A 70,171-nucleotide genomic window follows, 5' to 3' on the forward strand; every position below is an offset into this window, starting at 1 on the left:
GTAATTTCAGAGGGTTAAGGGAAGCCAGGTCAGTTTTGGGGATGACATTTGCTTCGGAGATAATGGCAGCCCGGTGTACGCAGATGGGATTTAAAAAAACCCCGGCAGTACACGCAGGGCTGACAGCAAAGTATTCCCATACACAAAACCCTTTCCCACAGTTCACGGCCTCCTTTTCATGCCAAGAGAGGCTGCACTCCTCTTCGCGTTGGCCTTTAACCCCCCAGCTGATCCCTTCTCCCAGCACAGCAGGGCTTGGACAGGACTTCACAGCCTACCCCTCGCTAGCAGGCTGCTCGTGTCCTGGTCCAGGTCCACGCAGGTGCGGTTTCCTCCTCCACCCAGCACAGCTGGCTGCCCTGGAAGGCTCTCAGCCACTGCACAGACACCCACACATCTGCATCTAAAATTCCTGAGGAGTCCCACAGGAGGCCAAATTTCTGTGTGTACTCCACTTCCCTCCTCTTAATCATGCACTCCACCTAAAAGGTATTTTTCGAAATGAGTAATCTTCAGGCTGCTGCAATCAGGACGAGATCTCTCTCCCTTTACAACAGCATTAGCATATGACTATTTAAAACCTCCCAGGGTTAGCTCTGCAGCGCTTCCCGAAGATCGGTGTTGAGGTAAACAGGCACACTCGGCTTCCTCCTTCACAAGTTCTCTGCAGTTGAAGAGCAACATCTAAGGAATGATTCATCCAAATCTTCCCGTAGTTGCTTAAAAGTTACGGTTTTACAAACACTGTATGAAGAGAACACACTCAAGTTATTCTGACATTTGCAGAAAGTTTTAACAACAATATTTCTAGAATAAAGGTTCCTCTTCCACAGGAAAATGCATCTCTTGGCCTTGTCAGAGCAAAGCCCTTCAGTAGGCATGTTTCAATATTTATTTCTGCTGTGAATGTCTCAGATGAGTAAAGGGTTTGAAACTGATGATTTTTAAAATGTGGATGAAGGTTGTGTAGGAGACGTAAAGTGATACCTGCAAGCCAGTACCTTCTTCCAAAGCCTGCTGCCACCTTTCAGGCTGCTCCTCACGCTGTACATTGCATTTAGCTGTCTCTTGAAGCCCAGTCTAGATCATTTCTGCACTCAGTAACTACAGGTGTCTTGTCTTCCCATTGAAACTACATATAATTGCCACAGCAGTGTACTTATCTATCACCCAAAGAGATGCCAAGTGTGTAATTCACTCTTGGGCAGTCAATACTGCTTCAAAAATAACAGTGTAACATGCTCCCTCCAAGCCCTCACGTGTTCCGGGGCATGGGACACCTAAAGACTTCTCAAGGGATTTCTGTTCCACGCTGTTTCAATACCCCAGCCATGGACCAGCTGACAAGACATGAAATAAGGGTGTGTGGATACTCTCTCAAGTATTTCGGTACCTTCACCAGGAAAAAGGCCAGGAGCTAATCCCTAGAATACACTGGCTGAAAAACTCATTAAGAGAAAGCACAATCTGCATGTACATAGAAGGGTTTCAAAATTTAATAAGTTGACACAGTGAACAATTCAAGAATCTTTAAAACATGAGTGTTAAGAAACAAAGTTTAAGTCACATATTTAGAAAAAGACATTTCTTGTATCACAAAGAGATAAAACCAAAACCCATTTGCTCCGGTAAAAAACCAGCAAAGCTGGTCCCTGCTTGAAGTGACAATGCTGTTAACAGAACTTGTTAAAAAGAAGCACCTGGAATGACATGACCAGTTTTGAACTGCTCACACCGTAATTTCTTCTCACAGCAGCCTACCAAGTTGCTCTACAGTAAACAACTCGGGAAGAGTCCAGTCCAGTGATACAAGTCAATGTAGTCGTCTTCTGGGGGCAGAGTTCAGAGCCTCAAGTGTAAGCAAGCAAAGCAGTTTGATACCTTCCTTCTCCTAGCAAGAAGAAACCACTTACACCACAAAACAAAGAAAACTGTCGCGATACTCCAAACTAAGTCACAGTAATAGGAAAAAGAAAGCAAAATGCATTCTAAGGAAGATTCATTCAAGCTAAGCATCGCTTTTTATTCCAACCAAAGAGAGATTCTAGTGGTGGAGGAACAGTCAGGCCACCGGATCAGGCTGACAGTGCCCCCTCACTGCAAGACTGACATTTGCTCTCTGCAGGAAAAGCCCTGTGACAGCACATGTGGGTAACAAGCAGAAAACAACTTCAGGCTCCTCTGTCACTGGACAGAACTTCAGGCAGAGCTTTTGCGCCCGATAATGGTCACCCATTACTCTGCAGGTACCGATCCAGGAACTGGGAATAGCAGTCTAGAGAACAGAAGTAGCAGATGATGGGTGCTTCCGTACCTCCCATGTTATCCACGAGGACCACGGTGTGAGCTACGTGATGGAGATTCATGGTCACCGTGATCTGAATGAAGCTGCTCAGACAGGCATTTCCGCACTGGCATGTTTTAGCCACTTCCAGATCTTCACAAAGGTGAGAAGGAAGGAGATGACAACCATAAGGGATTCTGTTGAACAAGAGGAGTAAGTGTGAATTCACTACAAAATTAACCACTGTCACTCACACACAGTGACACGCCATATGCACCAGTTGGAAGAAACGCCCTTCTGAGATCATAGACAAGGCAAATTTGAAATTTTGCTGCTTGCAATATTGGTTAGGAATTAAACACCACTTTCCAAGACAGTCACTAAAAACATGCAACCATGTTACTGACCCCTAAGTACCAAGGACCTGAACTCCAGAAGACACTGCAACAAGAACCAGGGAGTTCACACAAATCATAACAGCCTGTATTACAGCGATAGAGAATTAGAGAATTAAAAAGAAGATTAAGAATAATGAGACAACTGGGCACATATCTGCTCTTCCCTCACATTAGCCAGGAGGATCACTGTATTTCATCCCGGCCTGACAAAACACCCACCATTTACTCCTCACTCTCTAACACGAAGAAGTGGTAGCAGCGTAAAAACACCGTATCCAGAGGAAACAGGAGATAAAATAAGCCTTTTTACAGTCGTACTACATTGCAGGCAATAAATTAAGGTTCTCTTGAAATACCGCTCTTTTTGTCCATCGTGTCAATAATGACATCCAGAGACAGGAACAAGAATTGCTTCTTGTTAAATTCACAGCAGAGCGGCATTGTGTTTGGGGGACTAAATAAATAATTTCCCTGAAGTACTTTGTCCTGTTAACTTCAAAGCATGAGCATCCCCAGTGCCCAGCTGTCACTCGAGACTCACAGAATACGTCTCACTGACTCACATCCTGACTACACCTACGTATTCCCAATTCCTTCTACATACCATCATTCGCATAGCTGAGACTCCTGTGGGTTTTTTTTCACCACCTCAATTTCAGGACATCCTTTTTTCCGGTCAGGAAAAGCATAATCACAGCTCTGGTACTTGCCCAGAATGCCACTATGAAGATTGATTTCCAGACATTTGCTTTCGCATCTTCCCTCCTTCTGTTTTCTTCCTTTCTCAAGGTTTTTACAGCCCATCATCACTCCTGTTTCTCATTCTTTGTTAATTCTCCCCTCCAGCGAATATCAGACAGAATGTCTGTTGCCCACTTGTTAGACTTTTTTCTTTTCCATTTAAGATAATCAAGACCACTCTGACCAATGCTGTCTCCTAATAATCACAGACCCATGGGCTAGGGGACTGTTTCCATTGCCCCTTGCCCCACTGAGACCCCTGGAGCAGAAAGCCTTTTCTGTTCTGTGTGATGCCATTTCCTTAAAGCCTGCTGCATGAGGGCCAGGGGCTGGGTTAATGACTAGGTATCCTCAGGTACTCCGGTAATGTAACTGAGCAGCAATATCTGACCAGTGTTGAGGGATTATATTCTCTAGAAAAACCCATGCCTTAATAATATTCATATCAAAACCACTGCAATTTATATAAAGTTGGGAAAGGAGATGTGTGGAGTTTAATTACTGTAATAAAATCAGCAAGGTCAGAAGTGGGTAAGATTTGAGCCAGAACATTTGATCGCTCAGCTCATTTCCAGGGTGTGCCCTGCATGCCTGTGGACACCTTGAGCACAGGCTTCCGAGCGATTAACCCAGGTTTATGGGGCGCTCCCCACCCCCGAGGCAGGAACGGGCACAGAACGTAGATTAGGAACACTTCAAGTCTGTCTCTCACCCCCTTTCTGTACCAGTGACTCTTTTCCACCTTCTTGCTCCCTTTCCACCCAGAACAGGGTGGGAGTAGCAGCAGCTGGTACCGAAAGGATCACAGGCAGCGGCACGCAGGCGGAGTTATGTACGTGGCGTGGGGGGAGAAAACTGATAACAAACAGCAGCCTGGCAAGGATGATGTTTACTTGGTGAAATAATAATTTTAAAGTTACCTCAGAACTGTGCTTCTCCGCATAAGACAGAACACCTTCACTCCAACACCAAAGGAAATTAATAGCTCAAGGAAAACCTAAGGCAGGGAGAAGCCTGCAGCAGGTAATGCCAACTTCCGCGTGACATTTGCCCTCTGAGATGCCACCTTGCGCTATCTTTCTAACACTGCTCAGCTTGGGTAAGGTCCCATCTAAAGCAGAGGCAGACCGATCCGTGACTGTAACTAGGAGCTGTATGGTAGAAGGTAACCTTTGGCCAACACGTCATTCTCACATGGGAAGGGACAGCGACAGGCTAATGGGTATTACACACAGTTTTAGCATACTTTAATGTGAGCACAGGATGAAGGGCAACGATGTTTGAAAGCGATTTCCAAGCTAGAGCCCCACACAGAATATGATCCGTGCCACAAAATCCACTGTAATGTAAGCTTCTCAATACAAAATGCCCGAAGTAGTTCAGGATTGTAGAACGGATTCTCTTTTCCCCATGGTTGGGCAAGAATATTCTGTTAACCCCTGTTTTGTGGATAAAAACATTTCAGTCTATATCTTTCTGTAAATGCTTCCCAGTCATCAGTTTACTACGGGAACCTGCGTTATCCTGTACAACAAAGGCATGATTTTACAAATGGAATTCAAAGCAACTTTAACCTTATGATTCTTAATAGGTGAAGAGCAATAGCCACTGGCAGGAAAAAAAAAAACCCCAAACCAGGGAAGTTTACACAGGTTTGAAACGGAATGTACCCATCATGCTACTCTTACCTGTAATTTATGGTTGCTCTTGCAGCACACTCTAATAAAGTCAATGGTATTTTCAGTTGTATGTTGGGAACAAGCGGATTAGGCTGTTCAAAAGGATTTCCAAAGAGATCCAAGTTCTCAAGACAGAGTTTCCTAAAATCACTGGGCAAGAAAGGAAGTTTGTTCCGAGCTGCTGACAGAAAGCGTAAATGACCTAACTGGCCAATCTTGAATGGCAACCTAATCAACTCATTGTCATCGAGCTTTAAATTAACGAGTTCTCGAAGCTGGCAAAACTGAATTGGAAGTGCTTTAATTTTGTTTTGGCTGAGGTCCAAGAATTGAAGTGATTTCTGAAGGGTGGAGTTGCACAGAGCCCCACTGAAGGACTCCAGGTGATTGTCATGCAAATTAAGCTCCTGAAGACAGATCAGATCACCAATAGTAGCTGGCAGCTGCTTAATATGATTATGACTCAGGTCTAGTTTTCGGAGTTTCTTCAAACAAAGCACACGCATGTCGATACGAGCAAGCTTGCAGTATGAGGCTTGGAGATGTTCGAGGGAGTAAGGGAAGTTTTTGGTGAGAGGATAGTCCCTTCTTGAAGTTATGATCATTTTTGTCTTAGGTTTTTCAACTTCCGAGTTCTTTGCTGGTACCAACGTTGAGAGAGGGAGAGCTCCTATGTCGGTCCCTTGGTGAGCCAGTCTCACAGCTGAAAGGAAATTCTTTAAATTGCTGGCATTTGCCTACAGGGAAACACAAACGTGGAATTAAAAGTTCATTATTCTTGTGCTTATTTGTACTAACACTTTCTGAACTATTTTGTACATGTGTCAGGAGATACTAACTGAGCAGGGCAATGAAGTGGGAAACAACTCTGGCTTATCAGGTCGACGTGCTGTTTACAGTATTTAAGAACAAATGGCATGCAATTTGAATGAGAAGTTACAACCTCTCTGAATAATCTAGATCAAACAAACTGCGCTGCATTACTCAGAAAAGGAACAAAGCACTGAATTCACAGCTGAAAATAAAGTACAGAAAAAAAGCCTGATGCACTGCGATCTTCCTAACCTGCAACATGATAAAGGGACAGTTTATAAAAAACACAAACGGGGAAATCGGAGATGTAAAACCTGAGGCAATCATTTCTGAAAGTTGCGAGGAAAGAAAAGGATGGAAGCTGAGGTTAAATTTAACATAAAGGAAGGTGGAAAGCTTCAAGGCAGGTTAAGTAAGTGCTTCCGGTCACGCACAGCTCTGGTTGTGCCAGCATCAAACACGAGGATAATTATTTGCAGTCCTTCTGCAAACAACTGACTAATTTTGCTTTAGGTGGGATATAATATAATGGCAGAAAGGACAGAGTCAAATGAATGGAGTATCAGATGACCTGTATTTTAAATAAAGGTTAAGAAAGCTGTGATACATCTGTTGTACTGATACAATTAAGTTTTATGAATAACAGGGTGACCAAATGTTTCTCTTCTAAATTTCCCAGCAAGTCTCTACTCAAGCTGACCTGCAGCTGGCAGGCACTAAGCTACAAAGTGAATTCTAAAATAAAAAGCGCGATGCATCCATACAAGTAAAAGTCACCTCTCATTTCAGGAAAGAACAAACTTGGAGTTTTGGCATGGCTCTGAGAGTCGAGAGGTTTGCACTCTGTTCCCAGCTTAACTTGCCCAAGCCTAGTGACACCTGTTTCTGCGTCTGAAAGACAATTTTTTGCTCCTAAATTTATTTGTTTATACCAAATTCTAGAGGGTCCAGAACTAGCTTACATAATATGCTATAAGCACCTAGCACAACAGAGCAAGGATCTTGGAGACTTCCGGATGTTTATGTGATAGAAATAAAGACAATAAAAGTCAAACATACTTGACTGCATCAGCAACCTGAAATGGTCGTTTTCCTTCAGCATCCCATGCACAACTAGTCTCTTAACTCCTGACGCGATGCCCTCCAGAGATGGGGAAGTTGCACATCAAAACCCTTTGTATCCGAGACCACCAACATTCATTATCTCAGCCAATCTAACTAAAACATTTAGCTATAGAACTCCCCCTAACTACAGGCAGATTTGTCGTGGTTCCGAGGGTAATAAGTAGCTGACTAAAATTGGAAGTATGGAGAAAAAGCCCTCCAGATCTGAAAAGACAAACTAAAATAAGTAACTATACATAAGAATTAAGTTACAGGCAATATTTCTTTGCTCTCAAAGCATGAGGCACAACAGATACCTCTGTATCAAATCTCCTCCACAATACCTTCATAAAGGCAATGTAGTATCTGTAAACCTGTTGCTGAGAAACCTTGAATACGTTGAGAAAAATACTAAGACACATCTCAGAAAAAAAAAGCAAAGAATTAGTTGGAAGAGCTCAGGATGCAATTTTCTGCCACAAGTCTGCAGTCTCAACCGCAGAAAAGATGTTGGGAAAAGAGGTTAATCTGCATTGATGCCTTACAAGTCTCTTGTTTCAGAGCTAAATGAATGATGACAAGGCAATCAGAGATTACATGGATTTCAGACCTTGTGTGCAACGCAGCAGGCACAGGCTTGCTGAAGAAAAAAACCCAACACAGTGACTTTATTATTTTTGCTCCAGGGTTGAATGTTCCAGACCGATGTTTCTCAACTTAATTTCTGATGTGGCTGAATGCAGCAGATCGCACCGCCTGGCAGAGTACAAAGAGTGGGATTTTGCATGGTAGTTGCACGCAATCGGTATAGTCATACCTGGAAATCTCTTTTCTACAAAGCTTTTATCCATCTTTGAGAGTTAAGAAGCCTTTCTGTAACGAAATAATGAAAGACTAGCAGAAACACTACAGAAAAGTTATCAAACATCTTAAATTGGGTTTCCGGATTTGAAGCATTTAAGAGGAATATATGGTATCCCTAGCTTTGGAAGAATTTAGTGGATTTGATCCTGGAGCTTGACAGTATGAGGGTGAGCCTTATGTTAAAATGGGCAGCGAGGATCCAGCCTCCTCGGAGCAACTCCAGTCATTATTCTAACTCCTGTTTCATTAGGTTTGGTTGAGACTTTCTTTTCAGTCTAACACCACCGTGGACTATCTCATCATACAGAAAACAACAGATGTAGTTGTTAACTGAACTACTACCCACACTGAAAGAATGTATGTCACACGGTTTCCTTACAGGCCCTATAAATGGTCTAAATTAGATCTTGTAGCACTAAGACACAGACCTTTCCTTTCCAATTTTATACTACTAGTAGATAGATCCTCTTACAACAGGCCTGCTTGCTCTGAGATAAACTTTTTGACTGCTCACACTTCAGCAGAAATGTTCAGAGGAAAGGATGCAGAACAAGAAGACATTCTGGATCTAATGCGACATGCATGACTTTTCTTTTTTGCAAGATACAGAGCACATTTGCTTCTGACACACAAAAAAATTAATTGGATTTGGACACACACTGCTTCTTTTCTATTTAGCCCTTATAAGGTGAACTGCTTTCTTCATCAAATTAAGGCTGCTTTCCTTACCACCACAGCCTTCACTCTTGCACAGACAAAGTATTTCTAGATCACCAGAGCACTATGCCACATTCTGCAAAATCTTGGGCTACCACAACTATATTCAGGCTTATATTCAGCTATAGGCCTTATACCCAATAAGTGCTTTTTCTTTCTTGCTGGGTCATATTTGTTTTCTTTTCAGTATGTCACCGTCCTGAGTACAGATTCATTCACCTTGTTTCTCAAGCAGACCTTGCAGCCTGCCCTGAGCTCCACTCCACTCTGGCAAGACTGTTGTCAGTGCCTGTTGCAGCTGCAGTTTAAACACGCCCTGCGCATTTCTCCTTAGACAGGCCCTTTGAGAAAACGTTCTGCTTCTGAAGGAGTAAGCTTCACCACTCATGATTACAGCTGCTCAGTCTGACATCACTGAAATTATTAAAGGATCTCCTTCAGGCCAAAGAATCACAGTTGCAATAGAAAGTAAAAATGATTTTCCAAACAGGCCATCAATATTATTTGCTTTTATTTACATGCCCTAACTCTAAGGTTTTAGAAAAGCTGTCCCGCTTTCCTCTTCTACAAGGCTACTTCTGCAACAGGCAGAGGAAAAAAACTTAACAAGATAAAAATTGAACGTTAATACGTGTGGCGTGTTTTTTTTGCGAGTTCAGCATTATTAAAAACACTTTACAGCTTCCAAATGTCCTATAAATTGTAAATAAATACATCGGTGAGTCCTATTTTCAGCTAAGCATTAAGGTGAAATGGTGCCTGTACTGCTGATCCACACCATGTGTCTCCAGCTTTGAAAAACACAGTGGGCACGCTGCTTGTCCATTAAGACAAGAGTATTCTCAATTTTTTTTCACTGGAAAGACTATAAGCAGTAACTGTTTCACAGAATTTACAGCCAAAGAGCAAGATATTGTATCAGAGAGGTGAAAAAATTTATCTCTAAACAAGCGGTGAAGAACAACACGAAAAACGGACTTTTCCACTCCTGCTGTTTCTCCAGGGGGAGCAGAAGAAGGGAGAATCGGAACACGGCCCTGCAAAGAAGCTGGGCCCAGCCTTCCTGGCACAAAACCTGGGAGCACCCTTGTATTTCCCTTTTTGCTGTAGCCTGCTGAGGACGTTTCGTACTCATTCACGCTCCCTCGTTTACATCTCCTACGCCAAGGCTGTGGCAGGTCCAAGAAGACCGTTAAGTCGCCGTATGGGACCAGTGGCGCAGACTCCGAGCAGACAGACAGACAGACCGACCCACTGAGGCCCACCCAGCACGGTCGCGGAGCAGACCCCGGCGAACCACCCCCCTGCCCTCTCCACACATCCCTCGGTTTCCAGCAAGGCAACGATTCCTCCCCGGTGTCCCGGGCGGCCAGCCGCGACCCCCGCACCCACCTTACTGAGGCAGACATCCACGGCCGGCTCTCGCAGACGGACGGTGGCCTTGCCCTCCTCCACGAACCGGGTGAAGAACCGCTCGATGTTCTCCTGCACCTACGGGGCACACCGGGCGCTCAGCAGCCGCGGCGGGACGAGGGGACCCATCTCAGCCCCCGGCCCCGGTCCCGGACCTCCCCCCCCCCCCCACCGGCGCCGCCATCCCCACCTTGTAGCGAGCACCGACCCGGTCCCTCGCCGTGCACACCATGAGGTAAACGCCGCCGCTGTTGCCGCCGCCCCGCGCCCGTCCGGGCGGGCGGCCGAGGGAGAGGAGGGCCCTGGTACCGCGGCCGCGGCCCCGCAGCCCGCAGGTGGGCAGGAGCCGGCTGACCACCTCCACCTCACACTGCAGCCGCATCGCCGCCCGCCCCGCCGCCGACCAACGGCCCCGCTCAGGGGCGGAGCGGGGCGGCACCGCCCGGGGGCCTCCAGCCCTCTCCGCGCACGGGCGCCAGCCGCGATGCCTGGCTCCCCTGACTCCCGCAGAGCGACCCACCGACCGACCGACCGACCGCCGTCGCCGGTCAGGGGGCGAGGGGCCGCCCGGCGGAAGGGGATCGCAGGGCGGGAAGGGAGGGCGGCGGTACCGGCAGCACCGGCAGCCGCGGGCAGCCCGAGCGAGAGGCCCTCAGCCCGGGGATGTGCGCCGCTGCCCCCTGGAGGAGGCGCTCGGCACCACTCGGCTCGGCTCGGCCCCTCTCGGCACCACTCGGCTCGGCTCGGCCCCGCCCCACTCGGCTCGGCTCGGCCCCTCTCGGCACCACTCGGCTCGGCTCGGCCCCTCTCGACTCGGCGGGAAAAGCCGCCGGCGGCGGCGGGTGTGAGGGGACAGGGAGGGAACTGGAGGGACGGCGGGTGTGAGAAGACATGGATGAGCTGAGGAGACAGCGCGTGTGAAGGGACACGGGGGAGCAAGCCTGTGGGCACGCTGGTCCCTGATGGCCCCTGGGCTCGGTGACTGGGGGCTGACACCAGGTGCGGTGCACCGCCTGTGCTGGCAGCAGTGAGGAGCCCAGGCCAGGGTGTGAGGAACACGGAACGGGGCAGGTGTGTTGCCTGGCCTTGGTGGCGAAACATGGCTGCTCACCGGGGCAAGTGGCTCTGTGCCACAGGTCCAGCACCACGGGCAAATATTTTGGGCAATTTCTGGTATGTAACAGAGCGACACAAGTTTTACAAGAAATCCTTCTGCGTGTTCATTCGCAAAGGTACCAGCGCTCCTTCTGAAGTTCTGCCTGGCGCAAGTGACAGCAGAAATGGCTGCCAGTGACAGAGCATCACCTCAGTGATGGCCTCCTGTCCCCAGCATGGTGGTGCTGGCTTGGCTGAAGGGCAGGTTTGCTGCTAGAAGAGGCTCAGGTAACACCACCAGAAAGAACAGTCGTCGGTGTTCAGAAACCAAGGTTGGGTAAAAAGCCACGTTCATCTGTTGTGACGTGCAGTTGGCATTTGGTTGATTTAGATGCCAGCATGACGCTTTATTGTCCACCTGCTCTGGAGGTAGAGGTGGCTCAGATGTTGTAAGTGACAGGAGAACGTGGGGCCTTATGAAAAACTCATTACTAAAGTAACAGGGAGACATTCAATAAAGTGAAAAATGTGAAAAATTAAAGAATTCACAATGTAAAAGTGGATTGGTAGAGACGGGGCGGGTTGGGAATCTCCGATAGTGAAATTTCACCATCTGGGAAAGAGTCGCTTTAAGCCTGGGTGTGGTGGAAATCGGAATAATACCACAGAATTTAACAGAACTCCTGGCTCAAAGGTGCAAGCCAACGCCGTTTGGTGAGGGGCCGTGGTGGGTGAAGCCATGGCCACCCTCGCTGCTGCTGTCAGCGGCCTCGCCTGGTCCCCTGCCTGAGGAGTCTGTTTTCACTGCACTCACCAGAGTCAGGAAAATAAAAAAAAATAAATCAGTGGGTCCTTTCAGTATTGGCTCTCCACATTTGTTTTTTAAGGAGTTAAGCTTTACAACGTGCTCTCCAATCTCATTTTTAGAAACCCGCTTTTTTCCTCTGGAATCGGAGCATGCGCACACACCAGAAGTGCCGCCGGCCGCCAGCAGGGGTCGGTGCGGGGCGTGCGCGGGTGGGCCGCGGTGCCGGCGCCCGGCCGGCAGGGGGCGGTATAGTGTCGGGGGTCGGTGTGAGCAAAAGCGCGGTGTCGGGGCGGGCAACAGGAAGGCGCGTGTCCTCTGCGTTACCCAGGGTACGGTGCAGTGGGTATTCGCAGGCGCGATCGCGGTAGTGATCGGTGGGGGCGGGCGGGCGGTATAGCGTCGGGGGTCGGCGTGAGCAAAAGCGCGGTGTCGGGGCGGGCAAAAGGAACCCGCGTCTCTCTGTGTTGCCCAGGCTACGCTGCAGTGGCTATTCACAGGCGCGATCCCGCTACTGACCGGCACGGGAGCTTTGACCTGCTCCGTCTCCGACCTGGGCCGGTTCACCCCTCCTTAGTCAACCTGGTGTCCCCCGGCTCCCCGGGACTCACCATATTGATGCCGGCCTTAGCGCGGACGCCCGCTCGGCATAGCGCACTGCAGCCCAGAACTCCTGGGCTCAAGCGATCCGGCGGGCTCAGCCTCCCGAGTAGCTGGGACTACAGGCACGCGCCACCGCGCCCGGCGCTCACCGCCCCGCGCTGCCGCCTCTACTGCCGGCACAGCGCTGACGTCACGGCGCGGAGGGGAGGGGGGGAGAGAGCGAGCGAGCGAGCGGGGGACGCTTCTGCGCAGGCGCCGCCCTCCGCCTCGGCCGCGGTGCAGGCTGGGATGCGTGGCAGGGTTGATTAGCGCATGCGCCCGCCGCCATCTTCCTCTCACCGCCAGGCGCGCAGCAGGCAGCATGGGGCACCAGCAGCTCTACTGGAGCCACCCCAGGAAATTCGGCCAGGGCTCCCGCTCCTGGTCAGTACGCGCCCTGGGGGCCGTCCGGGTGGTCTTTGGGGCCACTGGGCCGCCGCAGCTGCCTCGCTCTCTCTCCTTTCCTCCCTACCCCGCCCCGCCATTACCCGCCCTGACCGGCCTTGCTTTCCTTCTTCCCTCACAGCCGCGTCTGCTCCAACCGCCACGGCCTCATTCGCAAGTACGGTCTGAATATGTGCCGGCAGTGCTTCCGCCAGTACGCCAAGGACATCGGTTTTATCAAGGTAAGCGCCGGCACCGGGGCCGGGCGGGAGGGGCGGGTGTGCCGTTTCCCACTGACTCCTCTCGCTTTTCTCGCTCTCTTGCAGCTGGACTGAGCGCCGGGAGGATGAGGCTGTTGCCAGAAGCTCCCGGGGCTTCCCTCGGCCTCCCTGACAGATCTGCAGCATCTCGGCGTAGCCCTACTGAATAAATAGTTTCTCTGCCCGACTGACGTGTGCGCATTTGCTTTTTGTAAAGGTTCTAATGGGTACAGTGTCTCTGCTCCTTGGCAGTGGCCCTCTCGGAGGGGTGGGTGCTGCACTGGGGACAGGCCTAAATGAGCCTGCCCTGCCGTCCTTCGCTTTCCCACACAAAACCAGGTGGCTTCAAGAGTGCCGATGCTTGTGTGATGCCACTGAGCCTTCAGGTTTGCAAGCAGAGCAGTAGAATGGTTTGCTTAAAGTGACTGGTAGGTGAACGGCCAGGCAGTCTGCTGGAGTGCAGCTGCCAGTCATGACGGACTTGCTTGGGTCAGATGCTGGCAACCTCTGCTATTGCTAATGTAGAAAATGGTGATGTTGCAACACCTCTGGTGCGGAGCTGTACCTCAAACTCTGTGCCCAAGCCTTCCTCACTCTTTAGGAGGTCTAGTGCTTCAGGCTGTGGGGAAAGTTAAAACTGATGCCAAAACAAGATGAGGTGAGGGCATCGTGAGCCAGTGGGAGATGTTTGCTGGAGCATGTGTGTGTGATGTGGTGTGCAGTCCAAACCTCCTCCTTCCTCTGAAGGAAGCAAAATATGGTTGGAGCCACGCACCCTGTCCACTTTATCTGGCATTTTCTGAGGTCTCCAGCCACTTAAAGGTTGTGGTATGGTAGGCCTGAAGAGAGTTGGGCAAAGAAACACTTGTCGAGTGTGCCAAAGGCCTGGAGTTGAGCCTTCTGGTTCCCTCTAAGGGCATTAAAAGTGTCTGGGTGCTGTCGTGCTCTTCAGGCTGGTTTTGGAGCAGCTTTGCTGAAGCTACACCTCTCTGTGAGATTACCGACCAGATGAATGTTTTGATTGCGCCTGAAATGGCGAATGGGCTGATCCCTCCCAGGTGACTGCTCTGTGTCTAGTTTGGGCATCCCTAATAGCCTTTTTTTGTCCCACAGGCTATTAAATTAAACAGAACAAGATGAGGTGGTGAGGAGGGAATGGGGATAAACCTACAGGCTGGCCTGGTGGCTGGAGCGTTTATCCTGTGTGGTGGTGAAGCCTCCGCCGAGGCAAAGAGGGCACTGTACCCTCATCCTTGGCGAGTGCTGCTGTACCTTCCCATCACAGAGCCTGTTCTGGTTTCTGTGGTGATGGAAGCAGAGCGTGAGCTCAGCACTGAGCTGCTGGAAGCAGTTAGGTGTGCCTGACATCACAACTTGTGGCCTTCTGTGAGCTTTAACGTCAAACTTCCCGTGAGGAACCTCTGGGGACATGCGGCAGCTGAGCAGGGGTTTGAGGTGTGTTTGCAGCGAAAGCTGAAGGGCGGTGGGGATAACGCTGTGGGTTGGCAGTAACAGCACGGAGCTCAGCGAGCTGCTTTTTCCCTAGCTGGCTGGGTAAACTTGTGCTGAGCTGCGTGCTGCTGTGATCAGTTGGCGACCGTGGTTTAGGAATTATCTGAAACTAATGAAACTTGGAAAAATACTTGCTAAATAACACAAAACAAATGTGAAAATGTGAGTTAAAGCAGCTAGCTGTGTTAATACCTACATTGGGGGGAAAATGTGCTATTATTGTCCTAAGAGCTGCTGCCAGGGCTTCATTTCAAGGTGGCAAAACCCACAGCTAGCTCCAGGGAAAGGACAGCTAATCCTGGGACGCTAAATAAGATAAATTAATAAAGCCTGATACAAAAATTAAAAGGTAACTGTATGGCGCTGTTTTGCTCAGAGGATTTCCATCTTCCCTTTGCCTTGAGGCAATATTAGACTGAGGAGACTTCTGCAAGGGTTTCTACATTCTGGTAATGCACCAGTTCTCAAAATGTCATGCAAGACCATCATGCGTGGAAGTGCTGACCAGCTGTGGCATGCCTGCTGTAGCCTGGGAGGATGACGGTGAGCAAACAGTTCTTTTTGGCAGCTCCTGCGAGCAAAGGCAGCCCTGCGTGGCACACAGGGATGCAGATTTGGGGTCGCTTGGGGAACTCTGGCTGGTGCTGATCCAGGTTTGGTGCTGGTCTGGGGAAGGGTCAGCCTTGCTGCAGCTGGAGGACGCTGTTGGTCCTGTTATTCTCTTTGAATGAGAAATGGTTAAATCGCTGGAAACTTCAGTGTAAAGGTGAGCTTCTACACAAAAGAAATAAATATTTAGTTCCTCTGGTGATTTTTTCCCCCCCCCCCCCAGTTTCTGCTGATACACAGAGTTGAATCCTATGGGGTTCGTTTGTTTGGCGTCAGTGTGATTCTGAAAAACCAGAAAGCACTAATTGCCTTTCTAACCAGTTACTGAATTTCTTATGTTAGGTGGACTCTCATGGGGGAAGAGTAAGTCTTTTGTTCTTAAGCATTATTTTAACCCATGTTACAATCTGATTCGTTCTTTTTCAAGAAAGCGAGTAAACAGGTCAGCTTTGCTGCTGGCTGCTCCCGATCCCCAGCAGAGACTGGGGAGCTGTGGTGCAAAAGCTGGTTTCTCAGCAGCTGGTGAGAATCGCCGTGAACGCTGCTGGGGAGCTGCCGAGGCGGAGGAGCTGGTAGCACTCGGTTAAGCTGTTGCTTGGGCTCTATGGTCGAGGATAACTGGGCAGAAGCATGAAATTCAAGGAGTGGATGTGATGCCAGCTTTGTATTTGAGAGATTTCAGCTTCTCCTCTGGCAAGGAGGGTGTGATGCACACCCTGCAATTGTGCAGTGCCTCTGCCTGCGCCGGGGAGCAGTTGCAAGTGCGTTAATAACCTGGCTGCTGTGTCCAGAGAAGCAAATTCCTTCTGTGTGCTGAGCTGTGCTGTCTGGGGCAGCACCCTGACACCAGGGAGAAATCAGATGACTTGCACCAAGGGTTTGTGTTAAAAGATGGCAGGTTGCTGCGATTGCCAACGCCTAACCTGATAACCAGTCATGCCTCTTCTTGCTATGAAAGATGCTTCTAATTTTTACTCCACGCTCTTTTTTTATATACCTCATAATAACTGACCGCAGTGTAAAATTTCAGTTAAACACAAAATCAGCAAAGATGCAAAATGGGAAGGGAGGTTTTTTGCAATTTGTACTGCTGGACTCTGCGCAGAGCTGTGTTCAACTTGCCTCCTGCTACCTATTAGAGGTGCGCAGCTGTGCTCATGGTGCTTCCCGGAGGGAAATGTTTTCTGTCCCCATCAACGTGTTGGTGACGGGAGGGTGCCCCCATGCTGGGTACCAGCCTGAGAGCTTTGCAAATGGCAGCAGTATCAGAATTATTTGGACACTTGGAGCTGCAAAGAGACATTCAAGTCTGGTGGGGAGTTGTGGGTATCTGTCCCTCTTTCCTGAGAAAAGCTCCTTTCTGATGGTAAAATGGCTTTGGGGGCACCTTCTTTCTCTTCCCTGTGTGGCTGCTGTTGCAGGGCAGTGAACTGTGCTGCTCTAAAGCAGCTGAGGATCTGGTCCCAAGAGCTAAGTGACAGAGCACGTTATCTATGTGATGCAAAACAAGAACAATAAACCCCCCCACCCCCGTCTGTACCAAATAGCTAGGGATAGCAATTGAAAAGCATCTTCCTACTTGAAAACAAAGCTAAAATAAGTTTTTAAATTACTTTGTACGCATTAAAATACCTGAATCGTCACCTTGTAATTTTGTAAATGCTTTAGATGTTCTTGCCTTCCTTTTATTCTATTCTTCCCATCTTTTAAGGCTAGTGGGAAGGTGGTGTAGTACAAACTGTAATGCCTTTTTACCTTATTGCTGCCTTAACTGGATATTTATTGCCCAATATACAATGAAGATGAGGTGCCAAAGCCTTGAATTTCCTGAGCTCATTGTGAAAATTGCATTTTGTTTCTTCCTAAAGCTGATGGTTACAGATTCTGAAGGTGCACAGATGCGAAGCTCAAACTTATTTGGAAGCAAAGTGATTTATAAAGAGCTGCTGATTCCCCTAAAGAACAGGTAAGATCAAAATACTCTTAAAGGACTTTGCATTAATAGCGAACAACTAATACGTGTTTTCCTGTAGGGAAATAACGTTGCCTACCTGGAGCCAAGTAAAAGATAGCGATGCCTTAGCTTTCAGAGAGATGAACCTCTAATTGCTAATAGAGTTTATAGGGGATTTGGGCTGTTGATAAAACACTAAATTGCATTGGATTATGCACCAGATAAAATCTACGGTTGTCAGAGGCTCCAGGAGGAATTTGCAAGGCTTTGGGTAAAACACTGGCTTTTAAACTCATCCTGAGACTAGAAAAATGAAGCTGTCTGACATGCTCAGATAGGAAAAAAGTGTAGTTCCTTCAGATAAGCTGTGACAGCATGGGTCCTGTGAAAGCTTGTGTCTCATGATGACCCTTTTGCGTGCAGAGCTGGACTTTGACTTGCTGGTTTATGGCAGCAGGTGGCTTGTGGGACCAGGCTGGGGATGATCTTCAGGCTGTTTTCCTACTTGCAGCATCTCAAGGTGAGTGCCAGGCTCAGCAAGGTGGATCCCCATCACCTGGATCAGGACCTGGCTCCTTGCCCTTCTGCAAGCTGCCACGGGGTTCAGTTCCCCAGTTGTGAAACTGGGATAACGATTTCTGCACCGTGAGATGTGTTGAAGCAGGGACAGCAGCTTGTCCAGGGATGTGGATATTCCCAATATTGACATTACTGAATTCCTGCAAGGAGCAAGCTCTACCTGGGGCGGCTTGGAGGCTGCTCCAACATGTCAGCTGCAGGCGATGCTCGGAGCAGAGTACACCGAGCTTAAAGCTGTTCATCGCTCCAGCCTCAAGCTGAGGGAAAGGGACCTGGGAGTTTTGCAGAGAAACAGGGCGTTTGGCAGTGGTTGCTTCGAGCAGGCACAGGGTAGGAGCTGCTGCTCCAAATGCAGCTTTCCGAGTGCCCCGGGCTCTCGTGTCTGCCAGACCGTCGGTCAGGTGGCACGAGGGTCAACCAGGAGAGATGCAAGGGGTGTCTGGTCCAGATGTGGGATGAGATCCAGTTACTGCCCTTGTGAAGGTGTTGTGGATGTGTTCCTCTGTGATACGCCGGTGGGTCACCCCACGCCGGCTCTGCAGATCACCGGTGATGGCACTTGGTGATGCTCAGGTCTAATGCCGGGCAGGTTTTCTCCAAGACTGACTCTGGGCAACGTCTTACCCAGACTCTCCATCCGCCTACCCCGCGCTCCGTGCTGGGAAGAGGCTTGTGGCAGGGTACAGATTTCCAACTCCAAAGGTACGGGGTTTTTTTTTGCCATTCCTGGACACGTGCGGCTTCAGCGTGTAGGTCTGAGCAGTACGTGCAAGAAAACGGCGTAGCAGCCTGTGTCTGAGTGTAGAAGCTAGATGGCACAGTCCGCCCGCATTTTCGCTGTCGTCTTGATGGCTTGGGTGAGACACAGTCCTGCAGCGTGGTGTGCTTGAGTGGCTGTGTCCAAAAATACGCAGCTTTTCTTGGTAAGCCGTAGCATGCAGGGCGTTTGTCCTGCGGGTGCCCCGTGCTTGCTTTCTTTTGAGAAATCTCTGTGTTTTGGATTCTTGCTACTGCACCAGTGCTGGACGGCAGGATTGGGGCACAGCCCACGGCTCTGCCCCTCTCCTCGCTCCTGCTCGGGTCCTGTGTGACTGTGGTGGTGTCACAGGTGTGACATCAGAACCGAAATTCCAGAATCGCAGTTCTTGCCTTCCCTTTCCGTGTTTGTTTTTTTGTTCCCCCCCCCCCCCCTCCCAGCTTTGGGCACAGTTTCACTGCCAGCCTCTGGTCCTGCACATGCTGTCATTTTGGAGAGAAAGCTTAAAACATACCCAAACCAGGAAAGTGCTGTTTATCCCTGGTCAGGTCATCCCTGAATTTCTCCAACTTAATGCTGAGCTCATCTGCTTCTTTACAAGGCTGTGCAGAGCTATCCCCATCTGGGATGGCACCACAAATACTCCTGAACTTGAGGGCATTTATTCATAAATATATCTTAGAAAAGTCTAACTCGCATCTATGTGTCACTTCATGTGGCTAAAAGCTATAATGAGTGCTAGGACGACGCTCTCTGCTTGGGGGAGAGCATCGCTCCTGCGCCTGCATCCAGCCGTCGCTCTGCTAGCACTGAAGCCACAGCGGATTTTGGTAAAACACGCAGATTTCTCGCCCCTGATTTCTGCAGGTGGCCAACACCAAACAGGCTGGCTCCGCAGCGATGCTCACGTATCGCAGGCTCCTGGTTTACAATTTTGTTTGCTCCTTTGGCACAGTCCTCTGCTAAACCTGACCCATCCCAGAGTCTGGATGAGCCCCCCCAGGCACGGGGGTGCAGTACCTGCCGTGCTGCCCGTGCAGCCACGCTTCTGCTCCGAGTGTTTAATAACGTGGTGAGATTAACATCTAGGAAACCCCAGGCAGATGGGATTTGGCTGGCTGTGTGGTGAGCAGAAGTGCTTCTAAATAAAACATTTTCAAAGACTGGCATTAGGCATCAGTGGCTGTCTAATTCGTGCCGCTTGTTGGGAGTGTGTGTTCATCGCAAACAATGTTTATTTATGGCATGTAAAAATCTATTTCAATCAAATAATTTCCATAACTGAATATTTATGCCAACATCTACTGAATGCTCCTTGACTAAACTGAAAACTATTTATTCAGTTATAAATGTTTACTTGTTTAGTGTTAAAACTGCTTTAAACAAACTTAAAAATCAAATTGATGTCTTCCCTGTTAGCAGGATTTCCACTGTATTCTACACATCAGCTTGCTGAGCAATGTATAATATTTTATTATAATTTCAGCTCAAATAGCCTCTGTATATTTATACCCTCTAGTGGCACCGATTGCCCAGAGAAGCTGTGGATGCCCCATCCCTGGAAGAGTTCAAGGCCAGGTTGGATGGGGCTTTGGGCAACCTGGTCTAGTGGAAGGTGTCCCTGCCCATGGCAGGGGGGTTGGAACTAGATGATCTTTAAGGTCCCTTCCAACCCAAACCATTCTAGGATTCTGTGATGATTCTGTGCTCAGAGTGCCAACTAGACTTGCAACAGGACTGCTGCTGTTCTCAAATAGCTTGGTTTTACGAGGTCAGATCAGTTAGAATAGCAATTTATTGCACCAAATGCTCAGCGTTAAGTCTTAAATAATATCGTGCTGAGCAAGCTCCAGGTCGCTGCCTCGTTGTTGATAGTGGAGTCCAGGAGACTCTTGGAATTAGGAAGAGTCTGGAAGCGTGAGAGTTTGGAAAATGTATTTATGCTCCGAGGGAGCCCATTGTATTTGCAGCTTGCGAAGCAGGTGATTTTATATGCCTTGAAGGGAAACCTGCACGTTTTCCGTGCATGCTTCCCGTGGGACAGGCGGCATCGGGGTCGGCAGGCGAGCCACAGCGGCACGTTGTGCCATTAATCCCACGGTGGCTGAAAATCGCCCAGAGGCAGAGCATCGCTCTGCACTTGCACGTGTATCTGTGTGCCTGTGATTTTGCAGGTGAGCTCTTGTTGGGACCTACTGGGGCTGTTTTGGGATATGTGCTGTGTTTATCCTTGCTTTTTTTGAGCAGCAGGGGAGGTAGGTGGTGGCAGGGATAGATATCAGGTCTGCTGCATTTGCAGAGGAGTTGCATCGAGGTCAGGTCTGTGATTTTTTTTTTTTTTTTTTTGGAGGGGGATAAAATTAAAATCAAAAGAAGGCTTTGTGGGGAGCAGAAAGGGGAGCTGAAATACTGAGGGGTGCCAGCGTGGGCGCCTGTCCCACCCCAGCCAGGGGTCCCCAGGACACGGCCACCCCAGGGTGGTGACAGGCTCTGGACAGAGAGGGGTTGAAAGCCGAATGCTGATACCCATGTTGCTGAGCAGGACTGAATGATTTAATTACTTGCGGGATACAAAACGAGTTACTCCTTATCTCGCATCACTTGAGAGGGTGATGCTGCCGTCCTCTCCCTCTCTGCAGCTTCAGCTGTCCAGCTTTATCCCACAGCAATGCTGAGTCTCTGCCTTTGCAGCCTGCGGATTTTTATCATTTTCTTCTGGCACCAGATCGAAAGAGGCTTGTCAGGCGGTGATGGTGGCTTAAAGTTAGTATTTCATCAGAGTAAAGGCACGTGGGAGCGAGGGGCCCTTTTTGCTGCACCGACAGCTCCTGCTTGCGTTGGTGAACAAAAACAGCTCCAAAACCACTGGTGTGATGCTTCCCCCAGCCCTCTGCCCGGAGGGGCTCATAGGTGAGCTCTGCAAGGGGAAATCGGTGCCAAAGCCGGGGATTTCTTGGATGCGATCCGACAAAGAGTGTAGCTGAAGTCCTGCCTCCGGTTAAAGCTTCACGCTTTGCAGTGGGGGCTTTGCTTATTCAGCACACTCTCCTTGCCATGCTCTGCCTTGCTCTTCTCCATCCTCCTCCTCCCGTGCCTGCAGTAACTGTGGAATTGGGATTTCGTACAGAAAACCTGAGAATTTCAACTAGGATTTCACATATGCTGTAGAAATCCCCTCCTAACCAAACACCTGGGATCCTAATGTGTCTGCAGTGCCTTCTGATGGCTTAATTACTTTTTGCTTCTCCGTTAAGTCCCCTGCAATGATAGGAAAAAGGTTACCTTGCTCAGAACAGCAGGTGAAACCCAGTAGCCAGCCCCTGCCTGGGGGCTTAGCTTTGCTCAGAACCACTTTTGGTTAGCTGATTTTCTTGAAGATCTAGGAACACAGATATATACTTTTTTGTGTGTGTGCAGGCATTGTTTATCACCGCTTTGATTGCATATACCCTGGGTAAGCACTATACAAACCCTGGCAAATAAATGGTCTGTGACTTAGAAGAGCAGAAAATCCTCCGGAGTTATGCCCCGTGTTTATGGCATCTTGTCTGCAACACCGGTGTGCTTGCACGAGCTGTAAAACTCGGTTATGTTTCCCCTGCTCTTTCCCAGTGTTTGATGTAAGGTGTCACAGCAGCCGGTGGCACAAAATCGATGCCCGGCTCGGTTCTTCCAGGCATTCATCCCAGCATGCAGTGGGACTGCGCTCGGGGGCTCGGGGCTGTGCTGGGCTCACGGGATTTGGGCTCCAATGGCTCACCCTTCGAAAGACTTTGTGGGACAAAGTGGGTCCCACCAGGCTGGAAATTCTCAGGCAAATATTTTCAGGTCTGACTGTGCATCACTCATAGAGCTTATGATGAATTTTGTAGGGATATGGGACTTTGCCACATTTTTTGGGAGCGTTTGGGTTGGACTTGAATGATCATGAGCAGATGCTGATGTTCCCCCTATGCAAGGTAATACATAAAGCTATGGCTAATCAATACGTTTCCTCTGATAGAAGCAGATTTAGTAGCAGGAAGGGAGATGGTATTTTAGGATCACGCACATCCAGAAATATGTCCCTCCTCTTTTAGCTGGTGGTCGGATTTGAAGTCCACCTTGGATGATTAGTGCAAACACATGGCTGAAGATTTGGCTTCCACTTGCAATGATCAATTATCCCTCCGCAGCGAGGTGATGCTTGCTGAGACACCAGCTAAAACAGAGCGGTGCAGGGCATGTTCAATGGTTCCTCTGCTTTAACTAATTACTAGGCATAAAGCCGTATTCAATAGCAGTGATGAATGCAGTGAAGCACATTCACGTATTATTATCTGAGAGCAGAATGGGGAGTTTTGTAATATATACGTTAGCATGCCGCAGGCAGGACTTCCCAGGGGAGAAGTGAGGGGTTGCTGTTGCTGGAGGGGATGGAGAGCAGGATCAGGTTCTGCACCCATCAGCCACTGAACCGATCCCAAATGGACCTTGTCTCACCCAGCGTTTGCAGGGTCTGGTCCCTGCACGATGACCGTGCTTCCTTCTGCCCGTAACGGCAATTACAGGAGCTAATGAAGAGAGGGGAGTTGGTCACCGCTTGCTTTTATTCCCCAAATGTCAGAGCTCCCGAAGCATATTCTGGCATTTAAAATGAATGACTGCAGAAGAGTCTTATCGGCACAGGGTTTTATGTGGCTCACAAAGTCCCATCTGTGCTGCTGGGTAGCTGGTCCCGTGTGTCCCTTCTGCTGTGGCAAAAAACACAGGGATTTGTTTTAATCAGACTTGGGATGTGGGATCCTCCTGGGGATGGTGCAAAAATGGACCGTTACTCATATGAACCTTCAGGCGCCTTCTGCTGGGTTGCTTGTAGCTGGCGAGAGGCTCAGAGAGGCTCTTTGTTCTCAGATGATGGTTAAACCCATTGTATTCCTCCGAAGCCAGACTGAAATGTGGCTGTCAGGTGGGTTTGCAATGTTTTTTCTTTCAGCTGCCCAGACATAGTCCTCTCTGGAGGAGCCTCAGCAGACTTTCCCTCTGGCTGTGCCTTTTACCATCCCTGTGCTGGAGAGACTTTCCCTCCCTGGAGGACAACTGGAGGATGCTTTGCTGGTGCTTTGGGTCTTTTTCCACCTGCAGGCACCTGCTCCAACATCGTGGTCCGGGTGAAACCTCCCATCTCAGTTTGCCTTCGGGTCCCTCTGGGGCATGCTGCTTTTCACCAGCCCCCCGGCACAGCTGCTGCAGCTGGGCTATAAACCAGATTGCCGGATGGATATGAGCTTAAAAACTGAAATCAGCACCTTGCTCTGTCCCCCGTCCTCCTTGGGATATTTTGGGGTCATCCTCAGTCTTCAGCCCAAATCCCCCATCCATCCATGCCTGCCCTAAAACTTGGCCATGGTGCCTGCTGCACCCACACCAGCCCTGATGTGTCTTTGCAATTTGATATTTATACCTTTGATAGTTATACCTTTGCAACCCAGGGGAGAAGATAGTTTAAGTGAGTAGTCTTGTTTGCAGAGAGGTTGTCCCAAAAGTACCAAGGGGGTGGGTGAAAGGGATGCAGCAATGCCTCCCTCCCTGGAGGGGTGGCTCAGGCTGCGGATGTCCGTCCTGCTGCAAAACAAAAAAATTACCTTTTCTGGCTTGAGGACTGATCAAAGTGTTGGCTGAAAACTCAGTTTCTGGGGTAAGGAATGGAGAACTGACAAATAACCCTTGAATCTTTTATTACAGAGCAGCATCATTTTATCTTATCCCTGCCAGCGTCATATTTAAAAATATATATCAAAAAGATGACATGTCTCTCCCACTTGCAGTTTTCTGCCTTAAAAAGTGTCCCTTCTCCTCCTGGAGGACTGCGGGTCTGAAAGCCCCGCAGAGCACTCTTGTAGTGTGGCCGCACTTGGGGTTCCCCATTTACTTTCCCCCTTTACCAGTGACAGTGCCCTGGATTGCACTGTGAGGACCAGATCCCAAACCTGCGCCTTGGGCTAGGGTGACAGAAAACGGGATAAAAGACAGAAAATGTAAAAGCAAACATTATTTCTTTGGTGTTTTTCTCCCAGAGGGCTGAGTGGATGGGCTGTAATTGGGATGGGAAGGGCTCTGAGCATCGAGAAGACATAAAATGGGCTGGTTTGGGGCTCTGAAATGGGACCTTGAGCTGCGACACATGGCTTTTGAGGACCTAAAATGGCTAAGACATCTTTTTTATATATAGGCATATGAAGACATGCATGTGTGTGTATTTTTCTTCCACCTCCCCTCTAGGCAAGTGCTAAGGACGTGATGACAGGCAAAATCTCCTGGTGACAGTGGCTGGGGTGACCCTCCGGGTGACCAGCAAAGCATTTGCTCCCAGCCTCTTCAGCATGGATAGAACCGTTTGGTACTGTCCACGGGAGGTAACTTTTAATTACTTTAAAATAAACACATATTTCTGGCTTTTTCGGCTTCGGTGAGTAGATTTCTTCTGTGCAGAGTGATGAAGCAAACCCAGTAAATAATGCTCTGCAGCGGAGGTAGCTAGATGGCTGCAACTGGAAAGGTCTCCGTGCGTCTGGAGGGAATGGAATAGCTTGATTTATGATTTTAACAAGCATGGCTGGATAGGGAATCATGCCTATATGGTTTTAAAGTCATGAAGAGATATTAATCAAAATTAAGGCTGCTCTAAGAAGGTATCTGAGCCAGTGGTCCGGTTCCTGGCTAATTGATTACACAACTAAAGCATAGTTGTCCCTACAGAGACAGTCGAAGGACAGCTTGGATGGGGGTCTCAGGGTTTAATGCCAGATGGGGAAGCAGAGGGTTGGAACAAAGGGCGTAATGAGGAATAACAGGAATCAGTTAGAGGGACTGTGCACTTGTCCCCATTGATTAGGCTGCATGTGAAGGGAGAAAATGATTAATAGAAACACGTAAATGAGAAGCAGCAGTGACATTTCTAGAGCTGCAGCCTGAAATCACACGCTGCCAAAGGTCGGAGCCTCCTGGACAGATAGTGAACATCGGCCTTGGAAAAAAGGTAGTTTTGGGGAAAAAGCCTGGCTGTGTGCCTCCAGGGCCAGCCCAGCCCAGCCGGGACTGAGCATGTTAAAAGCCACGTTGGCAGCGTGCTGGCCCACCAGGTTGCTTCCTCCCCTTACTCCTGCATTAATTGTCATTCTGATGGAAAATGCCTTAAAATGGCTGTGCAGGGTGGTGTTGGTGGAGCTGCCTCCCACCTGGCTGATGCTCCCCCAGGAGTTTTCCAAACTCCGCTTTCTGCTTGTCTGCACAAGGCGGTTGTGTTGTAGGGTGAAGCTCAGGCTCAAAACCTTTTCTTTTAGGGGAAAATTGCATCTGCACTTCTCTGCCTTGCCTCTGGCCAGGATGCATGCCATGCTTTGCCCAGTGCGGTTTGACATTGCATTGCCCTTGGTCTTTTCAACACAAGACATCTCTGGACGTTTCCCTGTGGTCTGGGAGGTACACGCGCAAAGCAGCAATGCCAAATGAACCTCCTTCCATGGCCTGAACTCTTGCAATGTTGCAAATATGCCAGGAGGTCTTATTGCAAATCTCCACGTCTTTTGGACCTGCTGAAAGGAGATGGGTACAGATTAGTTGAGCTCCTTGTGAGGCTTCCCAGTGAATCCTCCAAATTTCTCCAGGCATGTTCAGGCATTAAAAATTTCCGTTGTCTCAGGCTTGGAAAAGTCATGTTGGTGATCTCGTAGGATTAGCCGCGGAGATCTGGGGATTTAAGAAGTTTCCGAAAGGTATATAGGCTCGAGTACTCACCCAAACCAAGCAAAACCCCTGGTAGTAAAATTTATTTGCACTTCATATTTAATGTGATGGCTACCCAGGACTCTAGGCTCCTGCACATAATGAGTTTCGCAGTTAAAGCTTAGCTGCACTGAAGCCGCGTTTCCTACTCAAGGGTCCCCAAGCCCAGTGCCTGCAGCTGGATCCAAGGACTTTGGTAGCCTTTCTTTGGGGCGGCATGCTGGGAGCTGTGGCAAGGATCCTGCTCAAATCTGACCCTGCATCCTCTGTAAAAGTCTCTCAGATGCAAGCTCTGAGAGTGAGATGCTCCTGTCTTGCAAGAACGCTCGTCCTAGACTTTGCTCCCATTGGGTTTTTGCAGTGACATCAGCTGAATGGTGGGCATTTCTCTGAATCTATGGGATGAATGGAGAGTGCTCAGAAACAGAGGTTGAACGACAGCTGGAAATGCTTGCTTTCTGCCATTTCTGACAACATCACATCTGCAAGATGATATGGGTGCTCCTTGAGGTAGGTCATCACTGCTTTTGCACATGCAAACTAAGGAACCGTGAGTACAAGTGAAAACCCGGGTGCTTAAACACCAGCTGGATAAGGCTTGCTGCTTTGCAGGCACTGAGCTCCTGCAGGTACATCTGCAGCTTCCCTTGTTGTTTGCAGTAGTTTTATTCCTCATACAGCACCGCATAGAGTCATCTGTGCCTGATCCCTCCCAGCTGTAAATGGGACAATATCCATTGGTGATTTATCCTGCCTTTTCCTATTTTGGACCTCACCCTATTGCATACAGAGACATGGCTCTGTTCAGTGGGTCTGGTGATTTTGCCTCTCAAAAGCAGTGTTCTCAGTGACTTTGAAATGATGTCCCCCTTTTCCCTTCCTCTTCAATCATAGCACAGGCATAACTCAATGAGATCAATAGTGACCGTCATGAAAATCAGAGAAGGATTGATCCTCCGTGATCATCACAGAAAGAAATGCTGCATTTGCTCTGTTTTCTGCAACTCAGCTTCCAGGCCCAGGTGTCCATCTTCCCAGAGAGATAACACCATGTACTTCAGTCTTTCTCTGCAAGAAAGCTGCTCTGACACCGGCTCCACAAAAGCCGATGGCAGTCTGATCCCGTAAATTTATCAGTCCCCAAACGAGCTGCGGTGTCCGTCCTCATGCACCTTTCTTCTCTGCCTGTTGGATAATGCAGAAGACCACGTATGCTCCAGCAGCACCCTCCCCTGAACAAACCCTCCTGCCAGACCCCCATCTTCTGTCTGCCTTTAGCTCCTGATTATGGGGCAATTTCACGGTGCCGTGTGCGGTGGGAGCAGCTCTCTGGGTGTAACTGGTGCCTGCTCGTCCCCCGGCGGGGTGGTGGATCGGTGCCTTCTGCACTCCGTGAAATTCAGCCCCCGAGCCAGAGCTGGAGCTGCAGCCAGAGTACATAAATCTGCGAAACACTTCATCGGCTGGTGTCTCGTATGAGGGTCTCGAGCTGTCTCTCCCTGCGGAGGATGATCTTACCTGCAGAAACATCCAGCTCAGCAGGTGGCTAATTACCACCATCAAAACTTTATAGGCAGCGCGCTCAGGGGTAAGTTCTTGTCAGGGCATGAGAAATACAGTTTTGAAACAAATCTCATTTCAAAGCATCCATAACTTTTCTGAGCAAAGGCACAAGAGGGAGATAGGAATTGTTTAGGAGCCGAGAGCGGGATGGATGGTGACCACCTCAGGCTCAGTCCAAGAGCAACGCAGCGAGGATGCGCCGGGGTGAGCCACCGCTTGCTGCGGTCCTATCAATCTGCTTGGCGCAAAGTACCAAATACCAAGAGATGATGCTCCCTCTGAGCGTGGGGGCTGGCTTCATACCTGCAGCCCCTCATTCTCATGCTCTCCCTGCTCCCAAAGGAGTTACCCACCTGCCAAAGGCGCTGGAGTAATTCTCCTTGTTAGAATAAATTATGAGGATCACAGCCAGCCGCTCACTTAATGCTAAAATCACAGGGAGATGAGACTGGCCACTTTGGTCCTCTCTGACCTTGAAAACCAAGCTGGCGAATGCAACCTTCCATTTCTTATTGCTCTCCAGGATTAGTGGGATGAGGTCAGCCTGTAGCACTAATTCACTTTGCTCTTAACTCATTTCATTACATTACAGGAGAGCATTGCACTTGGTGAGTGTAATCTTCAATGTTATTCTCCTCTTGTCTTTGCTTTTGTTATAAATTAAATAAGCTACTGTCATTTTCCAACTATAAAGATTGATTTTTTTTTTTTTTTTAACTATACTGGGGCAAGCGCTGATAATTTATACATCTTAAAGTTGTTCACTTAGTTGTCTCTCTAGCTGGTTATTTTGTTGGACCTTGAGCTGGCTGCTTTTTCCTTTTGCCATGCTCTCAGGTGGCAGGCTCTCAGGAAAGAGATGTTAAGTCTTCTCTTGGAAAAGAGACCTTAAGTCTTCATACCTCCTGTTGTGAGGAGCACGGACGGACCTGAGATGGACACTGGGCTCCTGTGAATACCAAAATGAGAGCTCGTGTCAGTAGGATGCACTGTCCCTTCCAGGGAGATGTCAAGGCTGGCTTGCGTGTGATGCTGATGTATGTCTGTGTTGGCTGCATGGTTGGGCTGTCTCATCCCCATCGCGAGCAAAGAGAACGCAACGTAGCTCCTTGACCAAAACGCAGCGTCCAAAACAACCCAAGCTGAGCAGAAGCCATCTTCCAAACTAAATGTTGAAGTTGGGTATGTGTGACACACAGATTCCCTGGCAGTATTTGAAGCATGACAATAATCCAAAAGGACATACCTTGGATTTAAAGCCTGGCTGCTGGTTTTAAAATTGAGCTCTTCCACGAAGGTGGTACTGAAAGCTGTTCTTGGTTGTGAACGACAGGCTCCGGGATCCACCCGTGCTCAGATGTACCTCTGCTTTGAGCTGCTCCCAAGACAAATGTGTCTGAGAGGGTTTACTGCTCAGACTCTTGAGCAGATGGTGGTGCCTCCTAAACCAGACTGAGGTGGCCCCAGTGCTGTGATCTTTTGGCCATGGTAACTAGTAATGCGCTAGAGCGGTGGCCATGAACTTGCGTTGCTGATCACCTATGACAAATCACATGCCATTAAGGTTTTTTCTTCTTTCTGAAGAAGCAGTAGCTTCAGTTCTCTTCTTACCATGTTATGCATAATCCATATAGCTGATGGACATGTGCTGGTTCAGGAGCTGCTCTGTCTTAGTGTGTTGCAGAAACACAATTAACAGACTAACTCATGTCCAGTGGGTGCAAACCCCCATCTGGCAGGATGTCAGCTGAGAAATACAAGAACTGCAAGTGATTAGAAACTGGAATTTTTTATTTTCATAGGTATAATAGAAGGTGGAATAAGTGATTGGAAAAGCGGAACTTCTAGACTTGGCCTAGCTGCAAGGGGAGGGTTGGTTTGATGAAGATGAAAAGCCAATTGGCTGAAAGTCACTGTGGAATGAAAGAAAGAAGAGCCCAAACTAAAAATGATGTATTTCCAAGAGACAAAGCAGAGTGGCTGTAGGGAATGGCAGGTGGGACCTTCTGGGGAAGATGCTAAGGAGTACGGGCAACTCCTCGAAGAAATTTTCATTGGTCTTAGTCAAAAAAGAGGTGTATATGAAGTAGACAATAAGCCTGATTACTAAAAATCAGCAGAAAAGAATGATGAAAACAAATGGTGACAAAATGTGAAAGGCTGAAACACAAACCAAGGGACACGGGGGGAAGTGGTCACCAGGTGCACTGGAAGCAACGTAGGTGGAGGATGGCCCTACCATGCTGGCATCAGCCTGGGAGGTGCAGGGAAACCAGATTGGAAAATGAACGTGGAACTAAACTACCTAAAAAAACGGTCCGAGAAAACCAGAATGGCCGTCAGCGAGGGCAGCACCTGGTTTCACCGTCCAGCAGGAGCAATCAGCAGCAGAAATGTAGGGTGGGGAAGGACCAGGGAGCAGAGCTGGGGAAGAGGGCTCAGGGTGAGTCCCCTCATGGGTGTGGGTCGCCTGTGCCAGGCCCCTGTGGAAGACCCACATGCTGCACTGGGTGTAGAAACAGGAATTAAGTCTTTAAGTTTGCTCAGCAGTGCTGGTTTTATTTATGCATTTGTACTGACGGAAGAAAAAAAGAAAGAAAGAAGCGCCTGGGGTAGATGGCCAGGGAGACTGTGACCTCTTCGTCACCGAAGGTTTTTAAGACAGGTCAGACAAGTATCTCCTGGGAATAATTCGATGAAGTTGATTGTGGCCGGGGAAGTGGATGAGCTCAGTAATTTCTTGATCACCTTCAGCCCTATAGATCTCTCTAGTTTTTTTTCAACATTTATAGCATAACACTGTTCACAAGGCTGAAATCCCCTACCCCCTGCTCGCGATTAATTTCCCAACAATACTTTAAAGCATCACGTTAAGGCATCATAAAGACATTGTGCTTTTAGAAACAATTATTTGATCGCTCCGCCAATGCCTCATTGCAGCCATCCTAATGAACGATGAAACTTTATTGTGTTTAGAGATGTAGTACGTGGCACCGGCGGCCGCCGTCGCTGGGCTGGGAGACGGAAAAAGCACATAAGCGTCTCGGCGCAAGGCTTCTCCTTGTCACGAAGCCTGTCCTCTGATTTGGGGAGTGCAAATTGCATTTTAACAGATATAACCTACAGAAAAAATATTATCAACAAAGGGAAAGAAGATTAACTGCTTGCCTGGAGGCAACGTTTGAAGATTTTACAGATACGGCTGTACCTGCTACAGCCGGCACTCCAGTTACAGTGGGTACAGCGGGGAGATGCGGCTCATGATATACCAAATAAAACGGCACCATTTTTCATTATACCTCAGTGGTAATGCTCTTTTTTTAAGGTGGTCCATCTGTGAGCTGGATGCTTCTGGAACCAGAGGTGTTTTCAGTGCTCACCGAGGACTTGTTTACCTCTATTTCTGTTCAAAGTTCTTTGGCAGAGGAAAAATCACACCTTTCCTTCACAGCTGATGTATTGGGGCTGCTTCCAAGTGTGGCTGTGAGCTGGCATTAAACTCGCCATGTGTCCTGGTTTTGGCTGGGATAGAGTTAATTCTCTTCCTAGTAGCTGGTACAGTGTTCTGTTTTGGGTTCAGTATGAGAAGAATGTTGATAACACACTGATGTTTTCAGTTGTTGCCAAGTAGTGTTTAGACTAAGTCAAGGATTTTTCAGCTTCTCATGCCCAGCCAGCAAGAAGGCTGGAGGGAAAAAAGAAGTTGGGAGGGGACACAGCCAGGGCAGTGACCCAAACTGGCCAAAGGGGTATTCCATACCGTGTGACGTCATGTCCAGTATAGAAACTGGGGGGAGTTGGCCTGGGGGGTCGTTGCTCGGGAACTGACTGGGCATCAGTCAGCGAGTGGTGAGCAATTGCATTGTGCATCACTTGTTTTGTATATTCTAATTCTTTTATTATTACTATAATTTTTATTATTATTATCATCATCATTATTATTTTCTTCCTTTCTGTCCTATTAAACTGTCTTTATCTCAACCCACAAGTTTACCTTTTTCCAATTCTCTCCCCCATCCCACTGGGTGGGGGGAGTGAGTGAGCAGCTGCGTGGTGCTTAGTTGCTGGCTGGGGTTAAACCATGACACCATGGTTTGGGGTTGGCTTTGGATCCGAACCCTCAAAATTAGGAACTGGGTGATGTATTTCATGTGGAGATTCTTTTGGCTGGTTTAGCACTCGTGCTATCGACCATCAGAGACCAGGAGGGGCTTTGCCAGTGATCATGCCTTTCTTTTCAACTGGTTTAGGACAGGAATAAATTTATTTTCTAGTGCAAATGGTGTAAAAGTGTGAATGTCAGAGCAGAGCTTTGGCCAGTGGGTTAAAGCCATGTGGGTCTATGCTGGTTCTGCAAAACCAGCAATTTCCTTGCAATACCAAAAAAGACTGTTCATGTGAAAATTCATAAGCTCAAAACCACAAACTCATTGCAAACACATGCACACAGGTTCGTGATGCTCTTGGGTGTTTCGGCCCCATTTAACCTGGTCACCCATGAAACGTGTGTCCAGGGCAGTGTGTTTGTGCATGGAAAACGCTTTGGGGTGTCTCCCTGTTCTCCCAGGTCTGGGAGCCGACTGTGAGGACAGACATTTTCTCTCTCTTTAGTAGGTTGGACCAGGTTTTCTAGCTTGGATTCCTAAGAAAATGAAACAAATGCAACTGCTGAGTTTTACTTAATTCTCTAGCTTACTGGCCGATTCCTATCCTATTTGACAGAAGAACGGAGCTCATCAGAGGTATTAAATTTCCACATTTTATGAGGACATCTGGCTGAGCAGAGGAGAGAGACCTTTTAATAGCACTCCTCTGTGGCAAAGGATGAAGTGTGTGCAAAGCCCTTATTAGTCAGAGAAACTGCACAGAAGAGCAAGGGCCACCACCAACAGAGAAAATACTAGTTTTTTAATGTTTTGCAACTCAAAGCTATGCAAGGGATGAGCTCAGCCAATGCTGACAAAAAAAAATGGCAGCAGTCAAATGGGGAAACTTCTCTTCAAGGCTTTTTGGGGATGGACAACTCCGGCAGGGCCCCGGTGCTCTGCCACACTCATGCCTGCAGGGATCAGCCCTGGGATTAGTGGAAACCTGATTGTTTGCCTTCATGACTTTTTGGGGATAAACAGCCTGGTAGGGTCTCCTCCACGTTTTGTGCATCGCTGTCAATTAACAGAGCCCTTTGCTCTCTGCAGAGCCTGGGATGCTCCGTTTCATGGATCTCCTATATCTAAAAGCCCAGTTATTACAGATGTCCTGCTAGGACATGGCTTGCAAGATTTGTACGTGGCCTGTTATAGCTTCAGCAGCTGCTCTGGGCAAGGGTGGGAACAGCAATACATCACTTCAATGAACCTAGCCCGCGTCCCCAGCGTAAGAGCAGTTTTCATCTTGACTTTGTCTTCTTGTGCTTTGTTGTATTTAGAGCCGGCTGCTTTTCTGTCATTATTTTGCTATTTTCTTGGAGGGCAGCCATTTCACCTAAATGCCTGCTAGCTGCTGCCAGTGAAGGAATATCCAACAATTTGCTTTTAAATAGCTCTCTCTTAAAAGTTAGTGGTCAGCAGGCAGGTGCAGATGATTGTTGTGGTTATTCAGTGCTGGTTTCCATGCTTTGACGCCGGTGTTTGAAGGGGTCTAATTCAACTACTACTGAGGAAAGAGAGGTTCTTTCTTCATTTCTCTCTTTTCTTTAAAGCCCCCTTCTCCTGCAGACATGAACTTCCCCACAAGCGCTTGTTATGTTTCCAGCAGGAGCCCTACAATGCCGTATTCGCTGGAAGATGGAGTCTGGGCAGCTATTTCAGCTAGTTAATGTAAACCTGCTTTTTACAGCCTCCTGAAAGAGTTACTCTGGGATAGAAACTCAGGGGAAGTACAAGGTGGTGGGAGAGTGGGGAAAGGCGAGGGAGCACCTCAGGAGCATCTCACTGGAGGCGGCCTTGGGACAGAAGGAGCACGAATAGGATCTGAAAGAAAAAACAGTAATTTTTGTATGTTACTATGTCTGAGAGTTGATTATTTCTCATTTTCTGCTTGGCAGTTTGGAAATCTCCCGAGCTGTGCTTGAAGCTGGTACCAGGGAGCACAAAATGAGCCCAAAGCAGTGCTGTGCTGGGAGTGGGGTGGGTGGTTTAACAGCTCCGGGCTACTAAATCCATGGGAAACCTGGCATCAACCGGCACGTTACAGCATTCCCAGGAGAGGGTCCTTCCAGCAAATGCGAGCAGTGTGGTGCCAGCCTGGGCACAGCTCCCTGGGCTGGAGCTGGGAGACACAGGGGCGCGTCGAGCGATGCAAAACCCCCCAGGTCAAAATCCACATCGCAGAGCCGCTCTCCTGTCCTGCGTTGGATGAATCGGACCCAGAGGATGGATTTTGGCAGAAGGGGGTTTGGCACATCCGATAGCGCTATCGTAGTGAGACGCTGGGTGACATGATGCCAGCAAAGGAGACTACAAGCTCCAGAAGAAATAAGGAAAAAGAGGGTATTTAAGGATGCTAAATCCTTGAGTTTGTCACCCTCTTGTCCCGCTCCCAGGGAAGCAGGGGGAGTGCTGGCACCGGGGAGGGCTGCGGCTGCAACCCTGCGCTGATGTAGAAGATTTTTTGATCTCGGAAAGCCAGCTTGTTCAATGCAAACTACAACAACGCAGCAGAATTAGCGTCTTAGCCCCGGGTGATCGGCGGATTGACAAACCGGCCTTTTATGTCCACAGCCTGTTTTGAAAGGAATATTAAAGCTGCAATATCCATAAAACACCAGGTTTGCAGCTGCAGAAGGAGTCAGAGTGGGAGTGATCCTGCTTTATTTCTTCCCAAGAGTTGCTCATAGAGGGAGACTAAAAAAATGATGCTCCATCAACTCCATCTTCCCACGGACAGATGAAAACTGCCCCAACCCAGCCTACACTTTTTGGGGGAGAAAACCCAGATGGGTCCTGGTGTGGCTTCCCAGGGAGCTCCGACAGCCCCATGAGAAATGCAGTTTGCAGAAAAGACTCCAAATCTACTCCAATAAAGGGTATTTCTAAGAGCAGGAGTGTTGATGGGGGCTAAGGAAACAGCCTCCTGCATCCCAAGTGGACAAGGGATAAAGCTGGTATTAATGAAGGTAAATAATTGCTATTGCCTGCCTGGGCAGTGGCAGGGGGACACGTGTGTTTATGCACCAGGATGGCAGATTTACCTGTGTTGTATCTTACTCCCCCATCGCAGCCGTCTCTCACTGCTCGTGCCCCGTAAGGGGCTGTAGGTACATTAAGCCTACCAGGAGTCCATTGTCCTCGCCGCGTAAAATATATCGAATTAAGTCGTGCCTACCTCTGGTGAAGATAACCGGGATGCGGCTTTCCCTGAGCATCCTCGCGGGCACAGAAAGAGACCGTCATTAAATCTCATAATCACTCACCGCAGCCCGCCTAAATTCATTTCACCTATGAAAATCTAATTATAGGAAGTGGCTCTTTCAGTCATTAACGGCTGCAGGGGCTCGTCATACAGGGTAAACTCTGGCTGCCGTCTCGGGGAAAAGAAAATGCCTCCAGTGTGTTTCTCTGCTGCCGTCGCAGACGTGCCTATTAGAGAGATATTTATTGCCTTGCTCTCTCCCTCGCTCCCTAAACCCTCCCTGCTGAAAAGCCCCAGCCCCGTGCGGTTAATCCTGATGAGCCTTTCACAGCCTGGACCGGCACGCCAAGCACCCCCTTGCCAACGGGTAGGATTTGTGCCCTAAAAAGCCCCTTCGGATCCAAAAAGCAATAACTCCTGATATAGGCAGAGGTCAAAGCTAAACTTTTTCAGTGAAACGTGTTGCGCTTTGGCCAGAGAGGGGAATGGAGGATGGGAAGGGGCAAGTTGCGGAGAAAATCAGGGCATGCCGCTCGCAAGGGAGCAGACGTTGGCAGCTGAGCTGTCTCGGGAGCCCTGACAGAGGCTGTGACTATTTATACATTCAAACAAACAGCAACTCTACACAGAAGTAAAAAAAGAAAAAATCATCCCTTTATACCAAAGTATCTTCCTGAGGATGACATTTATAGAAATGGCAAAGGGAATTTCAGGTGGTCCATGACAGCCCTTACTGAAAAGATCCATTACCACTTTGCTGTACATCTTTTCCCTGTTTTTCTGCATTTTAGCTCGTCGGCTCTGCTGTTAGAGCCCGGCTCTTCTGTGGCGACCCTGGGAGCTGGGGGCCTCCATTGCTTTTTGTAGCCTAAACTTATGTTTGGGTGTTACAGAGGGTCAAATCCTTTGAGGGTTTCTTAACGCTGGCTTTAAGTTCACTTTAATTAATATTTCTAGTGACCTGCGATGCACAAATCATGCTCAGCAAAGATGCAGAATCACCTGCTGATATTTTCTGTTTCCTTGCAGCAAATTTGCCATCACTGAGTTTGCTACATGATGTCTGTCCCCTCCTTCTGCCTCTGCATTTTTTTAGGCTGTTGGATAACTAGGAAGGAGATAAAAGCAGATTTATCTGTTGAGAGTGGAAACACAAATAAAAAATGCCAGCTGAGCCATGGGGAGAGTTAAAGCAGCGCCGCCAGCTCCCTCCCTCCCCCCATCTCCCAGAAACGTATTAAACTTTAACAAGTAAATGAAACTAAGTTTGTGAAATTGAGTCAAAATTGCATAAGGGACATTTTCTTGTTCTGTGTTTGCTGTGATCTCTGCTCGGCTGAAAATCCATATGGGGTGCGGGTATCCCGGCAGTCCTCGGGCGTGCACCAGCCCCGTGCCAGTGCACGGCCCCCCAGCTCCTGCTACTCATTGCTGGTGTGTGGATGAAACCCGGATTAAACTTAAGCCCTGGATAGGAACCTGGGCAGCTTTGATACAGCCCTGGCATCTCAGTTTAACGGGATTTTTGGTTTGAGAAAGAGCATCCTCCATCAGTCGCCTGCCCCTCATGCCGCTCCAAGCAAAGGTGGGTTGGGAAAATTGCACACTTTCAGGGTTTTTTTGCTTCAGTGCAGACACTGACACCTCACCTGAGAAAATATGTACAAAGCATGTTTTCACGACAGCACCGCTGGGAGGATTTCTGCTGTAACGTGGGACCCACCTTTCCTCTTTCCCTTTCTTCCAGCTGTTTTTCTCTCTCTCTCAAGCTTGGGGACACTGGTGCTTCCCCCATATGATTAACTCCCTGGGTCCAAATATTTTGGTGAAGGTTTGTGAAGCGGTGGCACATGTGTGGCAGGAGCAGGGGGGATCCCGGCTCCCTGGGGGGGGTAGCGATGCCCATTGGGGACACCAAGCTGCTTACCTCTGCTTTTAATATCTCACCCGCATTAACGCAACACTGTCCCTGCAGGTCTTTTGGCAGGCATTATAAGGTGATAATTAGCTCAAAATGCTTCTGCCAGGGTTTTAACAGCTCTGACACATTTCTCTCTATCCTGCCATAAATAGCCAAAATGGGAAACGCGTCTGGGCTGGCGGCACAGCCGCCGCCGGTGACGTTGGTGACAAGGACGATGAGCCCACTGCGCCTACACGAGGTGTCTCCTGCAGCCAGGGAGGGTCGAGCACCTCCTCGGATGGCAGCTCACAGTCGGGTCTTTTTCTAAGGGTTTTAGACCTTTTAAAAAGGGTTTTGAATTAGCTTAATCCCACATTTGTGTAGGAAGGGGGTTCCTGGAGGAGGCAGGAGACGTGGTGGATGTCAACAGACCTATTGAAGAGCTTATGCTGCTCAGCACAGTGGGGAAAGACAGTCTGGAAATCCCCCAGACGGTGTTTGCCGTATGCTCCGCAGGCGTTTCTTGGTTTGGCTGAAGATTTTGGGCAAAAGCCTTTCTGCAAAGAGCGAGTGCAGCTGAGCAGATGCCGTTTCCACTCCGCAGCAGCCATCACCCGACCTGCGTCTGTCGGCGGATGGAGTTTGGCCCCCTGAGCTGCTCAGAAAAGCCACAAATGCTTTAATAAATAAATCAGAACTAGCTATAAGGGTACATTCAACTGCGTCAAGCTATATATTGGGCTGGGATTTTTAAACACACCCCTTTGCAAGAGAAAAATGCGAGTCCCCGCATGGCCGCTGCCACCCAAATATCCTTGCGGTTGCGCAGGGATGGACGGACGCTCGGACACTTTTATTCCAACCACTTTGCTATTTACCCTAAAGATAGATTTTTACAGGTTTTTTTTTTTTTTGTGAGTGACCTGTGGTCCTGTCGATGAACTCCTCATCAATCTTAATTTCCCACCCCCGTGTTTCCCGTCCCCGGGTCAGCACCAGGGAAGGTGCAGCTGCAGCCGCCCTGATGCTCAATCCGAATCACGTCGTTCCTCCTCCACATGAGCGACTTCTCCACACTTGTGCTCCCCAAGTGCAAGCCCCTTCTTCCAAATTTAAAAGCGGTTTGAAGCGTTAATCCTGTTGTTGGCTGTGAATAACACTTTCCCCCTGGCAGAGTGGCGTAGAGCGCAGCTCGTTACTCCCACGGGTGCTTTGCAATTGCTGCTTGGTAGCAGCAATGTGGAAGAAAGAAGCCATGGTTTTAATTTTGGCTGATGGAGAGCAGAGAGCCTGGGGGTGCCCAGGGTTTTGGGAGATGGAAGCCTGTCCTGGGGATGCTGCCAGTGGGATTTAGTGACCGAACCCCTCCCCTCTGCATTGAGCCTGCCTGCAAATTTGGGATCTGAGAGATGGGGTTGGGCTTGATCAATGAAAAATAAAAAGCCACAAAGGATGGACGTGGTGGCAAAGCAGGTATGGAGTCACAGCATCCCTGTGTGAACTGACCACCGTGATGCTCCAGGGCATCTGACACAGCTAAATCCTGCTCTGTGCTAGAGGAGAGAGGAGAATTTGTCCCTCGAGAATAGAGAAAACTGAGGAAAGCCAGGTCTTCTGCCTCCTTATGTCTGCCTGGGGCAGGGAAGGGGCTTGGGGGTTTAGGGGTGCTTTTAAGGTAACCCAAGGACCTGTGACAAATGTGAAAATAAATGGTCTATAAAATAAATGCACAGTCTGAATGCACTGTTGCAATTCAATCAAATGCTCTGAACCCAAATCTGTCTGTCCTCTTTGTCTGCATTGCTTTACGTGATTTATTTAGTTTTTTTTTTAACCTTAAGTCATAGGGAAGATGAGGGGGTGAAGGGCCAGTTGCTTTGGAGGTGAGGGAGAGCTGCCTGTGTGCTGTGTTACTGAATGAGCTTTGGGGAGGAAACATCGTCTCTGGGTGCCTCTGGCTGCAGTTTTGTGATTTTGGCCTCATTTCTCAGAGGCGTGAAAGCCCCTGGAGGAAGATGCTACGTGAGAGGGAGGTTGGTTGTGCCATTTCTGGTCCTCCAACGGGTGCTGCGTAGGGACCACAGTGCTCGGTGTTGAAGAAAAGGTTGGCTTCTGGGTGGCAAAGGCTTGGCTACGTCTTTTTATGTCCCAGCGCTACGCAGGTGTAACGAGGCTGCTCATTCTCAGGTGCCGCTTTTCAACTCCTTGGCTTGTTAGCTTTTTTTAATCACACGTATATTCATCTCCTTGGCTGAAATACAATATTAAAGAGATACTACATTTCGCTCAATGAGATGAAAATAGATTTAATTAATATCAATTAATTGAAATTCAAAGGGAATTCTAATAGGCCTGGGTCAGGAGGAGGCACTGAGCTGCTCTGATAGATTTGCTCCCCTGCAAGCGACCCGTGGGGCTGTGACGGGTTGTACCTGGGCTGTGCCTGGGATGAAAACTAGTCCCTGCTTGGCCCGGGCAGGATGCGGTCGGCAGCATGGGCACCTTTGGATGTTTTGTCCCAGCTGCTATGGGGTTTTGGATTTTGGAGGTGAGGATGTCAGTAGATGGAGCTGTTTATTAATGTTTCCCAGTGATTTACAGTGCAGAAGGATGCTTCGGTGCTGCGTGGAGGCTGCAGGCATTTATGGCCTGTGGGAAGGGTGCCCGTCCCGTCCCTGTTTCACCATGCTGCATGGGGCCGTTGGGAGCATGGGAAAAAGGACTGTGCATCCCTGCCTGACTTCCCAAGAAAGCAGATTATTCGCCTCTGCTGTGAAGGCTGTGTGGGTGGCCAAGAGCAGGACCTTCGCCGTGGGGACACCTGAGATGGACGCAGCAGTTGGGTGTCCCAGAGATTTGCCATAGGGACGGCCGTGGCATCAACCCTCCACCGGGACCACAGTTAAAACAAAACAGCTCTGTGCAGTAGCCGGTGCTTCATGCTGCTGAAGACCGCAGGTCCCCACGCCGGGGCAGGAGGTGGCATGAGGTGGTGGCTGTGCAGCGTGGTGGGATGAAGATGGAGTCAATTAAAGCAAAATTCTGCCTCTCTCTTGCCCCTCAGAGGACTGTGGCCACTGTAATACTTGTTTTTTCCCCAGTGACCAGCGGTGATGGAGGCTGTCCTCCTCCCTGCGTGCTGCTCCATGCACCCACGTACTTTCCTTAAATACTCTCTGGCATGGGTAACTGGGAGATGGTCCACACACGTGAGATTTTCAGTCCTGTCCTGTATAACATTTTCTGCTAGATCTCACTTTTCTAGTGTTCTAGTGCAGCTTTTAGGTCAAATCCTTGTCTGGAGTTCAACGGGATGGTAAGATTTAAGTGGTTAAGAGGGAAAGCTGTTTGACTTCAAGGGTATAGGATGAAGATGTGAAGCCAATGGTGCCAGTTCAGACCATGCATCTCACCCAGTATCTCACTCTGATGGCAGCTGAATGTGGACAACCAGGGGAAGTGAAGAAGAGCATCCCCACCTCTGCTTCATCTGCAACTGGTCTCTGGGTCAGGGGCTCCTGTTCAAGGTCATCCTCGGTGGTACAGACATGGGATGCCCCAAGGCTGGACACGTCCAACAGCAGCAAAGCCTCGTTCCTCACATCCTCCGGGTCTGTGCTCTCCTCTGTGCAGGCATCTGGGAAATTATCCCCAGCTGCCACAACACTAATTTTAATTTTAAAGAAATGAGCCATGAACTGTTGAAAATAATAATTTTCAATATGAACACCTGAGAGGCTGCTGTGGATATCTGCCAATACATTAATTTTATCTTAAGTTCCAACAGGCTGAAAATCTGCTTATTAGTAACATAGAGAAGAAATATGTTGAGATATGTGTAAGGCAGTTGGGAAACAACAGAGGAAAACCCATTCTGGTGGGTTGGAAGGAGGTACACCTCCTGTCCTCCTGCCTTCATTGAGGTCTTGTGGAGAGAATTCATTTCTTCTTTGAAAAAAGCAGAAAGTTGGGGAACTGGGAGAGGGAAAATTTAGATGATCTAAAGAAAAAATTTAAGCAAAATCACGAGGAAGAACTCTGCTTTTACTTTTTGCATGATCAGATATATTATTTTATTATCTGCAGGCCAGCACAGCACTCCATTTTCTATACTTTGTTTTAATAATTTTATTATTAAGTAATTACTTATATATCTGCTTTATGTTATAATCTAATATAATGTTATATGGGTTAGCTAAGTCCCATGGCCGAGTCGCTCTGTGGTGGGTCACAGGCAGAGGACTCTCTGGTGTGATGTGTTGGTGGTGGGGGACTCGGTCTCACGCCTGCTCTGCAGCCAAAAGGGCAATGGCACCTTAAGGCAAAGGAACTTTCCCAGTTTAGAGGCACGTTTGGATTATTTGGGGATTGTCTTTTCCAGCCAAAGCATTGGAAAGCCCTTTAGAGCCACAGGGTTTGCTTTTGCTGGAAAGCCTTGTGACTGTGGTGCAGGGGAGAGACGTCGGTGCTGCAGAATGCACATGAAGGAACTGAATTAATCTTCTTGGAAATGGCAATTTTCGCCATTTTGCCTGAGTCATGCTGGCTGTCCTGTAGATGGTTGTGGTAGTGGGCTGCGGGACTGCATCTGCAACGGCTATGTTGGTATCTGCTTGCATGTATGTCTCTTTTTGTGCATCGCTGGGCATGGCTGGATGCAGAACTGACGTCTCGTTTCCATCACTTGAATATTCAAAGACCCTGTGGAAAATGATGATGTGGTTTTGCTGCGTAACATCAGTGCAAGTGTCATTACAATGGCCTTATGGATGGCCTGGTCCCCAAAGAGATTGCTCTAAATATGTGACAGATGTGCAGCACACGTTGAGGATGAAGTCCTGGGAAATGTTAGAAGATACAGGCTTCCCATAAACCAGCCCTAAGCGTCCTGCTGTGTTCAGCAGGTTATGGACCAAGTATTACAATTTCAGCAAACCGGAGAATTATTTCTAACGGGATCCCTCCTACGATGCACACTGGGTGCCAGCATGGGACCCCCACTTCTGCACACTCAGCGTTTTTTGCCCAGTGGGCATCACAACTGCGTTGCAGAGGCCGTGAGCGCAGGGCTGGTCATTGCAAAGGGTTTTTTGGGTGCTCCTCCAAGCCGAGAGGGTCCCTCCACAGCACCGGCCACCCCCCCGTCTTTACCCAGCTGGTGTGGACCCCGTGGTCCAGCGAGCACGGAACGGTGGGGTCAGCTTCTCCCTCTCCGAGCAGGGATGGAAAGAGGGGCTGCTGAGCCGGGTTTCCATGGAGCAGCTGAACTCGAGATGAATATTCCCCTGAGTGCCGATAAAATGCTGGGGTTGCTGTAGCAACATGTTTGGAGGTAAAAAAAAAAAAAAAAAGCCAAAAAACAAGGTGGAGAGGAAGTTTTGAGGAGGGGAGAGTTGCCCGGGTGCCCGATATGGCCTGGGGGGGCTCAGCATGGGGGTCACAGTGAATTGCCTGGGACAGCAAGTGGTGTGGCAGATGGTTTGGAGAAACCGTGCCTGAGCTCACCGATCCCTACATCCATCAAAGAAAATGACTTTTCCATCCATTTCCTGAAAGCTGAATAGCAAGAGCGTGGTTTTGATCTGCATGCAAAGGTGGAGGTAAATTTGCTCTCCAACTCGGCGCTTATGTCTGATTTAGTGAATTAGCCAGACCCAGGGAAGAGCCCCATGTGCTGCAACTCCGATGCCTGTTTTAGTACATTGCTAAAATGATTCCTGCAGCCACCCCATTTGGGAGATCTCAGTCACATGGATGCAGGTTCACCCGCATGGAGCTTTTGATGAGATTCTGTAGGTGAAATATTTCGCTTCCCCTTTCTGTTTTTTATTCAGCAATGTTGTGAACAAAACACAGCAGCGATTTGTGAATGGTGACGTTTGCGGGAGTTTTCTTGCTCAGCATCATCAGTAGGAACTGGAGTAGCGCTGGGTGTCCTTTCTTCATTTTTTCCCAAACTGAACAACCATGAAACGGTCCAAGGAAATCCCTTTCCTGGAGTTGGAAAAGCAAAGCTGATTGCTGTCATCTTCAGCCTGAAAGGCAGGTTTTACGGTGAATGCTGCGGGGTTTTTTCAATGCCAGTCCCAGGAGCCCAGTTCTAAATTCCCTGCTCATTTATCTGCTTTTTTCCTAATTCCTCCTGAACGCTTCCCTCTTAGAGTACATAATGGCAGTTAAGAAATAACGCATACTGGAGGGTTTTTTTGCTCCCAGCTGAATAATGTTGCATAACTAATGTGATCCCAAGCAGGGCTGGAGCCTATTTTTCAGAGTTGAACGAACTTTTTGGGAAAGTGCTGAACTCTCCTGTTGCTTGATACGTGCTGTTTGGGGATGCAGCTGGGTGGTGCGGGGATGGGTGAGGGCTGCCTGGGCTCGGTGTCGATAGCAGAAGGGCTGGAGGTGCCATGCCTGGCTTACCAGAGCATCCCCATCGAAGCGCTCCCCTCCAGCACCCCGTGGAGATTCAATGTTCCTTCTGCGCCCTTGGCTTTTACAGGCTGGTTTTTTTAATTCCTCCTTGTGCAGCAGTGGTGATACTGGAAAGCACATAAAATACAGCTTCCACCTCTGTTCAACAAGCTTTTCTTCTTCTCTAACTGTTCAGTATCTAATAATATAACATGCTCTTGAAGTTGTTTTGCCTTTGTATTTTTGCTTTGTGGAATAGCCTTACCCTTTGCATGATATATATCTTAATAGCACCTTGGATAAAGCAGAATGCTGCTAATTCCATATTATGGGATTATTATGAACTCATATGAATTAATGATGCTTATAAATATAGTCCCATTGAAATCCTTGACACTGCACATTAACCTGGTAGCTGAGCCATAAAATGCAATGCATATTAAAAATCAGCAGTCTGCACTTTCAGTGCTTTCAAAATAGCCAGTCTTTGTGTGATATATATGGTGCAAAAGGGTTCTGAAAATCCTAGAAGAAAGTAAGAGCACTTTTATGATGAGGGCAATGGATTTATTCAGGAAGGCTGTCACTTGGCTCGGAGGGTAGGGTGAATATTAAAATACGTAGAGCCCTTTTTAGCAGAATTTAGATTCCTGTCCTGTTCAGCCAATACTTTGCCCATTGGGAAGATCCCAAAGAGTTTAGGGGCACTGGCAGTGTCTGAACCTGTGTGTGGAGGGGATCTCTGCTATCTCTGGATATTGCTGTTTTGCACTGCGGAATAAATCTTTGCAAGAGATGGTTTCCTCTTAGTTTCACTCTTTGCGCTGTTTTGCTGCAAGAGTCAATAAAAACGACCCATTGCCACAAACTGCCTGGTTTTGCAGTGAGCTGAACCACCTTGAATTTTAGGGCGGGTTGGTTTTTTTGTGTGGTTTTGTTTTAAGAAGTCTCTGTTGGCACGTGCCATTCATTCCCTGCTTGTTTCTTCCCATAACAAGCCCCGTTTCTGGACCTGGCTGCCTTAACAGCCCAGCCGAAGCCCACGTTTATAGGCTCCGCTCCCCGTGCAAGCACATAAACCTGGCATTTATGTGCCCACCCGTTAATTAAGCATCCAATTGAGGGATTTGTACATGCTGTTCAGGTAATCGCTTCTGAACATCACTGAAGGGATCGGACGCTTTCAACGTGTGATGCCGTGTAACCTGATGACTTAACAGCACGGGCTGGCTGCCAGCAAAATGCATCCGTGTCAGGATTAGGGTACCACAAGGATGTGCGTTGCATTTGGCTTGAGCCGGGTATCTAGTTCTGCAGAAAAGATGAACTGGGGGAAGTCTCACGTGCCATTGCAGGTCTTCGTTTGAAGCTGTCACTGTCACCTCTTGGACCACAGCGATTTGGAGGAAACATGCTTTGGGAACACAAAATTCAGCCTCCCTCCTTCCCTGTGTGGTGAAATCTCCCGGCACGTTATGTTTGCTGGGCTGCGTTTCTGTTTGTGCAAGCGGAGCAAAACACTTACTACGTCTGTATGTGTAGTATCCGTGACTGTGCAATGCAGCGTTTAATGGGCGAGGGGAGCGTGTTGCCCGCTCCCCGGGGAGCTTCAGTGCTCTCCCACCCTCCTGATGAAATTACAGAGCTGCGTCTACTGTATTTGCATCCTTAATTACCAGCCCTTATGCTAATTATGTTTCTTCTTGCTGTCGCTGTTTAGAGCTCCAGCCTTGGCGTACCGGAGTGAGATGTCTGTTATAAAGATAGATTAGATGCAACCAAAATATTGCCATGAATATTCATCCCTTTCCATTTTGGAACAATTTCTCATTTGCTCCATTTGCACACTTCTCTTGTTTTGGTTTTGGGCAACTGAGTTAGTGGACAGGATTGTCAGTCAAAACAGAGCCTTTTGCAGAATTTTTGCAGAAAGCAATTTTTTTGTTGTTTTCACAGCCAAGATAAAAATGCCCAGAAATTTGGTCTGAGAGCCACCACTGGAGATGGGTGCGGGGTGGATGGGTGGTGATATCTGCGCTCCTGGAAATGTGCATGGGTGGAAATGGCCTCGCAGCAGTAGGGTGCTATTGACTATGGTTTTGGGTGCTGAGCCTTTGGCCCCCTTAGTCCTGTGAGCTGTATCTGTCAGTCTGGTAGCTTTGCTCTCCTTCATAACTACCACAATATAAGCAGAGGAGCCAGTTTTGTAGTTATATTTCAGGTTGAAGTGGAACAATGAAAGAGGTTAAAAGTTTCTTTTCAAGCTTTTTGTTTCAAAATAATCTGAAAGGGGAAAAAGTCTGGCTTGCTTGTGTTTTATTTTTGCTTTTCTCAGTTTATTGCCTTTTTCTGCATCAGTTCCCCTTTCTTTCCCCAGTATGCCTGGTCCCTGTGCCCCACAAAGGAGTAAAAGGAAACATGAGGTAAAACCCATTACTGTTTCTCCTGTGACCTCCCTGACGAAGCGTAACAATTTTTAATGAAAAAGGATCAGTATGTGGAGCCCAAAATGATGTTTTCATATGTTCCATGAAAGCTGGCCCTTTTGGACCATGCTTTGCTCACTTTTCCTATGTCAAACCTGCAGCTTGTACCTGATATTTTGGCCCTCACCAGCCAGTCCATAAAATTTGTGAGAAGGCAGCAACAAAGTGTCAAAGACCTTGGTGTTGCTCATTCTGGAAAATAAAGCGCTGACTCTAGATTTGCCAGTCCAGTATATGAAATTACGTTCTCTGCTTTCCTGCAACCCTGACTAAAGTGGATGCAGGACACAGAGGTGCTGTTGCAATGAGAGAAATCAAAACCGCTTGTCTTGGTTTGTCCAGGCATGGTCACAGCTTTAATTCTTCTATTGATGGCGACGGGTCTCTCACCTGCGCCTACTGTTCTTTACCCCTCTGGCTGCTTTTGCTCAAGGACACCAAAACCTGCTGGAAAATTAAATGTGACATGATACAACAAGTTTTGAAGGTGACAACTAGCAAACCCCAGATCAGCACACCCAAAGTGCCGAAAAAGCCCTTTGTTCCCAGTCTAACGCTGGCTGCCCACTCAGATTTAATGAATCGAGGCTATAGCGTTTTTGTTTTTGACCTATTTATGCCTGTGGCTGGGAGGCTGGCGGTGGCCCTGGCTCTCCCCATAATTCAGCTACTGCAGACAGTATTTTGGTGCGGGGCTTATTTTGATCCATTGCCTGGACACGGCGATGCCTTCTGGAGAGCAGAGAAGGTCCCGAGGTTAATTCCAGCTTGCTGTAAATAGAGACGATAGCGTCTCCTAAACCTCTCCCTGATCTGTCTGGGAGGAAATGGCCTTAAAAATAGAGTCTGTGATGAATGAATGTATTTATGCAGGTATTTTGAGCCTCGCTCGGTCCTGGGTCCTGCTCATCCATAACGCACCGAGTGCGCTGCTGGGGTCTCCCTCCTGAGCAGCTACTGAAGTCAGGCTTGGGCACTTTCTAAAAACCAGTTTTATTATTAAACAGTTTCCTCTTTTAACATGAATTAACCCCATTATTTTATCCTGCTGCCTTTATCATCTCACACAGGAGAGAGCCCATCCTTGTCTTAGGGAACCCCTAAACCAGGTCTGCGGTGCTGCCAAGAGCCATTTGCTATCTGTAGACTCACAGCTCCTCTTTCTGCTTTCCACCTGGGCTTATTTTACCCGTGACGGCAGGGGCCACAGGGCAGGAGAAGAAGAGTCACCCAAATTGGGACAGATCCTGACAAGTGCAGGGTGCCCTGCTGCTGCAGCCGCCTCCATGGCAGCTGCTGGTCCCAGCTTGGAGATGCAACTGGCAGAGAGCCTGGAGAAGGGTGTGGTGGAAAGAGACTTAATTGCAAGGTTCAAGCAAATGACTTGAACTTCACTTGCAGATTTAACTGCAAGGTTCAAGCAAACGTCTTGAACTTCACTCACGGACTTAACTGCAAGGTTCAAGCAAATGATTTATTTGCACTGCACTTACAGACTTAACACGCCACTATTGCAGGTTTTACAGATACAATGGAGGAATGCACTACTGCAATTTTTAAAGCAAGAGTAGTACACTATTACAACCACAAGCACACACGTGTTTACAAACTTAAAGCATAAACAATATTCACTTACCCCTCCAGGTAAGGGCTTTCAATCCCAGGGAAGCTACCTCGACTGGCGTCCCGATGAAGGGGGGAAAGGTCTCCTTCACAAGCCAGCTATATAGTTGGAGAAGTGACTCCCCGATTTCCAATCTGAATCTTAGGGTTTTTATCCCCTGACTTGTGGAGCGGTGTGTATGACTATGTCTGAGTGGATTATGTATGCCTGAGTGGAGTTTCCCCTTATCTTTCTTTTGCTGGTCTGTGATTGTTTGAATACACAAGGTTGTCCTTTGAAACTGAAGCTGAAACCCTCCAGCTTTTTTTTTTTTTTTTTGCCTTTCTTCCTCAGGCAACTGAATAGTGGTTGGATTGAGACTCAGGGCATACTATTTGTTAAGGGATTTCAAAGCTCAGTTCAGGTTTTGGTTCTTTGAATGGTGCAGCCACCGCCCTGTTTAGTTTAGGGTTTATCAGACAACCCAGGGCTAAGCTGTCCACACAGCTCCCTTGAGTCGTCTCTGCAGAGAGACAGGGACCTCCAGGCAACCCACGGCTGGGTGGCTTTTGTAACCCCCCCAAGAGTCGCCTGTGTGCACTAGACATGGTGAAACTCGTTTGTGAACCGTGAGCCGGACAATCCATACAAAGGGCTCCTGTTTTGGGATGCAGATGGAGCTAGGGTGGGATGTGGGTGCATATGCCGGAGGTAATTCGGGAGGCAGGCGGGACCACGCTGCTGGCAGCTGGCTCTGGACCAGCCTGGTCCCAGTTGGAGGGGGCTGCTGGAGATGGGGGAGCTGCCACAGCTGGATGGATGCGGTGGTGTGCAGCGGCTGCAGCGCCTACCCATTGCGCACGGGCGCGCAGTTGCTCTGCATGCTCCGGGTTTTTCATTTCTCATTTTCCTTCTTTTTTTCACCCCCCGTCTTGCCTTCAAAGTTGGTATTTATTTTAAATGAAGTGAGCTTCTCTTCAAACAAATCCAAGCCATGGATGCTATAATTAGCAGGATATAGTAATTTTTCTTCAAGCATAATTGGAAGGTTTACCATTTAGGGATAATACTTAAACTATCCTATTTTATGGCTCATTTGCCAGAAAATGCCTGTGGAGCTTACAGCTTTATCAAACCTTATCAATGGGTAAAGAGTGTCAAAGGAGGGTGTTTCAGCTATCTGGTGGTAAACGTTGTTGCTGCTGCTGTTAAATCTTCTAATTTTACTAACTTCTGTTAATTGAACAGTCTTCCCTGAGTGTTTGGTGATAACAAGCTGCTAAAGCACTCCTGAAAACCGACACAAAGACCCACTGCAGGGGCTGAGGATTTCCATCTCTTCTTGCGGGGGCTGGTTTTAGGCTGGAGGAATTTTGGGTGGATGCCCTGAATAGTCAACTGCCTGCCCTCAGCCGTGCCTGCAACGTTATGCTCAGCTCCAGGAGGTGATACAGCCCTAACCACAGCTGAAGCAATCCCATTAAGATGCCCACGGTGTGTTATCCTGATTAGCTGCTCAGCTAACGGGCCAGACTTGTTTTCCTTTTCTAATGAGCCTAAATTAAATATACTTGCTGGTTTCTCTTAGTATAGCTTCTCCTCCTTTTGTTGAAGGTGAAAAGGCATCTTCATCTCTCTTCTTCCTCCTCACTGAGCTGCAAGGCAGGAGAGGAGGGGCTGTTGGTGCTAGCCAAAATTCAGCAATGCTGGCCCAGTAGACATGGGATGAAAACATCTCCTGGCTGCCTGGGGCGAGTTGTGGCTCAGCACCCTGGGATCAGGTCTTGCATATGTCTTGATGGAGCAGAAACAAGCCCTGAGGCTCTGTTTGCTTGTAGAGGTCTTTCACGGTGGGTGTTGCAGAGTTTTGAGCTGCTGACTTTGATGTGAAAGGCATTGCAGTGCCCCAATAACGCCATGGGAGAGTCCTGGCATTGCAGCTGGGTTTGCAATGGATGCATTCATGCACCGAGAAAACTGTTCCTGGACCATCTTTAGCACCATGGCCCTGCTGTGCCCTGGCGAGCGCTGAGAGGGCTGGCTTCTGCAGGGTCTGTTTGCTGAAAACACACTTCTGGGCTTGTAAGTTTTTCTTGGAAAGTGATCTGAGTTGTATTAACTTCTAATCCTCTTTTTTTTTTTTTTTTTTTTGGATGCTTTTCTGGCTTCAGTGGAGATTTATGAAGCGCTGTGGCCTTGGCGAAGATCAATAGATAGCCTGTTAAACAAAGACTCAAAATTTACTGTTTGGATGTTTTCAGGGGAAAAAAGAATTTGAAATATTTAATTTAGTATTGAGCTAAGTTTCATAATAAGGAGGGAGAAAGCCCCTATCTCAAATGAAATGTGAGACTTTTTTTTTTCCCTGAGATTGCCTGAAGCCTTTAATTAAAATCCTGAAGAATTATATTTGTACTTAGTAAAAAAGCCTGAAATGTTGGAGCAGAAGGTGGGAGGCTCCAGTTCTCTACTGTTCCAGCACAGCTGCATCCACTGCCTTTCCTTAACCCACTGAGAGCCACCCAAAAACCAAGCAGACATCCTCCCTCTCTCCTGCTCCTCTCTACAAAGCTCTTCTAGACTTTTTCCTTTTGACCATTAGAAACTCTCTCAGTTTCCAGCCTGAATGTGTTTGTGACCAGCTTATCCTGGCATTTTCCCCTTGCTAACATTGTCTTTCAGCCTAAATAGTTGTTTTTTCCCCCCTCTTCCTTTGCTGGCTACCCTTTGCAAGAGTAGAGGAACCAAACTCTGAGGTCCCCCCTTTGGGTCCCAGCCTTCCTCCTAACCCTCTCTCGTGCTCCAGGTCAAGTGTGTCTTGTTTTGGCTGCGCGATCTGGATTGCACAGCATCCCAGGTCGGCTCTTACTGGCGCTTTGTACGACGCCGTGTTCCACCAGGACTGCTGGAAATCTCTCTCCCAGTCCAGCTGATGAAGCATTTACTTTTCACCTGGGCTGCCTTACGCCTGTGCTCTGGTTTCTTGTGTAAGGTTTGGTGTTCAGCGTGACTCCTTTCTCCCCCCCTGTACCCAAACGCTTCAGGTTTTCGTGGTCTCTGACCTTGGGTTATCTTTGGCCCCTCTAGCACGTACCTGGGAGACCTCAGCTAACTGCAGAACTTATCCCAAAATACACTGCCTTCTGTTTTATTAGGTGCACATTTACCCTGCTGCAGAGGGTTTAGACACTGGGTTTAGGACTCATTCTCACTGGGTTTAGAAATACACCGCCCAAAACTAGCAACATAGCTTGAGCACTGCCTTGTTGGGAGGTTTAGAAAATTGAAACAAACTGGAGGACGCTCCAATACCGAAAATCCACCTCTGATACCAGAAATCCACCACTGCACAAGGGGTTAAGTGATGCTCCAGACCTTGCGTTGGCCCTTTGCATGGACAAAAAACCATCCTGAGCAAATTGCTTGACCCATGCCTGTTTATTAGCTCAGCAGGAGGAAAGTATTGCCAAGAACGTGGAGAGGAGGCAGTGGAGCAATCCTGTTTTATCTCTCTGGAAATAATGAAGCCAGGAACATTTCCTCCTTCTTGATGGCTTAAATTTACAAAAGTGAACAATAATTTTGCAGCCTCTGAGAGTGAAATATGGGGGAAAGAAACCTACCTTACTGACTTTTTTAGCTGGAGCAGCACAGGGAACGTTAGTTAGAGCTCCACCACACTAAACTCTAATTCCTGGAGATGTCTTTGTTGATGCATAAGCTGTGACCTAAAATATTGACTTTATAAAGTAATTGAATCCCAGAATCATGTTTCAGATGAAAAGCACTTGACAAATGACTATAGGAAGGAGCTAAGCCCAAAGGTCTAAGCGCGACTGTAATGGGATTTACTCCGCTCGACTCCCGTCAGCCTCTTAAGAGAAAAGTCCACACCAGGCAGCCCTGCTCTGGGCTTGGGGTGAATTACAGGGCAAGAAGAGGTAAGTCTCATTTTTTTCCTTTTTTCACAGGAAGGAATAAATCCTTCTGGCCCTATGAGAGAGGTGAAGACAGAATACCATGTAGCTTGTGCGGAGGGTGGGTGAACTTCTTGGGACAGGGGGACATGGTAGATCTTTGTAGACGCTGAACTTGCTTTTTGACGTGCCTTGGTTTGCTTTTGTCCATGGGTCATAATATCGAGTTTCTGCACCAAACCTGGGCTTCAGAGGAAGTCCTGGCTCCAAATCTCTGCTTTGCCTTTATATATGACCGTGCTCATCTCATGTCACCCCACTGCTCAGAGCAGCTACTGGAAGGAAAAGGCGGGGGGGGATCCATATGGGGAGATGCTGCAAAGCCAAAGGACCACGGTAAGATTCTGGTGTGGCTCAGGTCCCACTCCTGAGCCATTTCCCTGGAGCCCAGGGTTGACTGGGGCTGAGGGTGATGAAGATGAGATGCTGGAGGAGGACTTGTGCAGCTCTCGGTGAGAAATGATATCGCAGCCAATGCTGTGGCCCAACGACAGTTCCCTCCTTTCTCTGCTCCTCAGAACAAATTTCCCTCATTAATTTAAGAGGGCATAATTATATCATTATTTCAAATGGCTCAATTTAAACAAGGCCTTATTTCTGACTTATAAATTGTTACCTTGCTCATCCCGCAATGACTGTTTTTCTTATAAGTACGTTAACCTCTCTGCTTTCTTTACCCAGACATTTTGCATAATGTTATAATAAGCATTTAAATAACTGTAAAGGTTCCATCAGTTCTTGCTTTCATATCTTGCTGTCGCCACGGCAACTGGCTATACTTCTCTGTCTATTTTACCTTTTTTTAGATTTGAGGTTCTCAGTCCAGTCACTTTAAGATTGAGTTGGATTCTCCACTCGTTTGCACACGCTGTTGAAGCCCTGCCTGCACGTTGGTTTTGCTGCCGGGCTATGATGATTATTTTCATTGTTGGCTATTAGTAAGGATACTTTGAGCTGGGAGACAGAAATATATTTTTCAATTTGTGCAATGCACCGGAGGGCGGTGAAATACGCGGTGGTAATTACTGGGATTTGGAATACCAGGCTGAAATCAGGGCAGGTTTAGTTGAGTTCAACTCAGCTTTGCTTTGCAAAGTGCTCTCATTCCGGTGCTGCCACGAGGGGATGACACACAGAGTCCCTTGCAGAAAAGAAGAGTAATGATAATTTTGTCAAGGCACTTGTTTAAAAATGCATCTTAATATCCTATTTCTCCACTAAAAATAAAATAAAAAAAAGAAATCTTACAACGTCCTAATACAGGATGGTATATATAGATCTGACAGACCCAGATCATGGGCTGTGTAAACAAACGGCAAAACTTAATGCAAATTGTTAAAATGAACCTGGGAAGGACTAATTCAATGGGACTATCTGCCATTGGTGTGAAGTTCCAGCTTGTCCGGGGACATAATCTTTCCTGGCAAAGCAGGAGCGAACAGAAGGTAGCGGCGAAGGCTCGCAGTTCATGCCAATCTGCATTTCCATCTGGAAGTAGGTGCTCTCTATGATAATAAAATGGCAAATGAAGGAATTCCAGAGAGGCTGCTAATTTCCTCCCCTCCCCCCTAAATATAACACGCTGACATGCTGCCGCTTGGGAGCGGTGCGATAGGAAGGTGACACAGATGGAGCACAAGGCAAAATAAAACCCTAAACAAACAGGACAACAAAAGCTGCTGGCATTTTATTGCTATTTATTTCTTAGGCTGCTCAGAAACGCGCCGTTGGAGGCTTACAGTGACGCACAAAATGACACAGTTGGTTTTGCCCAGGATTCGTGGAAGCGTGCGTGGGATCACGTTGTCCGAGGAGGGATTTCTGGAGAGTTTTTGGTTTTAGATCCCTGTGTTGCAGAAACAGGAGGGCAGATGTTTTGCGGGAAGCCCGGTTCTTCATGCTGGCTCTGCCCCAGCCACCCAGTTGAAGCAAACGCTGCGTGGCCTTTTTGTGGCAGAAATGGTAAAAAGCAGCTGCGCTTTTTCATTTGTACTTTGCAAATGATCTCATGAAGAATTTATTGGCCTTGGTTTTGGGAGAGGTCTCCACATGCACTGATGCAGGGAGGGCTGCGGTACAGTTATCCTGTACTATAGGAAGAGGCAAACTCTGGGGTTTCCTTATTTATTAGAGTTCTGTCTCAAAAATGTTGAAATGATTGAATCAAGCAAGAGGAACCGTCCCACCGGAGGAAGAAATTGCTGGTAGAAGCAAAGAACGAAAAATTCATTAAAGCAGCTAAAGCTGAGCAGGTCCGTTCAGGTTTTTGACCATTTTCCACTATCGCAAGCAACGAGAAGCTCTTGTCTGGTGTTTTTTTCTCTGATTACAGCCCTTGCAGTGCTGGAGCCACTGATTAATGGGTCCTGCGGTGGCTCTCACTTTCTCTGTGCTCACGGTGTCAGGGGCTTGTTTGGAGACAGCTGCGCTGTTTGGGAAATGTATTTTTATGTTGAAGGGGGAGTTTGAAGAATCCCCTTGGTCCCAGGTCCTGGGACACCCCTGGCTGGGACCGTCACCTCCTGATGGAGGAAAGGGGCTGTGGGTGAGGCTGAAACAAACAAAATTGCTAAGAAAAACTCTTCTCATCAAGGACTCCCAAGGAGGAAAATGCCTGAATCAGCCAGTCCTCATCACTCTGTTTCTCTGCTAAAATCAGATTCGTTGATTTAGCTGACTATGAAACCTGACAAACGCTTTTCAAGGAAAATTTAAGAGAATCTTTGTACTTGCGGCTGTGCCTGTTCCCAGCCTCGCAAGGAGGAACGGACGTGCTCTGAGCCCAGCTCCTGACTAATTGGGAGAGCACGTGTCTGTAAAACGTCGTGCAGCAGTTGCTCGTACATTTCATCAGTGCGGGGTAGACTGCTTTGGGGCTGAGAAGAGCATCCCAAAAGTTTGTAAGTGGTTTAACCTGTTCTGACTGCTGGGACAACATTCCCTCACCCAACAGCAGCAAACAGGTAGCAAAAGTCTAGTATAAATGTATAATACAAGTTTTTTTTTAAATTTCTTTTTATTCTGCGGGAAGCTGGTGCATTAATTCATGGGAGTTTGTACTGTATATCTATCTATATGCCTCTCTGCAAAGTTGAAGATATTTGAAAAAGGTTGCTTTTGCTCATATCTGATATGATATTCGGGGCAAAAGAAGGAGAATGTGTCTTTGGTTACTTGTTTTTCTTTTATCCATATCCAAGTGATTTCTCTTGCATGTCAGTACCTAAAAAGGACGGAGTGAAGTGATGGTGGAGGGATGCCATGAGACTTTCCACGGTCATCATTAGCAGTGTGTCTTGTATGAGGGATGTGTATGCACTGGGAGGTTTGTGTCTGCCAATGTGCTCTGTGCCTTCCCTTGCAGGAATCCCATTTCCTGGCATAAAGGCAGAAATCAAAGCACAGGCTGAATTAATAGAGATGGACACTTGAACGTACCACGTCTGTGATTTCCCCTTAGAAATGCTCAGTGTGTCTGGTTAATTCATCTAGCCCGGTGTAAGCTGACAGAGCAGCTTTTCTGAAACACGCTGTTTGGTAGTTTGCTGTACACCGGGCAGTCGTGTTTAATATGTATAATTGTAATTGCATCATTTATTAAATCAAATGGCTTAATGCATTTCACAGCAGCGACGTGCGACCAGCTATATTGCTTCTGCTCACTTGAAGGCTTGTTTTAAAACAAGTGCAAACGAAGTGCTGGTGGTTTGGGTCAGACCTAAAGCCTGGTGATGCTCTGCATGCGGTAACCCTCTTCCTAAGCTGCGCTTGCTGGGGCTCAACCCTGAGCAAAACATGCGTGGGGCTTCCCCGCCTCGCACCTTCTTGCTGCAGTGTCTGTGTCTCGACAGGCAGCGTTTGCTGCTCTGTTACCTTCTAGTGAGTACTTTTCCTTTTTCTTTTTATACTCTGTATTAATTAATTTCTGCAAGGTGCCTGCTCCCTTTTTTAGCAAATCAAAGAGGGCACAGGGAACTGTGAAATGAGTCTCAGAGCAGTGTCCATACCACCATCTGTGCTGATACATCATGTCCTGCGCTGATGAATCCCTCAGTAGTTATCAGAACACTTTGCACATTTTTAGCGCGTGAATATTCTCCCCGATCTGGCTGGGGACTGGGAAACTTTCTTTTCTTTCTTGGGAGTTGCAAAACTATTTCCCATCCTGACTTTGCATACATTTGGGTAAGGTTTGCAGAGGGGATGTCTGTGAGGATAGCTGATGTTATCCAATAAATTGTATTGGTTGTTAAATTAAATTAAAGGGAAGGGGGAGACTCGGCAGCGTTATAGTTGCAGGTAAGAGGGGCGAAGCAGGGAAGGAGGCAGGGCACGGATGGGCATTCAGCCCATCTGAAGGCACTGAAGTAGCTGGCCAGAATCTTGTTGTAGTATATTTGTGCCAAGGTGTATGTGAACCTGGTACTCAGGTTTAACTCGTGGGTTTGCTGGGTCCCCAAGACCCTGCCTGCTCAACGCAGACCTGCTTCCCTTGCAGTTTTCCCACTGTGTGCTGGAGTATGTGTGGATAAGCCAGCTTAAATGCCATCTGCGTGCAAGGTATAGCTGCTTATACAAAGGCCAGTTTAAGCATCCTTTGCTGGTATTTATCTGTCTGGTTTGTCCAGATATCTGCCAAATGGAGATATTGGAAATCAGACCTTGGCCAAATGTTGCCCCTTCATTGGTTCACCGCTCGTTGCAGAGAAGCTGCTGAGAGCCCTTGTGCGCAGAGCTGTCATTCCTGTGCGAAGCTCGACTCGCTGCCAGCCTTTCCAAGGGAACGGTCATAAAACCCATCAGAGAGAAACTCTCAGAGGTTGCTTTAACATGATGGCTTAAAGCACTGCATTTTCTTCTCTTATTTTAAAACCGGGACTGGTTGTAAAACAATGGAAATGCTTTCTTCGTCCTTGCTGATTCCCCGTGGGCTGGCCAGGTCCTCTCCCCTGTCCTGCCAGGGAGCTCGCTGCATCCCTGCACTCCTCCAGCGCACGATATTCTGCTCTCCTTATGGTGACTCCCTGCTGCGTACGTGGGCTGGGGTTGTGGTTCCACGGGGACGGGTGGTTTTCTGCCTCCGCATGGTGCTTTGCTTATGCAGCAATTCCAACTCGGCGCTGAGGAGTCCATCCCACAACCACCCTTCCTTTTTCTATCTCATCCCACCTCTCTGGGACCTCTCAGTCCCCTGAACTCACCCCAACCAGCCTCCGCGACCTCCGCTCATCCTCGCCTCCTGCTTCGGCATCTCCCATGTGGCCAGTTCCCAAATGCATCAGCGCTGGGCAGGCACCTCCCTGCTCTCCCTCCCTCCCTGGTGACCACAGGTGAGGTTTGTTATTTCTGAGGATGGCCAAAATGCACCTTTCTCTTGATCTATAAATGGAATGTTGGCTCTTTGCTCCACCTCTTGTGCAGCGGCAGGTGAAGCTTCCTCTGGAGCGATTAAGGAAAAATCAGTGGGAGATGCTTGAGGCTGGGGAGAGTCTGGGAAAAATAACCTGATCCTGTAATTCAAGCAAGGCTGAAGGCAGGAGCTGGCTGAAGAATATGGGAGAGGAGTCCCACAATGGGAGACCCAACCGTGACCTGTGTCTGTGAGTGATGGTTTGAAGGTGACAGCTGGAGCCCATGTGGTGGGTACGGGCCACCGCAGCCTACTGCGAATCCCAGCTGGGTTGAGGCAAACGAAAAGCATGTGCGGACGTGTCCTTCCCTATGGACATCATCCGAGCGGCAGCAGGAGCTGTGAGGGGATGACAGGGTGAAACTATGGGCTTCAGCTGGAGAAAGACGAGGGGCTTGAGCACCCATCGCGCACCTTGGGGTGACTTTGGTGGGAAGCTGTGGCCAGGCAGCCTGGGGGTACGGGCTGGGAGTGGTGGGGGACAGGGTTAGGCATTGGCTTTGGGTGCTCCAAAGATTCCGGAGCAGCCCGAGAAAATGCCCAACGTGGGTGTGAGACCTGGCTCTGCCCTAAACACGAGTCCTCTGGGGAGGACACGATGAGCCTGTAGAGAGCGAGCATCGGGTGAGCTTGTGAGCAAGCTGTGGGGAGGTGGGGAGGGATGAGATGAACCTGTGCTCACCAAGGGCACGGTCCTCTTGCAGACCACTGCTTTCAGCGTGATTATTGCCGGTGGGATCAAGGTGGGAATTACACTGACTGCAGCTCTTGGCTTTTAATAGGGAAAAGTGTTGCTTGTGTTGGGAATGAGCTGTGTCAGGGGTAACTGTTGGCAGTGGGTGAAGATGCTGGTTCCTGCGGTGATACACGTCCTACAGGGGTGAGCTCGTGGTTGTGAAATGAGTGAAACGGTCCCACTCCGGCCTGAAACACTGTGAATTTCCCAAGGAGAGCTCTGCTGGGGGGAGCTCTTGGGAGGGGCTGCCACGCTGAGCACGTGAAGATGTATAAGAAAATGAGGCCACTTTGCTATTTTTAATTCACTTTGGCTAAAAAGCAAAGTTTTCTGAGGAAAGCTTCGGATGTGATAAAAGTTTTTTCCTTGTTAAAAACTTTTCACTTTTTTGGGGGGGAGAAATAAATCTGGGGAAGTGAGGGACACAAATCACAGCAGAAGAAAATGTAATCACAATTTAAGGAAAATGTCTTCCCATTTGTTACCATTACCTTCAGTGTCTGCATTAAATTTTTTTTTGTTTGGTTTGGTTTTTTTTGTTTTCTGGGGAAGGAAAAGGCCTTTCCTGACAGCTGCTGTAAGTGGCACCGCTTCTCTCCTTGCAGACTTGCTGCCTGACTGTTTGGGAAGCCGTAGCTTTCCCTTATGGAGCTTTTACCCTTTTCATCATGTTCTGCCTTTTGATGTGAGGTTGTCAGAGCTCTGCAAGGCTCTGGGTCCCCCCCCCCCCATCGCTTGCACAATATAGGTGATAGATACTTTATATACCTGTGGTAAAGAGTTGAGGGCTGAGATTACCACCTGAAGTTGAAGGGAGCTGCAGACTCAAAATATACAAGTTTAGAGGTTTGATGGAGGAGAATAAGCTTGCAAAGAGGTTTGAGCAGGGCATGCAAAGAATAGAGACAAATATAAAGCAGTGTATGAGCTGGGAGATGCATCTTTGAAAGCAGGTACTCAGCTTTCCTGCAGAAGTTGGCAGATGGTGGAGCTGAGCTGCGTGCAGGGTCCGTATTTGCCTGGTGGTCGGTGCTTCTGGCTGGGTACATACAGGTGGTTCAGGAATTACTTCTTTCCTGCAGTTTGAAATCTTTATCCCACGGCTCCCTGTTGGCAGAGTTTTAATGCTATTGAGTTACCACTCCCTTACAGCCATTGTTTCTGTAGAGGAGTGAGGTATTGTATGGGAAAATCATTAAATTTGTTTTAATGAATTAGAGCTGTACAGTCATTTAAATAACTTACAAATCTGCTGATCAGCAAATCAAGCTAGTTAGTGTTTTTGCCTGTATGTATGAGTTGCATATAGACACTAACAAGGTTCATTTGCTGATCTGCAGACCTACACGGTGCCTAAGTGACTGCGCTGTATAAATTAGGGGAAAGGAATCATTAAAATAAACATGTCATTCTTCTGGTAGTGCTTTCATTAATAAAATAAAACCTCAGATGGGGAAATAGTTAACTTGGTTCTCTCTGTAGGTTTGCAAAGTAGTTAAGATGCAAATAATTAGTCTAAGTATAGACTGTGAGCCTTGCTGCAGGCAATCTTTTGCTGTGCATATTTCTAGATGTTGCATGCTTGAAGGGGAGAGAAAAATGCTTTTTACTGGTATTTCAGGATGTTTCATTTCTGACCTCAGAGCTCACTTGGAAAGCTCTGTCTTGTAATCACGTACCTTCTGAGAGGAGGCTGTAGCAGGCAGCTAAGTTGTTTCATTAATCATCGCCAGCACGCTTTGTGTAAAAAAAGATCAGTGCTCTGGCTGGAGGCATCCACCCTCTTTGGTCTGCGCTCTGCTGGTCTCTTGAGCACCTTTGATATTCAAACCGCCGTCCGATGGGACCGACTGCCCTTCTCGGACCTGTGGCTTCAAGAGCTCCGTGCTCGGGGAACGGCGGAGAATCATAATGCAGGATCCGATCCCTGCGTTCGGGGATGTCGGAGGGCGTTTTGGGAGGAAACCGTGTTATAAATTGCAGATCCAGGCTCAACCTGCCGCAGGGGTTTGCAGCCCCCGCGGAGGAGACTGGCAAGGGGCAGGTCTGGGCTGGGGCTGGTGTGGGTCTCCCCGGGGGTTTTGGACCTCCCCATCTGAAACGCTGCTGCGTTCGGCTTGTTGACCTCGTGTTTCCCTCAGGAGGGGAGGAAAGACCCCATTTGCCCAGGACTGTGTTATTTGGGGAAGAAGGGGCGATTTGTATGACTTGTTTTCCTTGAAGTGGTCTCTAAATGACTAGTCCTCAGTGACTTTCCTTATAGTTCACTTGCAGTCCACTTGCACTGAAAACTTTGACTCGGGTAGAGAAAGGATTTTCCCTCTGGTGCAATGAAAATGCCCTTTTGCAGTGGAAGCAATCCTCTCTTAGTATCTTAATTTTTACTGTCATTACTTTAAACCTTCCTGAAATTTAGCTTAGAAACCAGCTTTGGAGTGCAAGTCCAGGACAAGGACTTTGCAGAAGAAACAGGCGTTCAGATTACTGTGGTTCTTGAAAACTGGTTGTACTTTGCATCCAGGGAGGAGATCCTATCAATGGTACCGGGACGTGCTCTGGGCTCAGGTGCTGTGGGCAAGGGCTGGCCAAGCCCCTTCACAGAGTGATAAAAGAACCCCTTTCCTGGAAACTTGTGCCAAATCCAGCAGTGCTGATTAACCTGTTCTTGCCTTGAAATGAAATTACGGTTGCTCTATTCATAGACTGTCTTTTTTTGCACAATGAAGAAGCCTCCTAGCTTTTGATGGAGATGAAAATGAGTCTCTGTGCTTTGGAGCTCGTTTTGAAACTCAAGTTACAGGGGCTGCTGTTCAGCAAGTTGCTTGGGAAATTTAACTTTAATAATCCTGTTTTTTAAAGATAGGTGCATGCCTAAGTAATTTTCTTGATTGGGCCGAAGGAAAATTCAGGATGTTCAGACAATGCCACCATCCAGCTACCAGGATGCTAACTATGCTGTCTTTTTCTTGAAAGTGGTGCTAAGCTAATGATTAATTTTTGGTTTTGTGTAGCAAATGATACCTACCCTTTGCAGTTATGTTGAACTTTACAGTGAATATTCCAGCAGAAAATTTTGGGGTTATGCACCTGTGATTGAAGTATCTGATTGGAATGATAGTCCCGTCCCTCACCTCTGCTAAATGCCTTTTCAAGCTGTCCATCTTGCACGCATTGCCACGAGCCCTGCTCGTGGTGTTGCTACCTTGGCTTGATGAGAGCACTCCAACATCTGTCTCTTAGGATGAAATAGCTTCTCCATGTCGACCATTTGCTCCGCAGTCATTTGTAGCGTGCTGTGGGGAATTACACTCTTCATGGTGTCTTGGCTGGAGGTACGAAGCTGCATGGCTTTTGTGAGATCTCTGGCATTCCCACGCAAACATCGCTCCTTCTCCATGGTGTGAGATCCCTGCAGACCTCCTCCCACCTGGTCCCGATCCCGTAATCAGTGTGGATCTCTTTGGAAGGGGATGCTTTGGGGGTGAGGCTGTTTTTGGGGAAGGCTGGCTCCATCCCCGCTGTTGCCTTGCTGCATTCCCTGCAGTCCTTCCCTTTGCTGGCTGCAAGCGGGATGCAGGTTTTCACTTTTGGACTCTGATCCCATTGGCATCAAAATGGAGGTTTAATTATCTGGAGTCATATCACCCTCTTTGCTTTCATTACTGCGGCTGCATTTACCCTTAGACCTTTAGGGATTTAATTGCATCAATCTCAGATCTTTCTGCTGAGTATAACGTGGCATTTCTTCAGTGCGTTCCTCTACTGCTGCTAAAAAGGTCTCTCCAAGTCTGACAGCGGTGGGAGCAATTTGTCACTGTTTGGCCCAGGTAAGCTTTTTTGTCCAGCTGAGCATATTTTCCCTAAGCATTTGCTTTTCCTCCTAATTTCAAATGGAACGTTGCTCTGGGTTTTTCTTGGCTTGCCACTATAACAGCTTCTGAATATAGGAAGACCAGTCCTGAGGATTATTAAGCACAGTGGACTGAGCACCAGAGCATTGCCTGACTTGCAGTTTCAGCCGAGCTCTAAACAGGGGACATCTTCTGGGATAAAAGTTATGTTTACAGTCAGCTGCTAATTAGTGGTAGCAGAGTAATTATGTAACTGATGAAACAGGACTGCAATTTATGATTTGAAGGCTTTTTGAATCATAAGCATAGAGCACAACCCCCCCCCCCCCCAAAACGGGGAGCACAGTTTTATTCCACTTGGGTTGTTTTGATGCGGTATGTCATACGTACCGGGGGGTTGGAGGAAGACTGGGGATGCTGGTAGGATTCTCAGTTGTTGGTGTGGGTCTGAACAGTTGGGGTGAGTGTGGGAGGAACTGGGAGCAGCGGAGCAGCTCCGTCTCCCTCTGTGGCAGTCCGGCCCTCCTCCCTTGTGTTTTCCTCCCATCGCCAGAAGATGAATGTCCCCACAGTGTTATCTCTATTCCAAGCCTCCAACTCCCTCCTGAACTATCACTTTCTGCAGCCGTTTTTGTAGCTCTCCTGCTGAATCCAAATGAGCTCCCTTCGCATCGGGGGGAGGTTGCCGTGCTAAGAGGGTTCGTTTGTAAATACGCTTCAGCCAGTGATCTTGCACCCGCGCCCAAGGAAATGAGGACGGCGAGGAAGGTGGTGGGATGGCTTTTTTTGTGCTCCGTGCACACGTTTCAGTGCCTGCTGTCTGTGTGCTGTGAGAGGAAAAAGTTCAGCCTCCTCCTTTAAGGTCTGCATCAAGCCCTGCCAGCGCATCCTTCTCTGTCAGCTCACTTCTTCTGGTGCCTGCAGATAGCTGGAAAGCAACATCAGCTGCCAGCCCTCTTGCATTGCCTTTGCGTTTTAATGCATTTCGTGTTTTTTCCAGGTCTGTGTGGAGCTCTGGGTGTTGCCGAGACGTGGCAAAGCTCCGGTAACTGGGCACCATCTGGGCTGCTTTCTGTGGGCACGGGATGAGGGTGCCCTGTGTGGCTGTGGGGTTTCCAATGAGTGGATGTCAAGATTTGCTTTTCCTCTGATGCGTAGCGCTGATCTCTGTTGGCTGGCATGCGTGCTGCTGTTCCTGGCGTTGTCTGTGCTCATCATAAATCAAATCCCCATGAAGTGGCCTTTGGTTCAGCTCAGCCAAGAGTCCTCCAACTGTGACAACACTTCTTCTACAACCTTTAATAGCTTTTTGGCTTTTTCAGTTATAATGGGCACCGTTAAATCATTTCCCAGTCAGCTCCACACAGTGGTACCTGAGAAACCACAGTTATTTCCTATCCTAAATATAGGGAACATCTGTGCATACGTCTGCAGGGTTACTGTTGGTAAATGTTGACTTCTTAATGGGGATGTTAAGACACAGCAGGGCACGATGCTGTCCTGAATGGTTCAATTGTGGAGTGGCTGTTGTGGCCTCTGAAGTGATGCAGGAGGGAGCTGGCTGAGACAGCAACTCAGGCTGTGCGTACCTGAGAAAACAATACGTAAAGACCGAAATACTCAGTAGAGTCAGTAATGAGAACTGGAGTTTTATTTCTTTGCAGGCCATCTTGTAAATCTGACTCTCTCGGAGTGAGAATCAGAAGGGGGGGCATGCTCCCGAGAAACACAGTATTACATCGCTTGGGAGAGGTCAGACACAGAGGCTGGGGCTTCCTCCAGCCTTGGGACTCCATAAATGTTGGAAACTAAGGGTGACCCCGGTGCAGAGACTGTGAGATGGGTACCCATGTTGCAAGAAACAAGGAGCCTTCAAGAGTGTCAGTAGTGATGGGGGTGATGGTGCTAGGAGGGGATGGGAAGGCTGAATTAAGCTCTCGAGTGTAAATGAAAACCTGATGAGAGAACAATCTCTGCTTACTGAGGGCTTTTTGGGGTAGTCTGCCTGGATCTTGAGTGCTTGTGCCCTGAGGGCTTCCAGTCCAGGAGCACTGGCAAAAAGTTAGGGGGTGGTGGATGGACTGTTCTACGTTTGCTGTAAATATGATGTCTTTGTGGTGGAAATGTGAAAAGCCCCAAAGTCACTCCAGATGCGTTCAAGAGAAGTTTCTGGGAGAGGACTCTCTCCAGTGATGCAACAAGCTGCAGTTTGCTCCAAACATTAAGTATTATAAATGTGGCTGATGTAATTCTATTTCAAAAAGCCTTAGAGGCTTGCAATAATAAACAGAGCTTTTTAGTACCAGGTTATTGATGCAAAATAGTTTAGCAAACTGGGTTGCTGAAGTGCAAATGCCATGTATTATTCATTAGATGCTTTCTTTCCACAAATCACTGCTCTCCATGGCATAATGTTCCCACTCCCAGTAGCACCACTCTTTGGGAAGCTCTTTGGTGTGAGGCAAAACATGGAGTTGCAGACCCATCCATCAGGGCAAGCAGTTGGTTACGTTGTTGTCTTCCAAATGGAGTTCGTAATGGGCAAAGAGGTTTAATTAATGCTTCAGAGTAATGTGTCTGTTTATAAAGAAATAATGTACTATAAAATTAGGCAATGCATAGTGAAATGTACCTCCTAATGGCTAGGCTGGCATTTTAAGTGATCAGTAAATCACTTAAATATTAAGACCTTCTCGAACAAGGATAATAAAGCAAGAGATTTGGAAACGGTAGATACCAGTACTTACAATTATCCACTAAATAAAACATTTTTATAGTGATCATAGAGTTAATCACCTTACAGAGCAGACAGGTGATAGGGACAGTGGAAGATGTATGGCATTATTGCCTGCAGGAAAAAGAATTTCAGATATGTTCTTTAAGGTCAGAGTCAACAAGGAGAAAATATAAACATTTTCTGAACTCTTTATCTATTCTTTTGATGAATAAATGCAAACAACCATAGTTATATAGAAAAGCTCATGATCAAAAATATGATAGACCAAGAATATTCCCCAGACAGCGCTAACGTAGTTGCATGGCAGAATAGAGTGATGATCTATGAATATTGTTTTCAAACTGATGCTTTAAATATTTGAAAGTATTCTCAATTGCCTCTATATTTTTAAATGCAACTCGGGCAAAAATACTGCATTACTACTTTACAACTCTAATAGAATAAGGTTTCGTAGTACTTCTGCAGTTCTGTTCAACGATGGGAAGGATGCAGGAGGAGACTCCCAGGTATCCACTGCAAGAAGTTTTGGCAGTTTTGAAGGTGAAATGAGATTTTAATGAACTGAATGACATCCAAATGGTAGGGATGCTTTTCAAGTTAAATATACAGAAACTAATGGTCTGTAGGAGATACAAACTGTTTGCATAAGAACTAGCACAGATTTTTGTCCCAAGATGGGGAATTATCACAACAGCTTTGAAAGGGTGTGTAACAGGATTGTGGAAAGGAGTGTCCCAGGTGGTTGGAGACTCTTAAGAGGTGAGATCCAAACGGGTAGGATGTAGGCACATGTGTGCCTTTGAGTACATCTCTCTGTTATCATCTGTGGGAATCTCAGACTCCTGACTGGACAGAGTGCATCCCCTTTATCAGTGCAAGTCCAGAAATAGTCCACAAGTCACGAAAGACAGATTTTTCTTACAAGTGTTAGGATTTTCTTACTTAAAAGAAAGCATCAGTAGGCACCTCAAAGAATTTTTAAAAGTAATTCAACCACAGAAAATAAGGAAATAAACTTGTGTAAGATATTTTACATCAGCTGAAATGATTGCTGAATTTGATGAATGAAGAGTTAGCTCTTGGATAAGAATTCAGAGAAGTTAAATGTCTCTGAAGATGAAAAATAGATTGCACAATTGCACACGCTGCTTTCATTGCTTGGTATTTCATCATTTCTCTATGTGAAAAATCGAGCAAAATGTCTAAGCAACTTTGCATAAAGAGGATGAAGAGATGATGTGACAGATCCCGTCTTTGGGTGCTGGGCTGGTGATTTCCAGATCTACTTAAGGTTTTGGCTGTCAGAGATTTAAAAAAAAAAAAAAAAAAGAAAATAAAGAAGGAAAAAAAGAAAAAGGAGGTGATGATCAAGAGTGAGGAAAACCCAACCCAGGCATCCTGTCTGCTATCTGAGATGCATTGAAACAACATATCTTCTAGAATATCTTCCATATTTTGTGCTGAAGTATTTAATGTTGTAATCAATACAGAGACATTTTAGGAGCAGCTGTGTTTGGTTGCCAAGTCTTAACTTGATCTACTTTTATGGGATAAAATTTAATCGCAAAATAATTTCCTCCATCAGTTAACACTTAGAATGTTTCTAAAATGAAGAAAAATGTAGCTTCAAAAGTCCTTTCGTAAGAAGCATTCTTGAAAGCGGACAATTTCACAAGAAACAACAACAGTTTTCCTAAAAGAGATTTTCAAGAAAAACTATTTTGCACTTCTTGGGACCAAGCCTTGTGCCTGCTGCAGTGCTGCTGGGCCCATGAAACCCCTGAGTTTTGAGACGAACTGGCACATATCTCATCCCAGATTCTGTTCATGGCAGCGTAAGCCAAATTAAAATAGTAACTGACCCTTAGAAGCTGCGGAAAAGACGCTTCAGATGAAAAGAAGTAATTTATTCTGATTAGTGCTGACTGCTTGTCAAACACCAGCCTAACTATTCCCCATCTTCTGCCCCACAAGGTCAGAGAGCTTGACCTTAACTCCTCCTGGATTCGTCTTAAATAACAAAGAGGGAGGGGGAGGATGATGAGCCGTTCGTAGGAACGAGGACTCAAGGAAGGTCTATTTTGTGGTCACTTGGGTAATTTGCAGCTGGATTTCTTTTTGACCTTTCTGCCCCATATTGTTAACAGCGAAGAGGTCCCTCCTCAATCATTTTATTCTGAAGAAAGCTGCCAGGTAATGTTGAAAACACATTGGGCTATATTTTCTGTGCAAACAAACCCGATCTGTGATGAATATTTAGCATCCTCGACATTTTGATCTTGGTCGTTAGAGGAGAGAAGCGAGCAGTGGGGAGCTGTGCCCTGCGGGTCTCTGCAGAGAGGAGCTCCTCGGGGACAGCCCAGCGGGGTTGGCATCTTCTCACCGTGAACGGACGTGCAAAGGATGATACTGCCTGGCACCTATGCAGCAAGTAAGGTATATTTTCGAACACCATTTTTTTTGCTCCCTTCAGGAAGACAGACTTGCCCTGGACAGGTACAACTGGATGGAGAAGCTGCTAGGGCTGGGCCAACCCCCCCCCAAAAATCTCTGCAAACTTCTTTAGGGCACCTTGCTACCAAAATGATAAATTCCTGGGAGGTCACTTAGCAGGGGAAGAATGTGTTCACCTTTCAATTATCAAAGCTGCAATTTTATTCAGGTCTGAGAGCAGGACTGCTTCCCTTCCTGACCTTTGCTGCACCCAGGAAGGGAATCCTGATTGAACTATGAACAGGAGATCTTCACAGGGCAGAGATCAGGTGTATTAATGGCAATGTGATCAGCTGGCATTTAATTTACACTTGGATAGCAATCGGAAAACTAATTTCCAAGAAATTTTGCTGCTTCAAATATTTCCATTCTGAAACAAAAGGGAGTGAAAGTGACATTTTGTAATACAAATTCCAGGAACCCAGTTGCTTTAGGAGGACCAAACAGCTTTATTTCAAATCTGAATTTTTTTTTTCCTTAGGAAATGCATTTAATTTAAAAAAAATTGTTCATAGGAGAAATCAAATAATTTTGGAAATGGTGGAATAGGGCACATCAATGTTATTGAAATGCTTTTGCCTAAATAAAATACTACTGACATTAGTGAGGTTTTGAAAACATTTAGACTTGGATGAAAATGCTCACTGTTCAACATCAGCACTTTTTGAAAAATTTCCAGGCAGAGCTAATTCAAGTGACAAGTGCGTTTTTCCTGATTAGTTTTTGTGAGTGTCTCAATCCTTTAATTGCCGTTGAGGTGAACGTATAAAGTGCTCCAGTTTGCATTAAGATAGTTCACAATACTTTACTTGCCCATCTGTGATGTGGATGTTGATCTTCAAAGGTATTCCCAAACTGTAGCTCTCCGTGGAAAAGCAACTTCTATCCTTCCTGCCTTTTCACAAATTATGCAAAAGCATTAATTCAATTTACATCCTGATAGCCTGACACCCACAGCTGTCTTTTCCCAGGTCTGATATTGGGGTTGCAAGCTGTAAGGCAGAACTTTTCCTAACCAAAAGCAAGTTTTGTGTGTCTGGATGCTCAGCAGGACACTGTGTCTGCACTAGCAGGTACCGTGTAGCTGATGGCTCCTGCCCTGGGGAGCCACAGTCCTGTGAAAATGCCCCTTTTTCTTCCTCCAGAAAACACAGGCGTCTCTCAAAGCTGGGAAATTTGTCATACTTGTGCTTACATCTCCTTCTCCAAGCAGTCCCATGCTTCCAGCACCTCATCCTGCAAAATGCAAACCTTCTGGCTCATTTTCACCAAAAGCAACTTCTGTCCTGCTGCCCCCAAAGGAGGGACCCCTACCCCTCCAATTTAATTTGCAAAGTCTTTAATTTTTTTTTTCTTATGAAATTCTGAGAAGAAACAAATACTAAATTGTACCCCTACCCTCTTCCTCTTGGGTTTTAAGTTAAAATTAATTTATGTTTTCTCTTTCTGTATGTCTGGGGAGAGGGAAGGTATTTCACCTTCATCATTGCTTTCTTTCCAGTTCCCCCTGCTCCTGCCCCAGTGTCTCCCGCAGGGAAAATGTTAAAAAGTGGACCCCCCCACCCCAGTAAAATAAATCACACAAAGATTTCCAACAACAAACATCCTTCTAGGAAAGAACCGATTGGAAATAACCACTTTTTAGGTGAGGAATATTTAGGGCTGTCTCCAGCTGCAGGTGCACATGGTCATGCTGTGGACATCACCATACAACAAATATTCAGTGATGTTGGAGAAAGTTGATGCTGGAGCCTCCTTCGTGGCTGCTAGGAGAAAATGTTTTACAGGAGTGTGGGCTTGCCCTCCAGCACGCTGCTCTGGGAGGGTTTTGAAATGGGGGACAGGCCAGGTCCACTTTGGGGTAGGAAAACCGGTCTCGATCTCAGCAGGAGCAGATGTTTTTGGAGCTGAGATGGGAGGAAATGTGGGCAAAAGGAAATTTATTTAAATACGGTTTTACACTCATTTCATAATAGTAGCATTTTATCTTTTTTACATTGATTTATGGGCACTGAAGCAGAACAGAGGAGTCAGAAGAAAGCAATTAATGAATAAAGAAAAAAAACCTGCACAAATTCTTCAAGATAAAAAAAAAAGAAAAACTAAAAAAAGGAGAGAAATCTTCCAAAAGCTGAAGAAAGGGGGATAATTGATGGTTCCATTTTAACCTAATGTTATTTCTGGATATCTCTTTTTTTTTTTTTTTTTATAATGTGTTATTTACTGCATAGTTTAGAGCTGACAGAAAATAAACAGCATTTGCAATATAATGTCGTTAGCACCCTGATGCACTTGCTCATCCTACTTGGCTGTCAAGTTCCAACTCTAACCAACATCAGTCAACGTCAGCTGTGATGGAGTCTGTTTTTAATAAGCACGGTGCTATAATTACCTTATTGCAAAGTTAAAGCCAAATGACACTTATGATGAAGGTTTCATGGCTAAACAGTAAAGCCAGTGAAGCATTCGCACACCAACTGTCAGATAGGAAATAGCTGTTGGAGGATTTGTTTCTTTATTGCTTGATGAGGGTCACTTCATTTGTACTTGGAAACTTTGTCATGACACAACAAGTAGAAGAGGGAGATGAAACTCCGAAGAAAAGGGGAAATTCTGCCGAGGCTGGAAATGGTGGGCAGCTGCTGAAGGGGCAGGTGGTTGTACATTTTATGAGAAACCAAGGGATCGATCAAATTTGATGCTGGATATGCTGCTCTGTCACAAATTCTTCCCTCTGCTTTAAATCCAATGAGCGCCATGTGTCAAGGGGTGAAAACATATTTTGAGTTACGCTGATGGCGGGTGACTCTTAACGTTGTCATATATTTCCCAGTATTTGACGTTTCTTCTCCCAGGCTCTGCTGGTGCATGGGGCAATTGTGGGGGAAACTCTGCTTTCATTGAAATTAAACTTCTACCTTTTACAACTGCTGAAAGAAGTTTGGAAGGGTGAAAGTGTTTCATTTAGTTTTCCAGCATAAACCTGGAACCTCTTGGTGACATAAAGCTTCCCTCAGGAAAAAAAACCATTACATTTTCCAGGGAACTTTATGAGAAATTGCCTATTAATTGTATCCACTATAAACTGCACTATTTAAATCATCTTCCAGTTGCACATTTTTAGCTGTGCTCCCTGTTCATGAGCTGTTCATCCGCTGGAACTAAAAAGGCTCTGCCTCGATGAGCTGGGTCTTCTAGATGTTAAATTAAAGAGGGATTTTGCATTTGACACCAAAGCGTCTGTGGTTAGGTTTAAATCTCTGTGTCTCTCACA

General features: G+C 47.4%; 2 protein-coding genes and 1 long non-coding RNA gene across 7 annotated transcripts; 2 read left to right on the forward strand and 1 right to left on the reverse strand.

Annotated features, from left to right (window-relative positions):
- Positions 1 to 1,474: 1,474 nt before the first annotated feature.
- LRR1 (leucine rich repeat protein 1) lies at positions 1,475 to 10,466 on the reverse strand. Of its 2 annotated transcripts, XM_052783687.1 has the most exons (4): positions 10,204 to 10,461; positions 9,993 to 10,091; positions 5,112 to 5,839; positions 1,475 to 2,481 (listed from the first exon to the last, which is right to left on the reverse strand). In XM_052783687.1, the coding sequence occupies exons 1-4, from the start codon at positions 10,393 to 10,395 to the stop codon at positions 2,229 to 2,231; spliced, it is 1,272 nt and encodes a 423-aa protein (XP_052639647.1). In that variant the 5' UTR covers positions 10,396 to 10,461; the 3' UTR covers positions 1,475 to 2,228. The 2 variants fall into 2 exon arrangements, with proteins under 2 accessions (XP_052639647.1, XP_052639648.1); XM_052783688.1 differs by lacking the exon at positions 9,993 to 10,091 and having other exon boundaries at positions 10,204 to 10,466.
- Positions 10,467 to 12,755: 2,289 nt separating this feature from the next.
- On the forward strand, positions 12,756 to 13,386 carry RPS29 (ribosomal protein S29). Its single transcript, XM_052783689.1, has 3 exons — positions 12,756 to 12,939; positions 13,082 to 13,181; positions 13,266 to 13,386. The coding sequence occupies exons 1-3, from the start codon at positions 12,878 to 12,880 to the stop codon at positions 13,272 to 13,274; spliced, it is 171 nt and encodes a 56-aa protein (XP_052639649.1). The 5' UTR covers positions 12,756 to 12,877; the 3' UTR covers positions 13,275 to 13,386.
- A 1,530-nt stretch (positions 13,387 to 14,916) lies between these two features.
- LOC128140165 (uncharacterized) lies at positions 14,917 to 31,227 on the forward strand. Of its 4 annotated transcripts, none has more exons than XR_008234634.1 (5): positions 14,917 to 17,286; positions 17,698 to 17,794; positions 23,586 to 23,760; positions 26,736 to 26,884; positions 27,269 to 31,227. It is a non-coding gene; the product is annotated as an uncharacterized LOC128140165 (long non-coding RNA). The 4 variants fall into 4 exon arrangements; XR_008234635.1 differs by having other exon boundaries at positions 14,917 to 16,686; positions 17,189 to 17,286; positions 26,736 to 31,227; XR_008234632.1 differs by having other exon boundaries at positions 26,736 to 31,227.
- Positions 31,228 to 70,171: the final 38,944 nt, after the last annotated feature.

This window comes from Harpia harpyja, chromosome 3 (assembly GCF_026419915.1).
Source record: "Harpia harpyja isolate bHarHar1 chromosome 3, bHarHar1 primary haplotype, whole genome shotgun sequence".
NCBI lineage: Eukaryota > Metazoa > Chordata > Aves > Accipitriformes > Accipitridae > Harpia > Harpia harpyja.

Bases quoted from the DNA above. Each gene is read 5' to 3' on its own strand.
- LRR1 (XM_052783687.1), bottom strand. From the start codon at position 10,395: ATGCGGCTGCAGTGTGAGGTGGAGGTGGTCAGCCGGCTCCTGCCCACC. The intron at 5,840-9,992 runs GTGGGTGCGGGG...GTTTCCCTGTAG, and splicing joins TGGATGTCTGCCTCAGTAAG to GCAAATGCCAGCAATTTAAA. The intron at 2,482-5,111 runs GTAAGAGTAGCA...CTTGTTCAACAG, and splicing joins AGAGCAACCATAAATTACAG to AATCCCTTATGGTTGTCATC.
- RPS29 (XM_052783689.1), top strand. From the start codon at position 12,878: ATGGGGCACCAGCAGCTCTACTGGAGCCACCCCAGGAAATTCGGCCAG. The intron at 12,940-13,081 runs GTCAGTACGCGC...CTTCCCTCACAG, and splicing joins GGCCAGGGCTCCCGCTCCTG to CCGCGTCTGCTCCAACCGCC.